Source organism: Jaculus jaculus, chromosome 17 (assembly GCF_020740685.1).
Source record: "Jaculus jaculus isolate mJacJac1 chromosome 17, mJacJac1.mat.Y.cur, whole genome shotgun sequence".
Lineage (NCBI taxonomy): Eukaryota > Metazoa > Chordata > Mammalia > Rodentia > Dipodidae > Jaculus > Jaculus jaculus.
In genome coordinates, this window is record NC_059118.1 from 62,243,153 (window position 1) to 62,311,387 (window position 68,235).

Sequence of the window (68,235 nt, forward strand, 5' to 3'; positions counted from 1 at the left end):
TGAAAATCAGTAGCCTCCCTGCATACCTATAACAAATGTACAAAAGATGAAATCAGGGAATCACCCCATTCACAGCTGCCTCAAAACAATGCCTTGGAAGAAAACTAACCAAGAAAGTGAGACTTCTACAGTGAAAACTTGGAAACACTCAAGAAAGAAATCGAAAGCACTAGGAAATGGAGAGGCATCCCATGCTCATGGATGGGAAGAGTCAACATTGTGAAAATGACTCTCCTACCAAAAGCAATCCACAGACTCAATGCAATAACCATCAAAATTCTAACACCATTCTTTACTGAAATAGAAAACAATCCTAAAATTCATTTGGAACACCTCAAATAGCCAAAGGGAGCAACAAAAATAATCCCATTCTTTATATCAAGGTGTATCACAGAGCCATAGTGAAAAACACAGCGTGGTACCAGCACAAAAACAGACGTGTCGATCCATGGAACAGAACACAGGATTCAGACGTAAACATGCAGCTCCAGTCATCTGATTTTTTGACAAAAAAAAAGTCCAAAAACACTCACTGGAGAAAAGATAGCGTCACTGACAAATGGAGCTGGGAAATCTGGATATCTATCTGTAAATGAAGAAAGCGAGATCTTTAGCTCTCTCCATGCCAAGAATCAACTCCACACGGATCAAACATCTTAACATCAGGCCTGAAGCACTGGACGTGCTGAAGGGTAAGTTAGGGGACACTTCAGCATGCAGCCTAGGCAGGGAGTTTCTGAATATGAGAACTCCAGTCACTTGGGAAATAAGGCCAATAAACAACCAATGGTGCCTTCATGAAATTAAAAAAGCTTTCATACTGTAAAAGGTGTAGTCAACCAAGCAAAGAGGCAGTCTACAGAATTGAATAAAATATTTTCTGACTATATATCAGACAAAAAATTCTTATCCCAGATATACAAAGTACTCAAAAAAAACCTAAATAATAAGAACTCAAATAACTGAATCAAAACTGGGCTATAGAACTGAATAGTACACACACACACACACACACACACACACACTACAGGTATGGTTCCATGCTAGCCACAGCTTCAGGCATGCACAGGGAGGTCCTGGAATTATCCCCTATGGGCAAGGAGGCCGCTCATTTCTGCAGCTGTGCGTCCATGCCTGCACTCCACCCCAGCGTCAAGAACCACATTGCTCTTGAGCCGATCCACCGCTTCCTGCGTATCCTTCAAGTGTCAGCCTGAGCACATCTCAGGAAGCCTGACCCAGGGACAAGAGTCCCCTCACACTCAGCATCCTCATTTACACAGCGATGCGTCCAGATCACCAGTGTCCCCCCAAAACCACATAGGTACCAGAAGCAGCAAAGTAAGTAGTGCTTTCAGGGCTTCTGTCTTCACACAAATGACACCTCCTCTACCACAGCCCCGGTCATAAGTTACCTTCGCTGCCTCGTCTGTTATCTGGATCCTTTGGCCGACTCGCCAATGAAAGTGCAGAGGGAACAAGTGACCCAAGGAAGCAACTATTCCAAAGACAATCTTAGAGTTCTGGAAGGGTGGAATTACCCAGAAGGTATTGAAAAGATACCAAGAGCCCATGCAGGATCTTCCATACCTCAGCACTTCCTATGCAGGGTACAAAGTGACCAGTGAGGCCAGGTCATCTCAGATCCAAAACGATTCATGAGCGTCTCTCTTGTGATCATGTCATGGGTAAGAGGCATGGAAGGAGATACAAAGAACTTAAAATTTTTCACCTTCCAGCTGGGCATGGTGGTGCAAGCCTTTAATCCCAGCACTAGGGAGACAGAGGTAGGAGGATCGCCATGAGTTCAAGGCTGCCTTGAGACTACATAGTGAATTCCAGGTCAGCCTGGGCTAGGGTGAAACCCTAACTCAAAAAAAAAATTTTTTTTCACCTTCCTCAATTAATCCAAAAGGGAACATTTTGCAAAAATAAGAGATGGTTATCTGCACTTATTAATTAGGTCTTTCTGAAATCAATGGGGATGAGCTTTTGAGGGAAAAGCATGTTCTAATCAAAAGCATAAAGAAAATTACAAAATTGTGGGCCCTTTGCACCTTGGTGTATTAAACTGACCCTGTTTTATCAATGGGACAGATTGCCAACTCCTTACCTTTGCCCAAACTATCATGTGTGACTTTGAGACAGATTTGGGACTGAATGAAATAACTCTTAAGAAATATTCTACAGGGCTGGAGAGATGGCTTAGCAGTTAAGCGCTTGCCTGTGAAGCCTAAGGACCCTGGTTCAAGGCTGGATTCCCCAGGACCCACGTAAGCCAGATGCACAAGAGGGCGCACTCATCTGGAGTTTGTTTGCACTGGCTGGAGGCCCTGGCACGCCCCTTCTCTCTCTTTCTACCTGCCTCTTTCTCTGTCTGTCACTTTCAAATAAATAAATAAAAATAAAAACAAAAAAATTAAAAAAATATATTCAACAAACGCAACATGGCTCAGGGACATCCTTGGAAGAGGGGCAGAAAGACTGTAAGAGCCACATGTTGGGTCATTATGCACAGACACATTGCCTCTTCCCCGTAACTGATGGATAATCCCACAATGCACGGCCCACATTCCCCAAGAAGGAGGGCCCCTGCAGAGGGAGGAGGATAGGGAGGAGGCTAATGATGGTACCAACATGGCTGTATACACACTGTGTACCTAACTAATAAAGAAACTGGAAAAAAAACTATTCAACTTGAAAAAATAGAAAAATTCAACAAGGAGTGGCGGCTACATGTTCCTAGAACTGAAGATGCAGCCGTTCTGTCTGTGCTGTCGGGTCTACCAAGAACAAGAAAGGCCACACATCATTCATCTCTCTATTCCTACGTGCCAGGATGTGGGGCCAGAGAGCCAGGACTCACAGTGCAGAAGAGGACGGTGCAGCATAATGAACCGCTGATGCTCCTGCCAATTCAACTCCAGGGAACAGGAAAATGATTTTATTTGGTCGCAGTGCACTGCTGAAAACATCCTTTCCCAACACTTCACGTCAAATTAGGCTGATGGTGATAAATAATAAAAAAAAAAAAAATCAGGCTTGTGTAGATAGTAGGACCCACGCCTGGGCCATCACAAGTATTTGTCGGTGTTCTCAGGGTTGTCAGACGCTGCTGTCGGCAAGAATGCTGTCGGCTAGTGTTAACAGCAAAAGAGAACAGAAGACTTCTTTTTAAACTTAAAAAATTTTTAAAAGCCACTCATATGTTTAACTCAAGAAATCATATTCTTTTCCTTCAAATAAAATGAATTGTCAGAAATGAGCTGGGAAGCAAGTGATTTGTTATTTTCTATCGATCACTTGAAGGTTTTCTATTGCAAGTCACACCCTAACACATAGACACCTTATCACCTTACACATGTCTGTTTTTATTAGTTACATACACAGTGTGTATACAGTCGTGTTGGTACCATCGTTAGCCTCCTCCCTGTCCTCTCCCCTCTGCAGGGACCCTCCTCGTTGAGGAATATGGGTCATGCATTGTGGGGTAATATATGTCTTAAAAGTAAAATGAGGAGCCATCCAAAGAAATTAAATATAAAATATAACTCTCTGGGGTTCCAGTTATAGCCCTTGCTCTTTTAAGAAGCAGTTTTTTCTCTAAAAACGTATTTGACTGGGAAAACTATGTGATAAAAAGTGCAATAAAGGCTGGAGAGATGGCTCAGCGGGTAAGCACTTGCCTGTGAAGCCTAAGGACCCCGGTTCGAGGCTCAAATCCCCAGGACCCAGGTAAGCCAGATCCACAAAGTGGCACATGCATCTGGAGTTCATTTGCATTGGTGGAGGTCCTAGCATGCCCGTTTTCTCACTCTCTCTCTCTCTCTCTCTCTCTCTCTCTCTCTCTCTCTCCCTCCCTCCCTCTTTCTCTATCTGTCTGACACTTTTAAATAAACAAACAAATAAATAAATTGTAATAAGTAATAAACCACAGTAACAAGGGGTTTATAATAAAGCCTAGAGAGGCAGCTTGTTGGCAAAATATTTGTCTAACATATACAAAGCCATTACCATTCCATGACCAGCAATGCAAAATAAAAAACAATTAAAATTTTTCTTACAAATTCTTAGAAACCAGAGCAAGTGGTTATATTTATGATGCTTTTAGTTCTCCTGCATGGCCCCTAGGAGAAGGTGGGGAGGAAAAACTCCAGTTCTTTATTTAATGACTGATCTGAAACCCACTATTGAAAAGTTAAGTGTTGGAGAAATTGTTCAGTGGTTAAAGGTGCTTACTTGCAAAGCCTGACAACCCGGATTCAATTCCCCAGTACCCATGTAAAGCCAGATGCACTAGGTGGTGCATGCATCTGGAGTTTGTTTGCAGGGGAAGAAAAACCTTGATGTGCCCATACTCACTCTCTCTATCTGCCTATTTCTTTCTTTCTCTCTCTCTCTCATTCTCTCAAATAAATAATAAAATATTTATTTACTTATTTTGAAGGCACTGGGCCTACTTAAAATGGTCGCATTTAGGAAGGACTTTGTCACTCAGCATAAATCATCTCCTACAAGAAAAATTTTGAAATCATAAATGTGGAGCAAAGGGCAGGGCAGACACCAAGTTGCGATGGGAAATCAAAGGTGCTGGATCCTTAGGTGAACTTTATAACACTCAGAGGGGAAATTAACTAACATGAGGCCTAGGTCCCCTTGCCAAGGCCTAGGACGAATGATTAAAGAATCAAACGATTCCCAGGTGACCTTATCAAGTGGCACCTGAAACCCATTTGGTACTGCCCATGCATTTCTTTCAAATGTTCTTAAACAAGTGACGAAAGGGCTCACATGCTTTTGTCATTCTGAATGTGACGTTTTATGAGTTGGACAGAAAAAAGCAGAAGGAACCAGACAGAATCCTCCTGGAAGGGAGTGGGGGAGTCTAGATCAGTATGCCATCAAATGTCATGAGCAGAAGGCTTGAAGCCACCTCTGTCTTCCTCATGTTCTGCCCTCAGCACCGAGCACAGGCGTGTAGAGGAGTCCCGAGGCGTCCACTAGCTGCCACATGAGCAAATGTCAGGTAACTATGATTAGATTCCTCCCCAAGAAGCAGAACAAATATCACTGGGTCAAAGAAGAAATTCAGGCTCAGAGAAGTTGAGGGATTTCTTTAGATTCATAAAGAAACTTTTCAGGAAGATCAAGACAAAAACAAAGTGCTCTATGTTCTATCAATACACCCAACACCATGTCACGTGATCTTCCTGCAAACCCTGCAAGAATCTCCAAGGTCACTTTCACTGGTGGATTTGAATCATTTATCTCCACCTGATACATCACTAGATTTCACCAAATCTGAAACAGTGTCAACTGCAACATGCACCAGTATTTCATGGATACTAAGAGAAAGCACATTACTAACTTAGCGAGGACACACTGCTGTCTTCCAGTAGACTATCACTTCACTCTCAGTCAAGAGCTGCTTAGACATAACCCTCCTCGAGGATCTTGCTCCTTTCTGCAAGCATTATTGCGGCATGAAAGAAATGAACATAGTCCCAAAACTTTACAGTGCTCCTGTGGAGGCCAGAGGACAACCTTCAAGTGCTGGCCCCAGCCTTCCACCCCATTTGCGGCAGGGTGTTCCAGTCACCAGGCTGGCTGGCCCTGGAGTTCCCAGCAGATTGTCCTCTCTGCTTCCTCCTCAGTGTAGACATGCGGGGATGCTAAGCACTGGCTCACTACGGCTTCTGACTATATGGGCTCCAGGGATCTGAACTCAGCTATCCATGCTTGCACATATCTGCTGAGCCATCTCCCAGTCCTGAGTCACTTTTTGACTCATAGTTGTGTTATACTTAGGTTTTTACATACAATGTCACTTTCTGTACCTTACGGTGATTGCTCCTGCAGCATTGTTAAAATAAATCTGTAAGTGACTACACACACACACACACACACACACTGTGTATAGCAGGTCAAATGGATTCCAGCTTGCAGATGGGCACTACATCTCTCCGTCTGTCTTGCTGCTGCTTCTGCCTCACAACCATTTGTTCATAGAAATTAAGAGTGTTCCATACTATCGCTGGAATTTTCTTTCAAGCATTTGATGATATCCTGAATAATATATATAGTAAATATAGTATATATAGTATATTTTTAGGCAGTGATCAGCATAGATCAACCAAGACTATAAGACACATTCAAAACATCAGGCTTTTCAAGAATGTGCATGCAGGGCTGGAGAGATGGCTTAGCGGTTAAGCGCTTGCCTGTGAAGCCTAAGGACCCCGGTTCGAGGCTCGGTTCCCCAGGTCCCACGTTAGCCAGATGCACAAGGGGGCGCACGCGTCTGGAGTTCGTTTGCAGAGGCTGGAAGCCCTGGCGCGCCCATTCTCTCTCTCTCCCTCTATCTGTCTTTCTCTCTGTGTCTGTTGCTCTCAAATAAATAAATAAATAATTTAAAAAAAAAAAGAATGTGCATGCATTTGCAATCAGTGGAAGGCAGTAAACACTGACTTGCCATCTGCCACACGTGTCCCCCACTGTAAAATTAGCACAAGGACTTTGTCCACTTTAGCCATTGCTCTGTCTCCAGCATCAGAAGAGATGGCATACTAGGCCATTGAGTCATGCTTACTGAATACATTGCTGAACTAATTCATAAACAAGATTGAGTTGCTAAATTTTTTTAATTTTTATTTATTTATTTGAGAGCAACAGACAGACAGAGAGAAAGAGGCAGAGAGAGAGAGAGAACAGGAAAGTCAATTTTTAAGGCAGTATTATAATCCTTTTCTTTTGTAAAATGTGTTGGTAACCAGAAATGAATAAAATGGTAAATAACCCTAGCACAAGAGTTAGACTTAATTGGTTTTTCTCCCCTTACCTCTACTTTTAATATGAACATTGTGTTCTATAACAAGGTCATACAATCTGCACATGACGTTGATGCATGTGCCCTTACCCTCATGTAGTAAAAGCTCCCCATGTTGCAAGCAAAAGCATGCTGTCAATTATTTTTCTATTAATTTCTTTCAATAGGTTAATTTTTGAGCATGCTTGTATGAGGGATTCTCTCATGTGCATATCTAATGAAAAGAGAGAGAGTGAAGGGAACTTGGGGTCACACACTCTTCACAAGCCCCAGCTCAGCCCGGCTCCTGGGTGTCTAAGCAGAGACCTCAGCTGTCCCAGCTCCCGTGGTCTGGAGAAAGTGAGACCTGACATGGAGGAAAAGCTCTCTTTGATCTCGCTGACGAGGGCCACCGTGGGCTGCTGGTGACCGTGTGCTCTAATACTCAATAGAGCACAAGCGAGCTAAGAAAATCGGAAGCCAGCTAGTCAGCGCCTCAGCCTGCTCTATCTCTCTAGGCCAGTGAAAGGGTTCCATCAATTACTTCTCTTGTCACTCTGACAAAGCACACGGCAGGAGTGGCTTACGGGAGAAAGTGTGCACTTAGGTTTCCGTCTTTGCGGAGTTTTCAAGCCATGGTGGGGAGGAAGGTGAAGGTGGAGCAGCCGCAGCAGCTCCGTTTATGAAGGCGGGAGCGAGACAAGGCGACTCTGCACACCACGGCTGCCCAAGAAGCACAAAGCCTGTGGACCAGAACCTTCAAAGGCCCGCCTAGAGCGACCCGCTGCTGCCCCCAGGCTCCACCTCCAAAGGGCAGCACAACCTTCAAGATAGTGCCACAGGCTGAGGCCAAACACTCAGCCCACGGGGGACAGTTTACACTCAAATCATAACAAAACTCTGTTTCCTGAAATTTACATTGTGAGGTGAAATACCTAGTACGTCAGAATGGGTTGCATTGGGGGAGGGAGGTAAATAGTGTTGAAAGCGGGAATTAAAGTTCTTTGCAATACTGTCTTCCAGGCACAAAGTGGTCATGGCATTCATGACCTGACAGTGCACTACATACACACGACCTGCATAATGGGGCAGACTGGGGGGTGATGACATCACAGTAGAAGAGAGACCAGTTGGGAAGAAGAGATTCAGTGGAGCCGTAGTAGAAGGGAAAGGAGAGAGAATCATGATCATGGTATATTGTCTATATGTATGGAAGTTGTCAATAAAAAGTTAATTTAGGGCTAGAGAGATGGGGGTTAAAGCTGCTTTCTTGTGAAGCCTGCTGGCCTGGATTCAATTCCCCAGCATCTACATAAAGCCAGATGTGCAACGTGGCACATACATCTGGAGTTTATTTGCAGTGGCAGAAGGCCCTGGTACACTCAAAGTGTCTCCCTATCTCTGTCTACCCCTCTCTCTCTCTCTCTCTCTCTCTCCTTCTCTTATATATATGTTGGTTTTTTGAGATAGGGTCTCACTCTAGCCCAGGCTGACCTGGCATTAACTATGTACTCTCAGGGTAGCCTCGAATTCACAGTGATCCTCTTACCTCTGCTTCCCAAGTGTTAGGATTAAAGGTGTATGCCACCACACCCAGCAAAAATAATTTTTAAAAGTTTTTTTTAATTAAAAGAATATAATTAAGCTAAAATGAGATACTAGCATAGGCCTTTATTCAATCTGATGGGATCTGATTGAAAAGTGGTCACAGAGGAAAGACCAGATGAGCAGACAGCCCAGTACAAGCCAAGGAAATATCCCTAATAGCACCTTGACCTGAGACTTCCAAATACCAGAATTGTGATGGAAATAATGTGCTGTTTAAACCACCACCTTGTGTGTGGTATTCTACGTGCAGTTCTAGCTGACAAATACAGGAGGTGCACTGTGAGAGACCCTGAGACAGTAAGACTCTTAGAACGATAAACGTCAAAGGGCTCATCTGGTGCCCTGTGACCTCTGAACAACTGTATATCAGTCACCGATTTTTGTAGTGCTAGAATATGTCACCAGTTAGTTCCAGGAGCCAGGCATGGTAGTACACACCTTTAATCCCAGGATTTGGGAGGCAGAGGTAGGAGGATAGCTGTGAATTTGAGGCCAGCCTGGGACTACACAGTGAGTTCAAGGTTAGCATGGCTAGAATGAGACTTTACCTAAAAAAAAGTTTCAGGGCGGAAAGATGGCTCAGCAGTTCAAGGTGCTTGCTTGCAAAACCTGCTGGCCTGGATTCACTTCCCCATTACCCACACAAAGCCCGATGCACAGAGTAGCACATGCATCTGGAGTTTGTTTACAGTGGCAAGAGGCCCCCACATGCCCATATCTTCTCTCTCCCTGCCTCTTTCTCTGCCACAAATAGTAAACAATACATATATAAATATATAGAGAGAGATAACATATATATTAGTTGCAAACTTCTTCTAAGCTCCTACATTCAAGGTTCACTCCTGCCATGCCTCCATGACGGTTAAAACGTTCTGCCCAGTGACTGGAAATCCCAAGTCCAGCTGGGACTCTGGGGATACAAGCAAATGAAGCATGGACAACAGAAAAGGAAATCAGAAGCCTAGAAGAGACACCACTTTGTTCACCATCCCCTTTAGAGATACTTCTGAACTCATGGCACCTAACAAGATGGAAATGAAAGTTTATAGCTTAGGCAAAAAGCAACTGACAAATTATTAACCTGACACTCTCGGTTTGCTACACATAGATAATAGATTCATTACCTCAGCCCCCCCTCCCTTAACAGTATGGGTTTGATTGCCCTCTTGCCTACAGGTAATTCTCCATCAAAATTAAATCTGTCAGCCAGTTCTCAATTTTATAAACTATGCAGGCAGGGGGAGAGACAGGCGAGGTCGGGCAGTTCTGGGTAGGAGGGAGGTTATCTTTCCCAGGGCTACAACACCAATCCCAAGGTTTTTCTAAACCACGCTCCCAAGATGTGCCTGCATTCACGGTCCCAGAGCGACATCACCTGGTCAAATTCCAAACAACAGCCTCAGTGGGGAGGAGATGGCTTGGCGGTATGCACCATGTGGGTTCTGCTTTAAATAATAGGTACCGTGTAAGGCCCGAGTATTTCCATACGCTTGTAAGTAGCTAGCAGACACACAGAAGCATAGACGTTTCAGCTCTCAGGGTTCCTCGAGTCCTAGTATGGGTGCCAGCGCCGATGCTGGGTCAGAAACCAGCCTTGTCTTCCCTGCCCTTGTACACACCCAGCTCTCGGCTCAGCTGCATCAGGAAAGGCACTCTCCAATGTACCCGTGTTAGAAGCTATGAGAAAGACAACCGGTCTGGAGGTTTTGTTTATGGGTGGTAGATGATGAAAATAGAAGGAGAAGGCAGAAGACCTGTCTAGGCCTGTCCACTAGCTTCTAGACTCGATCTAAAGAGCCACTCACTTTCCCCCCAAAAGTGCCCTAGGGATGCATTCACATGCAGATTCTCTTTCACTCCTAATTTTGTACCCGTAACCCCATAGTTCCTTTTTACATAAAGAGGATTCCAGAGCTGTGTACGCTTTAGATTCCGAGCACTGAGCTCTACAGCCACAACACTTCACTGCCAGTGTACTTACGAGATGCCAGCTGTGTGCTCAGAGCTACACCAGGTGCTGTAACACACAGGGATGAGGCGGCAAGTTTCCCGGAACTTCGAATTTAATTAAGGAGCTATGGTCATACATAAAATAATTAGAGAGCAGTGCAGGATGTTTAATGACTAAATTAAGTGATCAAGATTACGTACACAGTAGCCTGAAAATGCAAGGTAGAAAGAGAAGGGATGATTACAGAAATGTGATGGCTACATAGAGAGTTTGAGGCCAGCCTAGGCTACATGAGACTTTGTCTCAAAAAAAAAAAACGGAGTTTAAAAATTATGGGCAATGTTGCCGGGCGTGGTAGTGCACACCTTTAATCCCAGCACTTGGGAGGCAGAGGTAGGAGGATCGCTATGAGTTCTAGGCCACTCTGAGATTCCATAATGAATTCCAAGTCAGCCTGGGCCACAGTGAGACTGTATCTTGAAAAACCATATATATATATATATATATATATATATATATATATATATATGTATGTATGTATGTATGTATGTATGTATGTATGTATGTGTGTATATATATGTATGGGCAATGTTGCATGCAGCCTCTGTGGTAACCAACTGTTCTCTCACTGGATATGAGGCATGCTCAGTAGGAGAGAACTCATATCTGGTACTGGAAACAAAGTCAGAATCCCATGGTCAGAAAACTCTTAGACTTCAGAGAGAAGCCCTCACTGCTCTCTGGAGAAGAAGAAAGGGCTTGCAGACCAAAAGAGCAGTGAAGAACCAAGATCCATTGATAAGACAAGTAGTTAGCTAACTGCCCACCACAAGATTAATCAACTATACCACATCTTCCAGGGCCCAGAAGAAGTTGCAGAGGAGGTGACGACATGATTACTGCTCTTACTGCTAGCCTGACAACCAGCTCCAGGTTGATGGTGACAGATACAGTGGTCAATCAAAACCCATCAAAGCAGAAATCCAGATGCTACAGAGAACTCAACACTAAATCAGACTGCCAACAGGCCTGCCGTGGCTCAGGGAACATTGTGGAAGAGGGGGCAGAAAGATTATAAGAGCGACAGGTCATCGCCGCCACTGCGGCTGCTGGGCTGAGGAGCGTCCGTGTGCAGTGGTTTTCAGGAAAGCCACGTGGACCTGTCCACAAGGCCACGAAACAATGCTTTCTGTGGATCCCCACTCTTCCCCAATGCCCACTTCCCTCTTGCAGACTTTCTAACTTCTTGAGTTTCGGGCTATCACAATTTCCACCAATCTTAAATTACCTGTAGTATTTGTAATGCCGTGCCTTGCAACTGAAAAAGATGTGCCACGATGCCAAGGCTTAAAATGCTTCTTTAAAAATATAACACCCCTTGAGCCTACTCTTCCCCCCTTCCTATCCTCTGAGGATAAGGGGCATCCTTTCCTATGGATTGATCCAATACCAGATGCAAGCTGAGATTTTTATATTTGTTTTCTTGCTCCTTTTTAGTAAATTTGCTACATCTTTATTGAGAACTTTAATACATGAACAAAGTGTAATTTGATCATATTGCCATCTTATTATCTATTTTTATCCTTCCTGCCCCACCCTAGTCCACTGGGCACCTTCCTCTCTTCAAGTAGTCTTCTCTCTGTTTCAATGTCTTGTTCCTTTTGGCCTCCTCCATCCTTCGTGTGAAAATGTTGATGGGTTCAGAATACTGAAGGTCTTGTGAGGGTCCCAGCACCCACTGTGTGGTCCTGCATGTACCAGTCAGCTCACGCCAGGAAGACAGTGGCTCAAAGCACCCCTTATCACTCTGTTGCTCTTATATTCTTTCCACCCCCTCTTCTACACTGTTCCCTGAGCCACAGACAGCACGATAGAGATGCCTTACTTAGTGGGGAGCTCTCAGCAGCCTCTCATTTTCAGCTTTGTTGAGCTTCGAGTTTCCTCAGTGTCTACTGCCATCTCCATAGAGAAGCTTCTCCGGCAAGCAGCAAGAGAAGCCCTGTCTGCTTTCTGCACCTCCCCTGCGGTATTCCCTGGGCCCTGGTGGGCCTGATCGACATGACTCGTCCAGTGCTAAGAACTGAGCTTTCTCTTCTCATCATTTTGATGAGTCTAGAGTCTCCCCAGTATTCACTTAAATCTATAGAAAGAAATCTTCTCTCACCAAAAGTGAAAATGGCATTAATCAAAGGGCATAAGCATATGCATTTGGAAAGCCTTTTAATGGGCATAACCTTTCCATTTAGCCAAAGAACAGTGTTAGCTTCCCTCTAGGGCCCACGTCCTTTTAAGCCATAGGCTTTTAATCTCTCTTCTCACTACCAGACATGAAGTTCCTCCCACTGAGCAGGCCTTAAATCCAGTCTGAGGGTAGGTGGTTACCCCCATAACTCAGGTACCGTCATTGCCCCTGTGAGCACATTTGCCTGGCTGGTCGATTGGGTAGCTTTCCGGATTCACTGCTTGTTACGACTGCCGATGACTTTTCTCCCCACAGCACACTGCTTTCTAGCACTGTGGCAACTAACAGGCAGGAACATGTTTCCATCTCATATGTAAGCATCTTAAAGCCAGAAGTTGCAAGTTGTTTTCCAGTATGTTCCAGTGCACAAGAGTTGCCCAGCATATAGGAAACTCCCACAATGGTTGCTGGACGGATAGACGGATCTAGACTACATGAAAGATAACGAGAGGCTGGAAATCTGCATGGGCCAGTTCTAGTAGGAGTAGACTCAGCCCATGACCGTTGTCAGGATGCAGGTCACAGGATCACAGAGACATAGACCAAGTGAGACCAAGAGAAGACTGCAACCATCAAATACTGAAAGGGCAGGGGGCTGGAGGGATGGCTTAGCAGTTAAGGCATTTGCCTGTAAAGCCAATTCCCCAAGACCCACGTTAGCCAGATGTACAAAGGGACACATGCATCTGGAGTTCTTTTGCAGTTGCTGGAGGCCCTGGCACGCCCATTCTCTTGCTCACTCTCTCTTTCTCTCTCTCTCTCTCTCTCTCTCTCTCTCTCTCTCTCAATCTCTCTTTCTCTGTCAAGTAAATAAATAAATAATATTTTAAAAAATATTGACAGGGCGGACCAGTGCTACAAAGGGAGGATCACTGAAGACTGAGTTCACTTCTCCAGTTGGGCAAGTGCCTGTCCTACTAACAACCCACATTAGCTGAACACTTCACAAACGTACATTGCAGCTCTGCGAGCCTGGAAGAGAGACCCACATGGCCCGCGAAGCTTGGTTAACATGCGCATCACCTTCCAGGCTCTTCTCTCGATGCTCTATGGGACTCATTAGTCAAAGGTGTTTGTTCACAATGTCTTCTGGCCTGGGTTCAATTCCTCAGCATCCATGTATGTCCAGACACAAAAGTCACATAAGCTTCTGGCATTCATTTGCAGTAGCAGGAGACTCTGGTGCATACACACACATGCATGCACACATGTGCATGCACACACAAATAAATATAATTTTATGACAAAAGGAACCTGCACAGGTTCAATGTAGACCCAGTTGTTTTCTTCTGAGTATTTTCAGCAGTGTGTGGTTGGTTTAATCTGGTGATGCAGAACCCTTGGGAAGAATGAAACTAGAGCCTTGTCTCTCACCCCGCATAAAAACCCACTACAAATAGAACAGCGAGGGGAAAAGTGTAGGGAATATACTCCAAGATATAGGCATTGGTAATGACATCCTGAATGGAACTCTGGTGGCCCAGGAAATAAGACAAACAGCCAACAAATGAGACTCAGGTTATCAAAATGCTTCTGAGCCAGACATGGTGGCACACTCCTTTAATCTCAGCACTCAGGAGGTAGAGGCAGGAGTATTTCCTAGAGTTAGAGGCAACTCTGAGACTACATACTGAACTCCAGGTCAGCCTGGGCTACTGTGAGACCCTACCTCAAAAGAAAAACAAAAAAAGTTTCTGTACAGTGAAGGAAACTCTACTTTGAGAGAAGAGACAGCATTCAGAATGTGAGAAATATTCACTAGTAACATCATGCCTGACGTGGGATTAACATCCAGAACATACAAAGAACTCAAGACAACTAAATACTAAGAAAATTAACACCCAACCAAAAAGTGGCCTATAAAACTGAACAGAAAGTTCTCAACAACAACAAAAAAAAATACAGATTGCAAATAAATACCTTTTAGAGGGTTCAAAATCCTTAACCACGGGGGAAATGACAGTGAAATCTGCTTTGAGATTCCAGCTCACTCCAGTCAGAATGTCTACCATAAAAAAGTGAATAGGGCTGGAGAGATGGCTTAGCGGTTAAGCGCTTGCCTGTGAAGCCTAAGGACCCCGGTTCGAGGCTCGACTCCCCAGGACCCACGTTAGCCAGATGCACAAGGGGGCACATGCGTCTGGAGTTCGTTTGCAGTGGCTGGAGGCCCTGGTGTGCCAATTCTCTCTCTCAATCTCTCTCTCTCTCTCTCTCTCTCTCTCTCTCTCTCTCTCTCTCTTTCTCTCTCTCTGTCACACTCAAATAAATAAATAAAAATTAACAAAAAAATTTTAAGTGAATTAATAGAGACAACAAATGCTGGTGAGGATATTGGAAAGGGGAACACTTATCAGTACTTGTGGGAAGAAGCTTCCATGGGAATCAGTATGGAGAACCCTCTGTAGGCCAAAAGCAGACCTATGGCCCAGGAATACTGCTCCTGGCCATATACCCAAAGGACTCTCTACGGTAGTACACAGATACTTTCACATTAATGTTCATTGCTGCTCTGTTCACAATAGCTAGAAAGAGGAGCCAGCCTAGGTGTACAATCATGAATGAATAAGGAAAATGTTTATCTATAAATAAAAGCAGGGGCTGGAGAGATGGCTTAGCGCTTAAGTGCTTGCCTGTGAAGCCTAAGGACCCCGGTTTGAGGCTCGGTTCCCCAGGTCCCACGTTAGCCAGATGCACAAGGGGGCGCACGCGTCTGGAGTTCGTTTGCAGAGGCTGGAGGCCCTGGCGCTCCCATTCCTTCTCTCTCCCTCTATCTGTCTTTCTCTCTGTGTCTGTCACTCTCAAATAAATAAATAAATAAAATTTTAAAAAATTATAAATAAAAGCAAATTATGAAGTTTGTAGGAAAATGGGTGAAGCAAGAAAATATTACACTTAATGAGATAACCCAGAATCAGAAAGAAAAATGCTACATGTTCTCTCATATGCAGATGCTAGCTCTGAGCGTCTGGATATGTTTTTAACTCGGGACACGTGTAGAGATATGGAAGGTAGAAAGGCTGGGGGCGGGGGGAAGATCCCTGGGGCAGGGATCGTAGAACACAAGTGACATCAAGGTAGCATGTGAGAAATACTGGGGTTGGAAGGAACTAAGCAGGGGTGAAGAGAGGGGGTAGGTGTAAGAAGGGAGTCAGGAGAGGATTAACTACCCTATTTAGAAGATATAAAGAAGCCATATGGAAACTAACTTAAAATCTAATGAAAGTTCACAGAATGAACAGAGAGAAGTACCCTGTGTGGATGGACAATGCTGCTCCCAGTAGTCAAGGGTTACTTATTAAATGAAAATAAAAGTGCCAGGTGTGGGATACCTCTCTATGTGTAGTAGATCAGGGAAGCTCCGGAGGTCCCCAAAACAATGGAGCCGGCTGCTGTTACTCTAGGTTAGCCATGAGAGCCCAACAGTAATAACCTATCGCTGACGACTCCACACCCTCTGCTGGCAAGATGTAGGAAAGCGAAGCTGGAACGGAACCACAGGCCTCCCGCCACAGACTGGTGCCGCCCGCCGTGCTGGGAAAACTGCCCGCAGGAGGGAGGAAAGGTCCCCATTGCCTCACTCAGCGGCCATCCCTGAGCTATGATACGGATCTCCTGCCAGGCCAAAAGTTCCCTCTGGAGCAATAGTGGCATGACTCCTACCAACTGTTTTCTTTCTCTTTAAATGTCATACATATATACAGGTTTTGCTCTTTTTATTTTTGTTTTATTTTTCGAGATAGGATCTCCCTGTAGCCCAGGCTGACCTGGAATTCACTATGGAGTCTCAGGGCAGCCTAAAACTCACGGTGATCCTGCTACCTCTGCCTCCCAAGTGCTGGGATTACATGTGTGTGCCACCACGCCTGGCTCAAATTTGACTTTTTTTATCCCCTCGCCCCTGCCCCCATTACCATGAGGACCCTTCTCAGTTTGGTTATAGTATTCACTGTGGAGTCATTAAGGCCTCAGTGAGTCCCCGTGGGGTAGCAGGGGGAATGTGTCTCAGAGTATTCATAACCACTCTGTGTCTCTTACCAGTTGCTTTCTGATTGGACTGACTAACACTAAGAAGATGGAATACATTCCTGATACTGTAAGTCAGACCAAAAGCCCAAGGCTGGGGAGGCCATAGATCCTATTGGGGAACCTACTACTCTTGTGTGTGTGTGTTTTGTTTATTTTATTTTACTTTATTTTATTTTATTTTATTTTATTTTATTTTATTTTATTTTATTTGAGAGAGAGAGATAAAGAGGCAGATAGACAGAGAAAGAGAACGGGTAGGTCAGGGCCTCTAGCCACTGCAAACAAACTCCAGACTTATGCACCACCTTTTGCATCTGGCTTGCATCTGCGGAAATGAACCTGGGTCCTTAGGCTTTGTAAGCAAACTCCTTAACCACTAAGCCATCTTTCCAGCCCTGTTCTGTTTTTTGATAAACAGATGACATGTTAAACTTCCTTCTAAATATTTTTTTCTCACAAATTAGTGTTGTTCTCTGACTTGGGTAGAAAACGCTTGCTGTCCACAGTGGGCTATGTTAATGCAGTCTCATAACTAGTCAAAGAGCTGAAAATAAATGACTCTTGAGGACTTAGTCCTGTATGGGACCTCTATATCATGAGGCTCAGGGACATCACAGAAGTGGAGGTAGAAAAGTGTAAAAGCTAGAGGGCAAGGAGAAAGGAAACTCTCACAGAAGCTATGGTTAGCTGCATAAGACCTGCCCAAGATTGGCACAGTCACCATTCTGGCATGGATGGGGAGGGGCTTCTGAATCTCTGCCCCCCCTATAGGGGCTCCGGGTAGTTAATGGTTGCTAGGGGAATTACTTTCCTCAACCATGCATCCGCTAATACATGAGGGGAAAGAAGAAGATATCCAGTGGGAGGGAGAGACAAGAAGGTAATGGGGTCCACTCAATCAAATTAAAACATATGCATGAAATTTTCAAAGAACAAATAATTTTTAATATCTCATTTTACAAATGAAAAAGAACTAAAATACAAAGTACCTTGCATCGAGCTACACTCCTGATAAATCATCTACAAAGTTGATGTATGAGAGCCTCACAATCAAGGAAAATAAATCACCAAAATAATCTCATGAATTTTTGAGTTAATGTAATGTCATGTGTGTGCATGCAGGTGCATGTGAACAGAATCTCATACTGTTCTACGTGAATGAATGATCATGTGTGTGCACGCAGGTACATGTGGAGGGGTGCACTTGTGTGTGAAGGTGTGTATTGAGGCTAGAGGACAGCCTCAGGTGTCATTCGTGAGGAGCTAGTCACCTTTATTGAGACAGTATCTCTCTCACCGAGAACCCACCCTATGGGTTACATTGGCTGACCAATGAGCCGCAGAAATGCCCATCTCCACTTCCCCAGCACTGAGATAACAGGAAACACTACCAGACCTGGCTTTATCAATGTAGTATTTGGGGATCAAAGGGCCTAGAGCTTGCAAGGCAAGCCCTTTTTCAGTTGAGGTGTCTCTTCAACTCCAAGTTTACAATTTTGTGTTGGGGCATATCCACAGCTATGCTCAGCTGCATGTGGCCTGTGGGCTTCATGCTGGGCATGTTTGGATGTGAAGCAAAAGAAGCCAGGTTCCAAAAAGAGCTCACCAACCAGTGTGTGATTCACCAAGCAGTGTGTAATTCACCAAGCAGTGTGTGATTCACCAAGCAGTGTGTGATTCACCAAGCAGTGTGTGATTCACCAAGCAGTGTGTGGATTTCAAAGCTTGTGGTGGAGCTTTTAGCCCCTCTTGCCTTCTCATGGGCAGGAACTCTTCATAATCTCTCCTCATTCCTTCCTTTAATCTAATAAAATCTCTCTAAACTTTACCCTCTGGTCTGTGGATTTCAATTCTTTGAATTCATAAGACAAGAATCAAGGAACAGCCCAAAATTCTCATATTGGTGCATTGACAAAGAACCCCAGAAGTTTGTGCTACAGCCATTCAATGAAATGCTCCCCAGCAATACAGGCAACAAAACAATGAGGCATGCCAGAGCACAGGTGAATTCCGAAGTAATAATGGGAAAATTTTAAAAGGGGAGAAATGTCAAGATTCCACTCATACTGGATTCTAGAAAGCTTAAATTAATTTACAGTGGCAGAAAGCAGATATCTTGTGGCCTGGGGATAGGGGCACTTGGGGGAGGGAGGGTACATAAGGAGACAGTAGGAATGATGGATATGTTCATTATCTTGACTATGGTGATGGTTTCATGGGCATGTTCATATGTCCAAAGTCATCAAATGGTATATCCTCTAAGTATGTGCAGTGTGTTATGCCTCAAGGAAGTTTTATAAGTACTTAAATGTGCTGAGCCAAGGACAGGTCCACACAATGCTCAATCAGGAGGCAAAACCAATGTTTGTTCCTTGAAGTCCGGGTGACGGCTCCTCCTGGGATGAGTTACTGGCCTGCCTGGGAAGGTGTGTAGGAACACTCCTGATCTGCCCCCATGGGGTGCTCTGCTGGGGAATGCTCATTATGCTGAACATGTATGGTTGGCACACATTTCCATATTACCCAGCAATATAAACCTTTGAAATATATTGTTTTCCATCAAAAATAAATCAACCATCTTGAAAATAGCCAAAGCAGGGCTGATGATGCAGTGGGTAGAGTGCTTGCTGTATAAGGAGGGCCTGAGATTTTCCCCAGCACTACAGAAAAAATCCAGGTGAGCCCAGCCTTGAGGTGGTGAAGGGCAACGGAGACAGGAGGGTTGCTGGGGCTCACTGGTCAGCCGGTCTAACTGAAAACGTGCGGAAACTTCAGATTCAGTGAGCGACCCAAGAAAGTAAGACAAAAGAGACAGAAGAAGACACCTGATGTCCTCCTGTGGCCTCCATTTGGGTCACACATATGTATATAACACACACACACGTATAAAACACACACATAGATAACACACATGTATATAACACACACACACATGCACTACATGGCACATATACTACTCCAATTACACCAGATTCCCAAAAACTTATAGGGGTACAAAGTAGATGAGTGCAACAAATAAATTATCAAAAACAAAATCCCAGCCAGGCATGGTGGTGCACACTTCTAATCCCAACACTCAGAAACTGGAGTAAGAGGATTGCTATGAGTTTGAGGCCAACCTGGAGCTACAGAGTTCCAGGTCAGCCTGGACTAGAGTAAGACCTTACCTCAAAAAAAAAGTCCTTTAGCTTATTTGTGAATACTAAATAATAATGGCATGATTGCATCCATTTAGGGTCTTCATTTGAAGTTTGAAAGCAATCATTGTATTTTTTTTCCTATGGGTGTGCCTGACAGAGAGAGGAGTGCAGAGCTTGGTGTGGGAGAAAACATGTCGGGCTGGTACAAGAACACACCACAGGCTTGTGATGGGGTCAGTCTGCACCTCCAGTGTCTGTTAGTGCAAATGCGGCCATCTCTGACTCTTTTGTTTAAATTCCTTCACTCTTTTCTTATCCTCATATGTTGGTGCACTGAGGAAGCAAATATGTATATATACATACATACACACACACACACATATATATATGTATATACACACACACACATATATATAGCCACATACCTAAAACAACTAGAAACATCAGACTAGCTATGTCAAACTCTCACAGATGGGATTGCACTGTTGAACACAGCTAATATAAAGCAACAAATGGAAATTCCTAGAGAATTTTAAGACTACAACACCTTTATAACTTAATATTTTAAAATAAAATCCTATTGTCACTGATTGGGTACTTTAATGAATAAATGCATAGTTCATGATTGGGTAATTGGAACAGATGATAGATCTCTGGCTGGCAAAAATAGTCCTAAATGAAAAGGAATGGAAGACTTAATCTTTATAAACTTTTTATTAAGAATTTGAACTTGAGCTGGAGCAATTGCTCAGCAGTTAAAGCACTTGCCTGTGAAGCCTAAGGACCCAGGTTCAATTCCCCAGTACCCACATAAGCCAGATACACCAGGTGGCACATACGTCTGGAGTTAGTTTGCAGTGGCTAGAGGCCCTGGCACACCCATTCTCTCTCTCTCTCTCTCTCTCTCTCTCTCTCTCTCTCTCTCTCTCTCTCATTCTCTCTGTCTCTCTCTTCTCTCTCTCATTCTCTCTCTCTCTCCTCTCTCTCATTTTCTCTCTCTCTCTCTCCCTCCCTCCCTCCCCCATTCCTCTCTTAATTAAATAAAATATTTTTCAAAGAATTTGAACTCATGAACACACTGTAATTTGATTGTGTTCCCGTCCTATTGCCATCTTTTGCCCTCCTCCCCCACCTCCATTCCCCTGAGTCACCTCCTCTTTCCAAATACTCCTTCTTCTGTTTGGATGCCTCATTCCTTTCATCCTCCTTGATTGGCTCAGAATTGTGTAGATGTTGTGAGGGTCATAACAATCACTGTGAGCCAGCTCATGTCTGGAATTCAGTTCCTACCTGTGACTCTTACATTCTTTCCGCCCCCTCTTCCTAAATGTTCTCTGAGCTGTGGGGGGCATGATAGAAATGTCTCATTTAGCATTGATTCTCAACGTCCTCTTATTTCAGCTTTGTTGGGTTTTCAGTCTCATCTCTGCCAGCTTCATGGAGAAGCTTCTCTGGCTAGCACTGAGAGCAGCACTTGTATTTTTCCCGCCGCTGCCTCTGCAAAGTTCCCTAAACCCTGGTGGGTGTGATAGAGATGGCGCATCCGGGGATAGACACTGGGATTTCTCCTCGCTTTGCCACCTTGACGAGTCTTGAGTCTCCCCGTTATTCACCACCATCTGAAAAAAGGAGTTTCACTAACCAAAAGTGAGAACAGTAATAATCAATTGGCAAAATATAAGCATACACATTAAGAAGGTAATCAGATGGGATTAACATAGCAATTTAACTAAAAAACAATAGTATTTTCCCTCTAGGACCTAGATGAAAGGGTTGCCTTTTACAACAGCTTCTTTACCCTCCAAACAAAACTAGAAAATCAATTTAAATTTCAAAGATCTTTGATGTTTTGTTTATTTTATATCTATTTCCTAGTCTTCATGAATTCCCTATAGAATAGAAACAAATGCAATGTCTCAAATTGTCTCCTCAAATATCTTTAAAAGAAAATGTTCTTAAGTGTTGAAAGCCATTGTGTCGAAGGATTGGTCCCCAATGCAACAGTGTTCAAAGATGGGGTCTTTGGGAGGCGACTGGCATGAGGGCTTTGGACTTGAGGTCTTTAGGAGGTGACTGGACATAAAAGCTCTGGACTTGAAGTCTCTGGAAGGTGACTGGGCATGAAGGCTCTGGACTTGAGGTCTTTAGGAGGTGATTATACATCAAAGCTCTGGACTTGAGGTCTCTGGAAGGTGACTGGGCATGAAGGCTCTGGACTTGAGGTCTTTGGGAGGTGACTGGACATGAGCACTCTGAACTTACTGATGAGGCTTTTGGAAGTGTTCTACACTTATATGGGGCCTAGTTGAAGGAAGTAGGTCGCTGGAGCTGTGTCCTTAAAGGGAGTAATTCCTCGCTGGCCTCTTCCTTTCTCTCTGTTTTCTGGCTGCCTTGAGGTGAGCAGCTTTGCCCAACTCCATGCTGAGGAGCCTGTTATTTTGTTTTATCAGAATCTCAGAAACAGAGAGCCGAGTGATGATCAGCTGAGACCATGGTCCAAAACAGGTCCTTCCTCCTTTGTTCAACTCAGTTGTTTTGCTATGGTGATGGAAAGCTAACTCAGTGCCATTGACCTTTATGTATTATATAATATAATATATATTCTAGTGTATAAAGTTTTAAGATCCCCTATTATATGCCTTCTGATAAGGAAAATAAAAATTCTAACAACTACTTCTATCCACTGCGATGTTTTGGAATCACCTGGGAGGTCTCCGGACGTATCTGTGAGGACATTTTAGAGCATATTAGCTGAAGAAGACTCACCCAGAAGGTTGCAGCATCCCGTGGGCTGGAGACTTTGGTGAAATAAAAGAGAGAAAAGGATAAAGAAAGCTGAGAATCAGTATTTTTCTCCCTCCTTCCTTCCTGGCCACACACTCCTGCCACTATGAGCTTTGTTATCTCTTCCCTGCCAGGATGGACTGACCCTTCGAAAACCGTGAGCCAAGTAAATCCTCCCTCCTTTAATTTGTTTCTATCAGGTATCTTGTTAGAGCAAGAAGAAAAGTAAGTAATACAACTGTCATTTAAAAATGATGAAAAAGCCTGGCGTGGTGGTGCATTCCTTTAATCCCAGCACTTGGGAGGCAGAGGTAGGAGGATTGCCGTGAGTTCGAGGCCACCCTGAGACTCCACAGTGAATTCCAGATCAGCCTGGGCTAGAGTGAGACCCTACCTCGAAACAACAACAACAAAAAAATTAAAATGAAAGCCGGGCGTGGTGGCTCACGCCTTTAATCCCAGCACTCGGGAGGCAGAGGTAGGAGGATCGCCATGAGTTCAAGGCCACCCTGAGACTACAGAGTTAATTCCAGGTCAGCCTGGACCAGAGTGAGACCCTACCTCAAAAAAACCAAAAAAAAAAAAAAATTAAAATGAGGAAAAAGAGGGCTAGAGAGATAGCTTGGCAGTTAAGGTGCTTGCCTACAAAGTCAAAGGACCCAGGTTCAATTTCCCAGGACCCATGTAAACCAGAATCACGAGAGGGTGCACATGTCTACAGTTTGTTTGCAGTGGCCAGAGGCCCTGGTGTTCCCGTTCACTCTTTCACTCTCTTTCTCTCTCTCTGTAATGAATAAAAATAAAATAAAATAAAATAAAATAAAATAAAATAAAATAAAATAAAATAAAATAAAATAAAATAAAATGATAAAAGGGACAAAAGTCAAGAGCTTAACATTGAATTCTATGTCTAATGTCTACTATTGCTACTAGAGTGAAATGTAAGCAGAGAAGTACAGTAGCCTAAATAAACTAACGGAAAAAGGGAATTTTGCTAAGTTCTAAAATAAAACAATTTCTCATTCTCGGTTTTTTTTTTTTTCAGATATTTAACAATGCACAAATTAAGAAAAATCTTTCAGACACTCCTCGAAAAGAGAAAAGTGCGTGGCTTTTCATGACAGTCATGGGGGAAGGATGTGATAGACCTTTCCTGAGAGCAAGGAGATGAGGGATGGGATAGGAATCCCTCCCGTTATCCCTTCCAAACAGAGGCGAAAAGGCCAGTGCAGGGTTAGTCTTTCTGTTGCTGTCCATCACACAGTGAGTCTTAGCCAGAGAAGAGTTCACTGGAGAGATCTGAGGTATGGCTATTTCTAATGGAATTGATTCAACAAGAAAATGCTGTAACATTTTAAAAGCCTTTAGCTGAAATGAAAAGAAAAGACAGTGCAAAGTGAAGGGAAGCCTTTGAAATTATGAACACCAGTGTATAAGAAGCAGGTGGGAAAATATTCAGCTGTAAACAGGACCTACAGGATGAAGCAAGGAGCTCAGAGAGTCACCTGCAGGCATTAAACCTGAGCCCTGATTATAGAAGGGACCGACCGCAGAGGCTGGTTTCACACTTCTTCTGTTCCCACACCAGCTAGATGCCTTTTCACTTTCCTCTCATGGTGGATCCAGGAACTCGGTGAGTGAGGTGCCTTCTGTGTAACCAGGCGAAGTCTCCTTGGCACCCTGGATGCCAAAGCTCCTCCCGGCCACTTGCTGATCAGGGAAACGCCTCCAGGCCTGATGCTGACGTGAAGAGGCCAAGCGTAGCGAGCCTCCCCACAGCTACATCCAAGTAAAAGGTGGGCTTAGCCCCACAGTGCAGGGGGTTCTTACCAAGTTACCACGGTTCAGTTAAAGGACCTTCTGCTGTATATGAATAAAATGGCAGGTGACAGACACAAGAGGGCGCACGCGCCTGTAGTTCGTAGGAAGTGGCTGGAGGCCCTGGTGCGCCCATTCCCGCATTCTCTCCCTCTTTCTCTGTCAAAAAAAAAATAGAAATAAAATACTGAAAATGGCGGATGAATGGATTATATATATATACATATATATATATATTGTGATGGACTCTGTCCACTAAATGCAAGGCCTAGAATTGGGTAGCTCCCCACATGGTCAGGGAGACCCATGAGGTTCCCAAAACAATATAGGCCATTGCCAAAATACTTGATTACCCGCCAGACCTAAAATGTAAGATGCTATTGCTAAAGATACCACAGGCTGTGGTCAGAGGACATCAGAATACCACTCTGGTCTGAAAGGGAAAATAGCTCCCTCCTTGATAGCACCCATAGTGCTGGGAAGCTCTGTGGGAGCTGGAAAACAATGGTCACCAACAGCACCAAGAAACAAGAAATCTGATAGATTACAAAATCAGCCAACCTGACAAAAAGTACTTGTGCGATCGTGGTGCACAGCCTCTGTGATAACCAACTGTTCTCTGACTGGACATGAGGCTGCTCAGTGGGACAGAACTCACACCCACTACTGGAAACCAAGTCAGAATCTCATGGTCAGGAAACTCAGACTTCAAAGAGAAGCCCCCACTGCTCTCTGGAGAAGAAGAGTGGCCTTGCACACCAAAAAGTCTCTCAAATATCGTTGCACACCCACTGTAACCCAAGCTGCTCTCACTCATGGTTGGAAAATCTGCTTTACTTTGCAGATGGCAGAGAAAAAGGTGGAGAGCCAAGATCTATCAGAAAGACAAGCAGACAGCTGACTGCCTTCCACGGGCCGCGCCACCTCTACAGCATGTGCCAGGGCCCATGAGAGCTTGCAGAGGAAGCAGCGGCATGAACACTGCTCTTGCTGCCAGCCTGACAAGCAGATCCAGGTGATGGTGACAGATACATTTCTTTAAAGTCCTAAAGAAACTGGGAATAGACTGAGGCCTTCATGACCCCACAGTGAATACCACAACTCCACTGAGGAGGGTCCCCAGGAAAATGGGAGCAGGGGGGCGAGGGGATATAAGAGTATAGCCTGTATATATGTGTGTGTGTGTGTGTGTGTGTGTATGTATATATAATAGATACATATATGTATATTATATATATTATACATGTATATATATAATACATTTTAAGTGTGGGATGCATACACAATGAAGTACTGCTCAGCCACAGAGAAGGACATCCTGTCATTTGTACCAAGATGGATGAACCTGGAAGGCTCTGTATTAACTGAAACAGTCCAGGCACAGAAAGGCTAATACCACTAGTTCTCACTTACAAGCAGATCTAAAATAGTTCAACTCTTAAAGAGGTAAGAATGGTAGTGCCTAGGAGCTGGAGCAAAAAGCAAGGAATAGAGGTTGAATAACAACCATAAAAATACAGGAATAAATCTACACCAGGGTAATGGAGACAGACACTGAGGATACTCAAAATGTTATCAAAGCAGAAATTCAGAAGCTGCCAAGAGCACAACACTAAAGTAGACTTAAAGCACACCCACCACAGTTCAGGAATTTTTGCAGAAGTGGGGGTAGAAAGACTATAAGAGCCAAAGGGTGGGAGGGAATATCCAGAGGCCTTGCCCCCCACAATGACCAACTGCTGCTTCCACAACTCATAACCCTCAGTGCCATGGTGAATACCAGCAATCCCACTGAAGAAGGCCCTCAGTGGCATGGGGGCAGGAAGGAGGGAAATGGTGGTGTCAACACATGATGTGCCCATACAAAGTTTCTACTTAATTAAAAAAAAACAAACTGATAATCCCAGCACTCGGGAGGCAGAGGTAGGAGGATCTCCAAGAGTTCGAGGCCACCCTGAGACTACATAGTGAATTCCAGGTCAGCCTGAGCCAGAGAGTGAGACCCTACCTCGAAAAACCAAAAAAAAAAAACCTGAGTGGGGCTGGAGAGATGGTTTAGCAGTTAAAGTGCTTGCCTGCAAAGCCTAAGAACCCATGTTTGATTCCCCAGTACATACATAAGCCCAATGCACATAGTGGCACATGTATCTGGATTTCATTTGTAGTGGCTAGAGGCCCTAGTTCTCCCATTCATTCCCCCCCTCTCTCTCATAAATAAATAATTTTTTAATGAATGACAAAAATATACAGATACAGTAATGTGCACTCACAATTCTAGCACTTGGGGCCTCCTAAATATAAGACCAGCCTGACGTATCTATACAAATTCTAGTCCGTACATACATATACATACATACATACATACATACATACATACATACATACATGTGTGTGTGTTTTACCCACACTGTTAGGGTGACTATAGGCCATACTAACCTAGGATCTGTTTTATGAAGAAGTAGAAGAGAGCAGCTTAAAGGCTATAAACACTAAAATCTGCTAACTCTGTAAGGACATGGAATTGATAATTACTCTGATTTGATCATTATATATCATATGCGTGTATTGAATAATCACACTGTGCTTTATGTACAGATACAACTGTGTATTGGTTTAAAAAGAAAGTAAAACTGACCCTTCATGAAGGAAAACTGACCCTTATGTTGTCCAGAAAAGTGAATGTGGGGGACTGGAGAGAAGGTGCAGAAGTTAAGGCATTTGTCAGAGAAACCTAACAATACAGTTTTGATTCCCCAGCACCCACATAGAGCCAGATGCACAAAGCAGTGCACACATCTGGAGTTCATTTGCAGTGGCTGGAGGCCCTGGCATACCCATCCCATTTCTCTCTCTCTCTCTCTTTCTCTCTCTTCTCAATGTCTCCTCTCTCTCTCTCTCTCTCTCTCTCTCTCTCTCTCTCTCTCTCTCTCTTTCTGCTTATAAATAAATAGTAACAATATTGTTTTAAAAAGTGAATTGTGGGGTATTCAGCCATAATTCAAGCCAGTTTCTAAATCTATTTTTAGCAGTAGCACTCTACTCAAAAGAAATTTTATAATGAGTAAAACTGAGTGCTTCCATATAGCATTCATTGTATCATTCCCTTTCCTTGTGTGTGTGTGATTTTTCACAGTACATATTTTAAAGAACCATTGAAATTTTTTGTATAAAACAGATCCTATAAAAACAAAACAGCCAGGCATGGTGGCACACACCTTAAATCCCATCACTCAGGAGGCAGAGGTAGGAGGATCGCTGTGAGTTCAAGGCCACCCTGAGACTCCATAGTGAATTTTAAGCCAGCCTGGGCTAGAGTGAGACCCTGCCTCAAAAAAACAAAAAAAGAAAGAAAGAAAGAAAAAGGGCAAATAAAACAGATCTGCCAAACAAGTCCTTCAGTGTTTTTCATACTTGCTAAGAATCCTTTCCAAGGGGACCCTGGCAGGTGGCTTGCAATTGCTTGAATGCTTACCACACAAAGGACACACTACCTTTGGAGGGCTCTGTTTGTGAAAAAGTAATGTTCATACTGGGCCCCAATATGCCGCCTTATAACTTTAAGTGAAGCCGAGACAATCCCTAGTTTTATCCTTTCCATTTTATCCTGTGCTTTTCAAAGGATTTCAAATCAGCATCGAAGCCTGATCGTCCGCATCCCACTACCACTTGCTGCTGAGCACGCAGGGAGGGGGCTGAGAGCTGCGTTTCCATCCCCCGGGTTGGAAAGACAGGAGCACAGTGTGTAAGTAACACGAAGACACCTGCAGGCGAAACCTGACAAAGTGTTGCGCGCTGTGCTACATAATAGATTGGGAATTTTTTTAATATCGTGACGCTCTCCATTTTCACCTACCTGTCAGCTCCACTTCAGTTGTCATTAATTCAACACCAGAGAGCCTGGAAGGGGCTGAAGCTGGCGAGCAAGTGCACAAATCAGCGGCAGAGATGGCAAAGCCTCCGTGGGGATTCTTGTTCACAAACTTTACAGAAATCTGAAAAATGCCCCTCGATTGGGAGGATGCTTGATAGGAAAGCAAATGAAGGATGGAGGCACACGTTTCCGTCACAGGATTTCCAGGCAGAATCTAAGTCAGGTATGGAATAGCAGGTCACCTATGCAGTTCCAAGCAGCTCTGCGGACACACAATCCTGCCCCCTGACTCATCAACGTCTCCCACGTTCATGAAATGTACCCTTCCCCAGCATCAGCTTATCGTCAGACAGTGGCACCCTTGTGCAATGCAACAGGGAAGATGGGGGAGGGAGACCTTGTCTTCTCCACAGACTGGCTTTACCTAAGACTGCTCTCAACCCTGCTGTGGTTTGAATATGCATAATCTCCCCCAAATGCCCACATGTTAAATGCTTGGTACCCAGAACAGTACTGCTAGAGGGTGACAGATAAGAAGCAGGGCCTAAAGAGGGTGTGGTGGTGCACACGTGCCATCTAAGCACTAGAAACCAAGAGCAGAGGGAGGATCTGGCCTTCCTAGTGCCTGGGGGTTTGATGGGAGGAAGGAGCTATTTGGGGACTCTGGAAGTAAAGTATGGCATGCGATGAAGGCAGGGCAAAAGCAGAGACCTAACAGTGGTAAGCCTCACACAGGGAGGGAAGCTGTCACTCAGCCAGTTCTGGGAGGAGATCAAGGCACCCTGAGATCAAGGTGCCTGCCTCAGAGAACCTGCTCGGAAGCCAGAGAGTAAAAGATCCGAGGGGATATTGTCCATGTGTAAAGTCTTCTGGGACAGAGAGCGGCAGAGCCCAGGAGAGCAGAGAGACTGGGACTGAAGGCAGAGCCAGCAGACACACTGAGCGCACCGCTCAGCCCCCCTTCTACCCGGTATGGATTCCTGACCAAGTCCTAGCTAATGCGCAACATGCAACAGTCACAGTCGCCTCTATGACAAGTGATTCTGCCATCTCAGAAGCTGAGTGCCTAACATTTTATTCCTCATTTGTGGCTCTGCTTGGTGTGAGTCTCTCACTAACCATCATGGGAGAACCCAGGAACTTATATTCTAATTGCTCTGTTACCCTCTAAGTTCTTAAAGTACCCCCAGGGCCTTCATTGTTAGAACTTAAATGAAAGGGAAGGAGAGAACTGGGGGCCATGCCATATGTCACCCGCCAGGTCTGCAAACCCTGCACGTCCCATTGGCCAGAGTGAGTCCTCATTTGGCTGAAGGGAGGCTGAGCACTGTGCTCTGTGTGTCTGATGTCTGTTCTGGGTCTATCTCCAGAGGTAGCTCTGCTTTCTCTGGCTTTGTCACTGTCTGGGAGACCAAATCCATACAAGAAGCTGAGTACTTTGTGGTGGGACGGCATGGGAAAGAAAGACTGGTCACATTGTGGCAGGGAATGACAAGAGGAAAAGGCAAGGGTGGTTACACAGGCCAGTCATTCCAGCACTCAGGAAGCTAAAGCAGGAGGATGGCTAATTCAAAGCCAGCCTGAGAAACATAGTGAGACATGTCAGAGAAAGAGAGACAGATGAGAGAGAGAGAGAGAAAGAGAGACAGATGAGAGAGAGAGAGAGAGAGAGAGAAAACAATCCCACAATCCCCTTTGAAGACACATCCCAGGTTCCCAAAGACCTAAGACCCATTAGGCCTTTTCTATTAAAAGTTCTACCGCTTCCCAATAACACCAAATAAAGGATCGATCCTTTAATACCACAGGCATTTAGGGAGTAGCCCAGATTTAAACTATAGGAGGTCAATAGTGAGAAGTAAGTCTGGACTCAGACACAAACCCAGCTTTCCAAACATCTGAGCTGGATGGAAAGTTGTTCAGCCCTGTGTCCCCCAAGCCCCTCACAGTGCCTGGTGTGTAGGAATGGCATCATGAACAGGAGGAAAAAGTTCAAGGTGTGCCCGACATGACAGGTATCCGTGACAGACATAGTGGATGTACGGTACAACACCTGTACCTTATGATGTCACGCATTTAATGCCATTTAAACCCTCACTTACAACCCAGCACAGCAAACAGAAATGGAAACGCTGAGGTCTCCTAAAATGGAGTGTTTTGGGCTGATGGCATTGCTAAGAGCAGTCAGCTTCAGCAACAGTCCCTAGCATATGTGGCTCACTGTGGCAGATGCCAGGATGACATGCAGAGAGCTGTCAGGTCTGCTCCAAAAAGCAAACCATCCAGCTCATGTCCTACTTGCCAAATTAATTTCATCTGACATTTCATTTGTACCCTAAGGTACTGAGGAGTTGAGACTTAACTTTAATAACAGCACATTAGAGAAGCATTCTGTTTGACAAAATCAGTCCTTCAAGTTATTTTTATGATGAATCAGGCTGCCTTGATACAGACATGTCCAAATCAAAAAGATCAGTTTAAAAACCTCCAAATCATAGAGATCAGCTTAAAAACACATTTATTGACTCTTCTACATAAACTATGAGCTTTTTCTTACACTTAATGTTGAGTAGAGCAAAGCATGCATCAGGTTTCCATGACAACAGAAAAAGAAAGTACTAAGAGGTCAGTGCAGTGCTCTGAGCATTTAGATCTAGAAAACGGAGCTGAAATCCCCAGTCTATTATAGAGGGTCTCAAGTCTGTCTGGATGTTAGAATCAGCTAGAGAATTTTTTCTTAATGCCAATACCTTGTCCCGGGTTATATAAAACAAAGTGAATCTCCAGGATGGCCTGGCATCTGCAGTTTATAAAGCCTCTAGGTGACTCAGGTGTATTAGCTATGTAACATTTGGGCAGATAATTTAGCATCACTGTTATACAAACTGAAGCATAAGAGACAGTTATAGTCATAGTCCTACAGTGTGGCTCTGGGTTTTTTTGTTTTAATTTGTTCAAGGTAGGGTCTCACTCTAGCGCAGGCTGACATGGAATTCACTCTGTAGTCTCAGGGTGGCCTTGAAATCACAGTGATCCTCCTACCTCTGCCTCCCAAGTGCTGGGATTTAAGGTGTGTGCCACCACGCCCAGCAATTTGAGTCTGGAATGCTCCTCTAGAGTTCTGTGGCTCCCTGGGAGGTGATATTGGAAAGTGGTAGAACCTTTGAGAGATGGCTGCTCAGTAAAGGAAGGGAGTCACTGGGTGTAGTGGTTTACGTTGGCTGTTTCCCATAAACTCGTGTGCTTGAGTGCTTGGTCCCCAGCTGATGGCAATCTGGGAGTGGAGCCTTGCTGGAGGAGGTGTGTTGTGGGAGCAGGTTTAGGGGTGTTAGAGCCAACTCCCCAGTGCTGGAATCCAACTCACTCTCTAGCTGCTATTGTCCACCTGTCATGGCAGAGGTGACGTCCAGCCTCTGCTCTGCCGTCTTTCCCCGGCCATCATGGAGCTTCCCCCTCAAGACTGTGAGCCAAAATAAAAACCTTTCCTCCCATCTGCTGCTTTTTGTAGGGTGTTTGTCATGAAGATGGATAGAACTTTGTCAAATGCCTTTTCTGTATTGATCAAGATGATCAGATAATTTCTGTCCTTAAGTTTATTTACATGGTGAATTATGTTCATTTATCTGCATACGTTGAACCAATCTTGCATCTCTGGGATGAAACCAACTTGGCTGTAGTGAACAATTTTCTTAATGTGTTCTTGAATTTTGTTTGCAAGTATTTTGTTGAGAACTTTTGCTTTCTTTCTTTTTTTTTTTTTTTTTTTTTTTGACGTAAGGTTTCACTGTAGCCTAGGCTGACCTGGAATTCACTATGTGGTCTCAGGGTGGCCTTCAACCAATGGCAATCTTCCTACCTCTGCTTCTCAAGTGCTGGGATTAAAGGCATGCGCCACCATGCCCAGCTATTTTTACATTTATGTTCATCAGGGAAATTGGTCTGTAGGGTTTTTTTTTTCTATTTTTTAAAATTTCTTTTTATTTTATTTATTTGAGAGAGAGAGAGATTAAGAGGCAGATAGAGAATGAGCATGTCAGGGCCTCCAGCCACTGCAAACAAACTCCAGACACATTTGCCATCTTGTGCATCTGGCTTACGTAGGTCCTGGGGAATTGAACTTGGGTCCCTTAGCTTTGTAGGCAAGCACCTGAACCACTAAGCAATCTCTCCAGCCTGATCTTTAGGTTTTTTTAATGTTATGTCTTTATCCAACTGTCATATCAGGGTAATACCAGCTTTACAGAACAACTTTGGTTGTGTTCCTTCCCTTTCTGTTTTGTGGAACATTTGAGAAGTGCTGGTATTAGCTCAGACTTAAAAACCTGATAGAATTCAGCAGGGAATCATGTAGTCCTGGGCCTCTCTTTCTGGGAGACTTTTAATTACAGCTTCACTTTCACTGCTTGTTATGAGTCTGTTTAAATTATTTACATTGGGGCTGGAGAAATGGCTTAGCAGTTAAGCACTTGCCTGTGAAGCCTAAGGACCCTGGTTTGAGGCTCCATTCCCCAGTACCCACATAAGCCACAAGCATAAGGTGGCGCATGCATCTGGAGTTCATTTGTAGTGGTTGGAAGCCCTGGTGCGCCCATTCTCCCTCCTCTCTCTCTCTCTCTCTCCCTCTTTCTCTGTCTGCCACTTGTAACTAAATAAATTAAACTAAAATTATTTACATTAGGCTAGGGAGATGGCTCAGTGGTTAAAAGCACTTGTTTGCAAAGCCCACAGACCTGGGTTCAATTCCCCAGTATCCACATAAAGCCAGATGCTTAATGTGGCACATACATCAAGAATTGGTTTGCAGCAACAAGAGGTCCTGGAATGCCCATTCCTTCATTCATTCTCTCTATTCTCTTTCTCTCAAATAAATAAATATTTTTAAAAGATAAGAGATTTATATCATCTACCTTTAGTTTTGATAAGTTATATATATTTAGAAATGTATCCATTTCATGTACATTTTGCAGCTTTTTTGGAATATGTTTGCATAGCATTCTCTAAAGATCTTCTCGATTTCCCAGGGATGTAGTTTTAAAAATACTTCTTAATTTCTCATTTTATTTACTTGGTCTCTCTCTTATTCTGTGCCTCTCTCTCTCTCCCTCCCTCCCTCCCTCCCTCCCTCTCTCTCTCTCTCCCTCTCTCTCTCTCTCTTTCTCCTTCCCTTCCTTCTTCTCTCTTTCATTTGGTTAGTTTAGCTAGGGTCTTATCAATAATTTTGTCAATGTTTTCAAAGAACCAGCATTTCTCTGACAAATAATATGTACCATTCTTTTAGTCTCTATTTCATTGGCTTCTGCCCAAATCTTTCTTATTTCTTGCAATACTGGGTTTAGCTTCTTGTTTTTCTACCACTTGAGTTGCATCATTAGGTTGCTTGATATTTTTCTGAATTTTTAATATGAGCATTTATGGCCATAAACTTTCCTCTCAGGACTGCCTTGAATGTTTCCCAAAGGCTCCAGTAGGCTGTGTTATTGCTTTTGTTATATTCTAGAAATACTTTCATTTCCCCATTGATTTCTTCAGTGACTGTTCCTTCAGTAGTGTATTGTGTAGTCGCCAAATATTTGGGTAGTTACTGAAGTTCCTTTTGCTGCTGATTTCTCATTTTATTCCACTATGGTCTGATAGAATATATAGAGTTATCTAGATTTTTTTATTTGTTAAAGCCTACTTTGTGATATTGTCAATTTTGGAGAAGCCTCTGAATCGCTGCATAGAATGTGTCTTCCCTATCTCTTAAATAGAATGTTCTATAGACCTCTGTTCAACCCAACTGGTCTATGGTATAATTTAGCTCTGAAATGTCTTTCCTCTTTTTAGTTTTGAGGACCTGTCTAAATATATAAATAGGGTATAGAAGTCTCCCACAATTACTGTGTCAGGACTATATGACCTTTTATGCTTTCTAGTGTTCGCTTTATGAAACAAGAAGCCCCGATATTTGGTGAATGTTTGCAGTTGTTTTATCATCTTGATGAATTGTTCCCTTAATATGTAATGATCCTCTTTGTCTCTTGAACTAGCTTTGCTTTGAAATCTACTTTATTAGACATAAGAATAGCTACCCTGCTTGTTTGTTGTTGCCATTTGCTTGATATGTTGATTTCTATCCTTTGATGCTCAGCTTTTAGATGTCTTGGCTAGCTAGATATGTTTCTTGGAGACAACAGATGGTAGGATCTTGCTTTTTAATCTAGCCAGTCTGTGTTGTTTTATTAGTGAGCTCAGGCCACTTGCATTTAAGGTTGTCAGGTGATGTTCTGGTTGGTATTTCTTTTTCACCCGCACTCCACCCGTTAGCTTTGGAGGTTTGCTGCATTGCTCTATTGATTCAGTTCCAATTCATCTTTGTTCCCTTGTTGCTTCTTGGGTTTGAGTTCCATTATAGGGGAGATGGACAGCTGTGAATGGACCATGGTGGGCTGTTCCCTCATATTCTTCAGGTTCCTTTGTTGTGTTTTTGCTTGTGTTCCAGGTTTAACTTCCCCCTTTCCCATTACTCGTTGGAAGTTTGTTGTATCTTCTGAGAGAGCATCTCCATTTACTTCACTAGTGACTGTGTTCCACGCAGCAGACGGTGTCACAGCAAATCTGGTTATGCCTAACATCGAAGACCCTTTCATGATTCACTTGTGACCCTGAATAAAGCTTAGCAGCAAACAATTATTGCTGGTTTGTGAGAGAAGAGTCCTGAACTCAGAGCTCCTCCCTATTCAGGGGGATACAGGTGGGCCTCTGGGGCACCGCTTGATGTCTCCTACCCAGACAGAGTGAATGAAGTTGTATCCAGCTCCCTTTGGGCACTGGCTGGTGTCTTCCATAAGGACCAGGTAGGCGGGATCAGGTCAAGCTCCCATCAGACTCAGGGTAGCCTGTCCTGCTTGGCCTGGATGGGACACAGCATTGTGTAACATTTTTGTGAATTTTCTATCCATATGTCTACTTATTTTCAATACAGTCAGTCTAATCTATTTTCTTTTCTACTATAGGAGTTCTTTCATACATTAACAGTATTAAACATACATATAAGCAACAGAGAGAGAGAGTATATGGATATATTAGGGCCTCTTGCCACTGCAAATGAACTCCAGTTGTATAAGCTACTTTGTGCATTTAACCTTACATGGGTACTGGGGAATTAAAATCAGACCATCAGGCTTGGAAAGTAAGCACCTTTAATCACTGACTCATCTCCCCAGGCTGATATTAAACTTTTATAAAATCATAGGTTGCAGATATTAATTACCTAGTTTTTCACCTAGGTATGACTTTTTTTTTAAACACTCAAAGCTTCCTTAATTTTATGTAGTCAAATATATCAACCATCTCCATTATGCACACAGATTTGAAATAATGATCAAGAGTTTCCCTGAGCTATAAAAAAAATTACTTATGTTGAATGATACTTGTAAACTATTTTTGCCCAACAGAAAAATCCAATATACTTGGAATTTATCAGTGCAGAAGCTATTGAAAACCATTTCTTAAAGTTCTATCACTAGATGTTGAATTTATGAACATTTTTTATTAGAACTTGGTTGATTATATAATGATTGAATATAGTATAAATATAAATAGAATTAAATACATGAATTCTATAATGCATATGAAAAGGTCTCTCTTGAAGTTTGGCTTGTACCTCAGAAGTGGATCATCTGCCTAGCATGAAGCCTTGAAGTTGACCCACAGCATGCCCTCTCCTCCAAAATGAAAGAATCCACAGCTAGTTCACACTGAGTTTAGGCATAAATCTTTTAATTTTTGAGACTTAATATAAGTGGTGCACCAGCTTGTGCATCTGGCTTACATGGGTACTGGGGAATCGAACCTGGGTCCTTTGGCTTCACAGGCAAACGCCTTAATCTCTAAGCCATCTCTCCAGCCCCCCCCCTTATTATTATTATCATCATTATTATTTTTGAGGTAGAGTCTCAATCTAGCCCAGGCTGGCCTCAAACTCACTGCTATTGTACCTCTGCCTCCACTGGGATTAAAGGTGCCACCATGCTTGGTTTATTTTTTCTTACATCAACAAATAGTTTGCTAATTTTGCCATTTTCAACTTTTTAATTCATTCATCTCATTACATACTACTTTCTTTTACGGTTTTTCATCTTCATTACTTGATAACTTCTGTCATTTGTTCGTATCTAGATTTTAACTTTATTTTCATTTTTGTTAAAGTACTTCATATTACATCTTGTGCTTACATAACTATGTCTTACATAATGTGCAGTTTCATCCAGGATTTCCTTTTAATAGTTTTTCTAGGTAAAAGACGGTTTCCCACTGTGGTGGTTTGGTTCAGGTGTCCCCCATAAACTTAGGTGTTCTGAATGCTAGATTCCCAGCTGATGGAGATTTGGGAATTAATGTCTCCTGGAGGGAGTGTATTGTTGGGGGTGGGCTTATGGACTTTATAGCCAGTTTCCCCATGCCAGTGTTTGGCACACCCTCCTGTTGCTGTAGTCCACCTTATGTTGGCCAGGGAGTGATGTCCACCCTCTGCTCATGCCATCGTTTTCCCCTGCCATCATGGAGCTTCCCCTCAAGCCTGTAAGCCAAAATAAATCTCTTTTTCCCAGAAGCTGCTCTTGGTTGGGTAATTTCTACCAGCAATGCGAACTTGACTGCAACACCCACTTAATTTACTGGTACTTCAATTTTTATTTAGGGGGTGGGAGGAAAACGTAGCCTTACAATGGAGGAGGATCCGTGCAGAAGTGACCAGGGATTAAGTTTAGTAGTTCATCATTGCTATGCAATTAAAATCTCCATGAGGAGCCGGGCGTGGTGGCGCACGCCTTTAATCCCAGCACTCGGGAGGCAGAGGTAGGAGGATCGCCGAGAGTTCGAGGCCACCCTGAGACTACAAAGTGAATTCCAGGTCAGCCTGAGCCAGAGTGAGACCCTACCTTGAAAAAAAAAATAAAAATCTCCATGAATTACGCTGTTGGAAACAGCGAGCAGACTGCGAACTCTTGCCTGCACCTCTCTTCGGACCGCAGACTCCTGAGTCGAATTCAATTCCCGTCCCCATTCCCAGAAAATCCAGGCACCGTCGTCTAACAAGCACCGCGCAGGTTCAGAGGCTCCAGAACTCATCACCTGTCCACGGTGCCCCACATCCCTCTAGACCACGCCCCCTCTGGACCACGCCCCCTCTCCGGGCCCGCCCCTTACGCGCCCTCTCCACGCCAGCCAATCAGCGGCGACGTCCGCACGTCCCCGTCCACCAATGGCGGAGGCCCTAGCCGTGCGCGAGCTGAGCCGCAAGATGGCGGCGGCGGCGGAGCTGCGGCTGCTGGAGAAGTGGCTGGGGCTGAGCCAGGGCAACAAGTACGGCGCTCACGGCGAGCGGCAGGTGAGGCTCCGAGGCCGGGCCGGGCCGCGCTCACCGCCCCGGCTCCCGCCGCTCCCCTGGGCGCTGCCTTCGCGGTCGGGGCCGGGGGCGCCGGGCGGCCGGGGCACGCCCTCGCCGGCCCGCGGTGCTCCCGGCCGGGCGGGTGCAGGGCCACTGCCGCCTGACAGCGCCCAGCGTGCGGCGAAGAGAGCACCCGGAACGGGGTCTCGCTGCCTCTGGAAGGCCCAGGAGAGACCTTGCTGAGGCCGGGGACGCCGGCGTCCACGGTGTGCTGTGCACGTGGCGTGAGGACCTGGGCCTGGGTTCCCCGGGGACGGAAGGACGGTGGCAGTGCCGGGCACGTAGGCCGGGAAGAAAGAGGTGGTAGAAGCAATTTGGAGGTGTTCCTTTATCCCCTTCCTACCCCTGCTCGCCCTCTTTTGTTTTTTGGGTTTTTTTTTAAGTGGCCTTTTTTCTTTTGGCATTAGCTTTTTCTTCATTTGATCCACGATAAGATTTTGTCCTGAAAGTAGCAATGCAGTGGAGTTTTACGACTAAATTAGCCTAGCCGCTGGAAAGGTTCAATGACTTGCTCCTCTGGTTGGCAGAGTAGGGTTAGGCATTGGTGTGAAAGTGGGCAGTCTTTCCAGAGTTGGTTGTCCTTTCCTGTCCCCATCCTGTTTCATCCTCCTCAGCCACGGTTACGTTGACATTTCTTAGGAAACACTGCCTTGTCCTGAACCTTGCTTTCAAGGAACTTGAAACATTCGGTATAAGGAAGTGACCAGCAATTACCATAAAGCCCTGCGGACAGTGCGCAAAGGGAAGAATGCATGAGTGAGGCCTCTCCCAGAGGAAGTCCATTCTGAGGCTTTCGAGTTCTGGAAGTGGGCAAAGTGCTTGTCTTGCAAGCATGGAGCCCTGAGTTGGGATCTCCAGCACCGTTGTAAAGAGCCAGGCCTGCCAGTCAGTGCCTGTAATCCCAACAGCTCCCCATGTCTTCCAGGCTAGCTAGTCTCTTCAAATCCATGAGCTGCAGGTTCAGCAGTGAACCCTGTCTCAAAGAGTCAGGTGGGTGGTCTGCTTCTGGCTTCCAGAGGCTTCTGTGCACAGCACACGCGCGCACTCATACACACACACACACACACACACACACACACACACACACACATTGGGTTTTGCTGAGAGGCTGGTGTTCAAGGGATTCGATTTGGGAAGATGTAGAAAAATAAATTTGAGTGACTGGAAATTGTGGCACAAGCAGTAAGTTAAACCAAACAAGGAGTTGGGGCAACTGGAAAGAGGCCCAAATATAAGGACTTTGTGGTTCAAAAGGTAGCTTTTGTCTATTAATTTAATAAAACACTCTAGTAGTGGGCCACAATTGAAACCCTCTGTTTATGTGAATGTGGAAAGGAGCAGAGATAGGGAATTTAAACCTTCCTTGGTTATACAGCCAGCAGCAGTTCATAAGCAGTGTTCTCTACAGCATCACCATAGTATTTTCACATTGAGGATGGTATGGCTAGAGGAAAATGATCCATTAACTTGTGGTATGTCGGTTATTACTAGTACTAGTAATATTGATAATATTATTAATAGGCCATTTTAGTGGTCCATGCCTATAATCCCTTCACTTGGGAGGCTGAGCTAGGAGGATTACAGTAAGTTTCAAGGCCAGCCTGGGCTTCAGAGGATGCTCTGCCTCAAATCAAAGGGATGGCTTCGAAGACCGTGGAACCCTAATTAATATTAATGTGAAAAAAAGTGTTCCATGGCTACATTTCATAAGAATTGTGGGCCTTAGATTATATAAATGAGAGAGAAGTGAGAGAAGGGACTTTCAAGCCAGTAACACTTAATTCAAACCAGACCCTGCCACTACAACACACGTGACCTTGGCTTTTTACCTGTAAATAAGGGTGAGTGTACTTTGCCTTATCTTAGGAGATGTAGTGATAGAAGAGAAGGTAACAACAGATTTCTGAGTTAGAACAGATTGTTAATAGCTTGTTTTAAACGTGATCTTCTGTTAGTTGTCTTACGTGTGTGTGCGCATGTGCACACATTCAGTAGTTGTGTTGTCTTTATTGTCCCTGAGGTACATGGAGGAAAGTAAAGTAGACACACCCCAGGCAGCCATTCATTGATTACCAGCACCTCCAGAACACCCATGACAAAAACTAAGTTGCTGCTGATTTTAGAGATGTGGTTTCATTTGCATAAAATGAAAAAAGTGAGAATTCAAGGACGGAATAATCAGATGTGAAGTGTACCTCTGGGTACTCTCTTTGCCTTTTAGGGGTAACCTTTGTGTCTATCTATAAATGTGAAATGACTCGAAGTCTGAAGACCAACCCACATCTTCTCCCTGATATGCAGGCCTTAGCTTGTAATATAAGTATATGTTTATAGGGGCACAAATATGGATAAAACTTATAAAGGTAGAACACTAACTCGAAGTGAATATAAAAAGATGAACTGGAAGAGGGAGGAGTGGACGGGCAAAAGGATGCCGTGGCATGTAAGTAGGAGGAAATGGGGAGTGAAGGAGGACCTAACTAGGAGGAGGGAAGATACAGGAGGAGGCAGTGGGGGGGGGGGAAGGGCATATGCACAGAAGGAAGACGGGGCAGGAGCAGTTGGGGGAAACAGTAGGTGGGGATCAACAAAAACAAATCATATTGAAAATGGCAAAACACGGGTTCCTGTGTGCGTCACTGCAGCGTTGACATAGATGTCTGAAAAATGCTCCCCAAGGTGTAAGTCAGCAAATGCCCAAGATACTGTTTGTGGCTGAACAAAGCAGCAGGGTCCAGTCACTGCGGCTGCCTGCTTGCTCATCCTGGATCAATCTTATTGGATGATGAGTCTCCTCAGTTTCTGTTCACTTTTCTCATGGTCCTTTATAAATTATGAAACTTGCTGTGTATAAGATTCCTAAGCTGACCCTTCATGTTGCTATAACATGAAAGTCAGATTTGTTAAATAGTCACCTTTCTAAACTAGGTGTGATTATCTATCTGTTTGAAACTTTTTATTGTTGTTTCCTGTTATAAAGTCATACTTAGACATAAATTTTCAAATTTGAAATGGAAAGTAGACTATGCAAAATATTCTTATGGGAAATTATTGTATACCAAAAGCCCAAATGTTCTGCATCTGTGGTGGTTTGAATAGAATAGATGGCCCCCAATATATTCAGTTGTTCGTTTGTAGTTTGCATTCTGCAGCCACCTGGCTGGAGGCAGTGTCACTGGGTGGATCTTTAGGTGTGGTGGTGGGTTTCCGATTTCAATCTAAAGATATGCAAAGTGTGTCTAGCTGGAGTTGCTGAAGTGTGCTGTGTTGTGTGGCTTTTTGGCTTTTGGCTTGGGCTTCTCTCTCTCTGCTTGGTCCTGTGAAGGCAGGCCAGCTTCTTCAGCCATTTATGGAACTTCCCCTGGATCTGTAGGCTTCAATAAAAATAACCCTTCCTCCATAACTGTGCCTAGTGTGGAAGTTCATCTCAGCGAACCTGAATCTGTCTGCTATAGCATCCTCACGTAATTATATAAAAGGAGGGAAAAAATTTATTTCCTTTGTTCCATGTGAGAATTCCATAATTGGTTGTAAGTGAAATTAGTGATACATGATGGAACTTAAGATCTTAAGTGCATGTTGCTTTCTCATGAAGCGCATGGGAGGGTTTTATTCCCTACAGCCCTGGGCCTTGCACTTTAGGGAACAATGATAGACACTAGAATACATGGTGAGTCTGCCTAGTAGGTTGTGTGACGGATGACAAACATGGCTTCCAGGAAGAAACTTCTGATTGCATATCTCCCCTGGTTACTCCCCAGCTGTAGTAATGGTAGAGAAAACATCAGCTTGCTGGTACACTTATCTCCCCTGGTTACTCCCCAGCTGTAGTAATGGTAGAGAAAATTTCTGCTTGCTGGGACACTTATCTCCAGTGGTTCCTCCCCTGCTGTGGTAATGGTAAAGGCATATTTTTGCTTCAAACTAGAAGGAGTCAGAGCTGCAATGCCACCACCCCAGACAGTTCATTCAAGCTTTATGAGACTTTAGGCAGTGTCTATGGCTCAAGAGTACAGTACTTCACTAGTATGTACAAGGTCCTGTCTTCCAAGAAGAAGAAGAAATATTTTACTAAGCCACCCAGGTTTTAGTTTCTAGTAGTCATGGATAATATAATTTGCCTAAGTATTATTTGGATTGTAGGAAGGATTATCTGTTTTTGTTTTGAGGCAGGGTCTGCTATGCCAGGCTGACGTGGAGCTTGTAGTCTCTTGCCTCAGCCCCCCAATTTGCTGGGGTTACAGGCATGTACCACCACATCTGGCTAAGCTTGGGCAGTATTGATTGAAATTAATACAGAATTATTAGGGTTTCCATTTTCTTATGTTGTACATTCATAGTTGTATGTTATTGTACAGCATTCAACTGATTTTTAGTGTTTTTACCGGTTGCATCATTAAGCAGCTAATATTAAATGGAAAATATAGCTACTATTTTTCTAATTTTCATTTGTATATAATGCAGTATTTTAGAGTAATTACAAGACAGAGATAGGGGAATTTAGTGATTACTTATAGTCATGCGGTCTTTGTTTTTTCTTTTTAATTTATCTGAAGAATTTATTTTTCTTTTTAAGATTCCAGTTCTACAAACAAACAGTGGTCCCAGTCTAACAGGCCTGACCACAATAGCGGCTCATCTAGTCAGGCAAGCCAACAAGGAGCACCTGCTGGGGAGCACCGCTGAAGAAAAGGCAGTCGTGCAGCAGTGGTTAGAATACAGGGTCACTCGAGTGGATGGACACTCCGCTAAAGAAGACACCCACACTCTGCTGAAGGTATCATGACTGTCTTTACAGGCTCTGGCGCATGAACTAGTGAACAGAAATCCCTCCCCTCGGGTGTTTACACCCATGACTGACTCTGCCAAAACAGGCTGTGCTTCCTTCTGCCTTCTTCCTTCAGATCGTAGCTCAGAAACACTGCCTTGGAGACTCCTCTGTCTTCCTCACAAGAGATGAAGTGGTTCCTTGTTCTCTGTGCAATCACAATGCCCTGAGTTCTTACTCCTAACATTGTTGTAGTCAGTAGCTATCATTTTGTATGATTTCTTTTATTGCTTTAAGATTTTTTTTCCCCAAAGGCATCAGAGTAATCTGTTGATATAAAAGATCAACTGGGGATGGGAAAAATGGCTTACAGGGTAAGGGACTTGTCTGTGAAACCTAAGGACCCAGGTTTGAATCCCCAATAACCATGTAAACCAGATGCAAATGGTAGTGCATGCATCTGGAGGTTGTTTACAGTGGCTAGAGACCCTAGAGCACCCATTCACAACCTCCCCTCCATCTCATAAATAAATAAAAATAAGTAATTTTTAAAAACAGATCAGCTGGATATGGCTTTGGAGGTACCAGGAGTGAGAAATGTACCAATACAATTTTTTAAAAATGTCATAAAATTGGGCTGGAGAGATGGCACAGCGGTGAAGGCACTTGCCTACAAATCTAAAAACTTGAGTTTGATTCCCAATACCCACATAAAACCAGATACACAAAGTGGTGCATAAATCTGGAGTTCATTTGCAATGGCTAGAAGTCCTGGTGTGCCCATTCTCTCCCTCTCCCTTTCTTTTCTCTCTGTGTGTCTCTTTCTCTCTCTGTGTATGTGTCTTCTATCTCTCTGCTTATAAATTAATAAGTATTTTTTTAAAAAGATGATTGGAGCCCACCCAGACAATCACATTCCATGGTCCTCATGTTACAGAATGGCTAGATGAGTTGTTCCAAAAACTTTGAGGAAATGATTTAAACTAAATCCTTGATAGATACAGTTAAGAGAATTGACAGGAATAAAACTTTATACATTGTTCCTTTGTAGATCTGATATGACCAGCCATTTTGTTCTTAATATCCACATTAATTCTTCTTAGGACCTGCCATCCTCCACCACAGTTCCTTAAGGGTGGGGGCATGTCCTGCCCCAAATAAAAGTGACATTTCAAACAAAACTAACCATCTTGAATGACAGTATACACATTGGCCATGGGGTGCATGCCTTTAATCCCAGCACTCAGGAGGCAGAGGTAGGAGGATCGCTGTGAGTTCGAGGCCACCCTGAGACTACATAGTGAATTCCAGGTCAGCCTGGGCTAGAGTGAGACCTCGAAAAACTAAAAAAAAAAAAAAAAATTTAAAAAAAGAGCACTATACACACCATGTCAAAGGATAGTAACAGAGCACCGTACACACCATGTCAAAGGACAGTAACAGTGCTGTACACACCATGTCGAAGGACAGTAACAGAGCGCTGTACACACCGTCTCAAAGCATAGTAATAGAGCGCTTCACTTTGGAGACTATGAACAGGATGTCAGTGAATTAGGCTTATAAGTCCAAAGTCACTTCATTAAAGTTGGTCTTAGAAGCACAGGGGTAACTCCTTGAATTTTCTGTCCAGGATAGTAAATATGTAACTGAGAGACTAACAGGGTGTTGCTGATGCTGAAGTGTGATGTGCAGCTCAGGGTGGCTTGGGCTTTCTTCCGGTCCTCCTGGCTCTACCACAGTTCAGTATCCATCCCTGCAGAGTCAGCCAGGTCAGTTCAAAGGCAGGTTATGATTCTGTCCTTACAGAACTCAGGGTAGATGGAGGCTATTACACAGAGAACAGGCTGCAGGGAGATTTTTTGGTCATGGGAGCATGGCAGAAAAAGTGTTGGGGTTTTTTTTGTTATTTTATTTTGCTATCATGTTATTTCAGGATTGCATTTATTTATTTAGTGTTTTAATTTCTCGAGGTAGGTTCTCACTGTAGCCCAGGCTGACCTGGAATTCACTGAGTAGTTTCAGGGCGGCCTTGAACTCATGGCTATACTCCTACCTTTGCCTTCTGATTGATAGGATTAGAGGTATATGCCAGTACACCTAGCCAAGATTGCATTTTTATTTGTTTTTGTGGTTTGAAGCAAGTATCTTACTCAAGCCCAGGCCGGCCTTGAACTCACAGCCAACTTTCTCCTTCAGCCTCATGTGCTGGGATTAAAGGTGTATACCACTATGCCTGGCTACGCTTTTAAAATCACTTTTGTTGATTTGCGCGTGTCCCCACGAGCAGGCTGCACGCACGCAGTGTGCACACTGCAGGGACTCCTGCCACCGCAGATGAGCACTAGAGCTAGACACCTGGCTGCGTGGAGAAGGGCGCTGCTTACGAGTGGACGTGAGACACCGGAGCACTGACTGCGCACCCAGCTAAAGGCACTGCTTACGAGTGGACGTGAGACACCGGAGCACTGACTGCGCACCCAGCTAAAGGCGCTGCTTACGAGTGGACGTGAGACACCGGAACACTGACTGCGCACCCAGCTAAAGGCGCTGCTTACGAGTGGACGTGAGACACCGGAACACTGACTGCGCACCCAGCTAAAGGCACTGCTTACTAGTGGACGTGAGACACCGGAACACTGACTGTGCATCCAGCTAAAGGCACTGCTTACGAGTGGACGTGAGACACCGGAACACTGACTGCGCACCCAGCTAAAGGCGCTGCTTACGAGTGGACGTGAGACACCCGAACACTGACTGTGCACCCAGCTAAAGGCGCTGCTTACGAGTGGACGTGAGACACCGGAACACTGACTGTGCATCCAGCTAAAGGCGCTGCTTACCAGTGGACGTGAGACACCCGAACACTGACTGTGCACCCAGCTAAAGGCGCTGCTTACGAGTGGACGTGAGACACCGGAACACTGACTGCGCACCCAGCTAAAGGCGCTGCTTACGAGTGGACGTGAGACACCGGAACACTGACTGTGCACCCAGCTAAAGGCGCTGCTTACGAGTGGACGTGAGACACCGGAACACTGACTGCGCACCCAGCTAAAGGCGCTGCTTGCGAGTGGACGTGAGACACCCGAACACTGACTGTGCACCCAGCTAAAGGCGCTGCTTACGAGTGGACGTGAGACACCGGAACACTGACTGTGCACCCAGCTAAAGGCACTGCTTACGAGTGGACGTGAGACACCGGAACACTGACTGTGCACCCAGCTAAAGGCGCTGCTTACGAGTGGACGTGAGACACCGGAACACTGACTGCGCACCCAGCTAAAGGCGCTGCTTACGAGTGGACGTGAGACACCGGAGCACTGACTGCGCACCCAGCTAAAGGCGCTGCTTACGAGTGGACGTGAGACACCGGAACACTGACTGTGCACCCAGCTAAAGGCGCTGCTTACGAGTGGACGTGAGACACCCGAACACTGACTGCGCACCCAGCTAAAGGCACTGCTTACGAGTGGACGTGAGACACCGGAACACTGACTGCGCACCCAGCTAAAGGCGCTGCTTACGAGTGGACGTGAGACACCGGAACACTGACTGCGCACCCAGCTAAAGGCACTGCTTACGAGTGGACGTGAGACACCGGAACACTGACTGTGCACCCAGCTAAAGGCACTGCTTACGAGTGGACGTGAGACACCGGAACACTGACTGCGCACCCAGCTAAAGGCGCTGCTTACGAGTGGACGTGAGACACCGGAACACTGACTGCGCACCCAGCTAAAGGCGCTGCTTACGAGTGGACGTGAGACACCGGAACACTGACTGTGCATCCAGCTAAAGGCGCTGCTTACCAGTGGACGTGAGACACCCGAACACTGACTGTGCACCCAGCTAAAGGCGCTGCTTACGAGTGGACGTGAGACACCGGAACACTGACTGCGCACCCAGCTAAAGGCACTGCTTACGAGTGGACGTGAGACACCGGAACACTGACTGTGCATCCAGCTAAAGGCGCTGCTTACGAGAGGACGTGAGACACCGGAACACTGACTGTGCATCCAGCTAAAGGCACTGCTTACGAGTGGACGTGAGACACCGGAACACTGACTGCGCACCCAGCTAAAGGCGCTGCTTGCGAGTGGACGTGAGACACCCGAACACTGACTGTGCACCCAGCTAAAGGCGCTGCTTACGAGTGGACGTGAGACACCGGAACACTGACTGTGCACCCAGCTAAAGGCACTGCTTACGAGTGGACGTGAGACACCGGAACACTGACTGTGCACCCAGCTAAAGGCGCTGCTTACGAGTGGACGTGAGACACCGGAACACTGACTGTGCACCAGCTAAAGGCGCTGCTTACGAGTGGACGTGAGACACCGGAACACTGACTGTGCACCCAGCTAAAGGCGCTGCTTACGAGTGGACGTGAGACACCGGAACACTGACTGCGCACCCAGCTAAAGGCACTGCTTACGAGTGGACGTGAGACACCGGAACACTGACTGTGCACCCAGCTAAAGGCGCTGCTTACGAGTGGACGTGAGACACCGGAACACTGACTGCGCACCCAGCTAAAGGCGCTGCTTACGAGTGGACGTGAGACACCGGAACACTGACTGCGCACCCAGCTAAAGGCGCTGCTTGCGAGTGGACGTGAGACACCGGAACACTGACTGCGCACCCAGCTAAAGGCGCTGCTTACGAGTGGACGTGAGACACCGGAGCACTGACTGCGCACCCAGCTAAAGGCGCTGCTTACGAGTGGACGTGAGACACCGGAACACTGACTGCGCACCCAGCTAAAGGCGCTGCTTACGAGTGGACGTGAGACACCCGAACACTGACTGCGCACCCAGCTAAAGGCGCTGCTTACGAGTGGACGTGAGACACCGGAACACTGACTGCGCACCCAGCTAAAGGCGCTGCTTACGAGTGGACGTGAGACACCGGAGCACTGACTGCGCACCCAGCTAAAGGCGCTGCTTGCGAGTGGACGTGAGACACCGGAACACTGACTGTGCATCCAGCTAAAGGCGCTGCTTACGAGTGGACGTGAGACACCGGAACACTGACTGCGCACCCAGCTTGCGTGGGTAGCTGGGGACTTGAACCCAGGCCAGTAGATGTTGTAAGAGAGCACCTTGAACCACTGAGCCCTCTTCCCAACCATAAAGGCTTCATTTTCATTTTAAAGGCATTCAATATTTATTACAAAAATACAGAAAATCCTAATAAGCAAATGAATAGCTAGCCTCCAGTGAAGAGAGAACTGTTAATAATGCTTACGGTGCTGTGAGGTATTAGACCCCTTTTGTGTTCTTTCTGCTTTTTGCATGTATGTGTACTTGTTTTAAACGTGAGTGCAGTGGACACAATCACCTGTTGCTTTTTGTTCACTGACAATATGTTGTGACCGTCACTTCCTGTCAGTAGATACTCACTGGGCTCTCCTTTTGACAACCTGTTTTCCATCACACAGCTATAGTACAATGTGTTTGGAGGTAATGACTAAACATTTGAATGTTTTCTTAGACCAAAGTATGACCAGGGAAATTGCTAAGCCACAAGCCTTACCTTCTGTATGTCCTCCAGAAAAGTGCGTTATCACAGCACCCCGCACACGAGCGTGTCCTCTCCCACCAGCTAGAGGTGCGCTGCTATCACAGTACATTGCACACGAGTGTGTCCTCTCCCACCAGCTAGAGGTGCGCTGCTATCACAGTACATTGCACACGAGCGTGTCCTCTCCCACCAGCTAGAGGTGCGCTGCTATCACAGTACATTGCACACGAGCGTGCCCTCTCCCACCAGCTAGAGGTGCGCTGCTATCACAGTACATTGCACACGAGCGTGTCCTCTCCCACCAGCTAGAGGTGCGCTGCTATCACAGTACATCGCACACGAGCGTGCCCTCTCCCACCAGCTAGAGGTGCGCTGCTATCACAGTACATCGCACACGAGCGTGCCCTCTCCCACCAGCTAGAGGTGCGCTGCTATCACAGTACATCGCACACGAGCGTGCCCTCTCCCACCAGCTAGAGGTGCGCTGGTATCACAGTACATCGCACACGAGCGTGTCCTCTCCCACCAGCTAGAGGTGCGCTGCTATCACAGTACATCGCACACGAGCGTGTCCTCTCCCACCAGCTAGAGGTGCGCTGCTATCACAGTACATCGCACACGAGCGTGTCCTCTCCCACCAGCTAGAGGTGCGCTGCTATCACAGTACATCGCACACGAGCGTGTCCTCTCCCACCAGCTAGAGGTGCGCTGCTATCACAGTACATTGCACACGAGCGTGTCCTCTCCCACCAGCTAGAGGTGCGCTGCTATCACAGTACATTGCACACGAGCGTGTCCTCTCCCACCAGCTAGAGGTGCGCTGCTATCACAGTACATTGCACACGAGCGTGTCCTCTCCCACCAGCTAGAGGTGCGCTGCTATCACAGTACATTGCACACGAGCGTGTCCTCTCCCACCAGCTAGAGGTGCGCTGCTATCACAGTACATTGCACACGAGCGTGTCCTCTCCCACCAGCTAGAGGTGCGCTGCTATCACAGTACATTGCACACGAGCGTGTCCTCTCCCACCAGCTAGAGGTGCGCTGCTATCACAGTACATTGCACACGAGCGTGCCCTCTCCCACCAGCTAGAGGTGCGCTGCTATCACAGTACATTGCACACGAGCGTGTCCTCTCCCACCAGCTAGAGGTGCGCTGCTATCACAGTACATTGCACACGAGCGTGTCCTCTCCCACCAGCTAGAGGTGCGCTGGTATCACAGTACATTGCACACGAGCGTGCCCTCTTCACTGACCCAGCATTGGCATTATTCTGTTCTCCTTAACCACCTCTGTGTCATTACCAAACCAAGCAGACCAAAACAAACAAACAAAAAACCAGAAGCCACATTTATGTTATTTTTTCATAAATCTTACTGTGTTTTTATGCAATTTTGTTTATTTTTAAAATGTTTTATCCCTATCCTGTGCTCTTTTGTGGACTTTATATCTTTTTATTTATTTGTAAAATTTTGGCTCATAAAATACCATGAAAGGGTTTAATTTTGCCAAAGTTCCATTTTAATGCTGAAACCACAATTTTAAATTTAATGCCTCATAATAATGTAATATGTAATCTTTTAAAGCTGTTGCTATACACTAACTTTGAGTCTAAATGAGAGATAAATACCTGTTTATGATTCTGCTTTCCAACTTCACCATATAGATTTTCAAAGTTGGGAAGCAAAAGAAAAATCAGGTAGAAACTTGATGGGGAAGTACTTTTAACAAGTTTTAACACAAACACCCACATTAGTGTTCATCTGTGAATGTGCTGAGGGTGTGGAATCCTTGTTTTAATACTAAAATAGGAACAAATGCAAAAAGGTAAAATTCAGTTCAGTAGTCTGTAATTCATATTCATAAAGATTATATGACTCTCTAGTCTCATTGACTCAAATTCCTATTCTGTTAAATTACTAGAGAACAGCCCAAGATATTCATACAATATTTTTATGTAAACTTTTCCTCTTAGGAAATTGATGTGTTTGTGTTGGTCTAACAGACAACAGTTCTAATTTATTTAGCCTATGGTCTTTTGAAAATTTTATTTTGTTTATTCTGTGTACATTTTCCCTTCAGAAGTAGCTACTATTTAACAAGCTCAGTACTTATATCTTTATTTGTTAATTTATTTGGCAATCACATAAAATGAAATTTTCATATATGCTTACACTAATATACTCCTACAAATTGGCAGCCATGTGTGTGAGCACATGTCAGGGAATGGGGTTTTGGATTTAATGAATGTGATGTGTAAACTGTAGTCTTAGTGCTACAAATACCATGTCTACAGGCAAATCATTAGCACTGGTCCTGTACGTTCCCCACGCAGTCAGAAAACCAAACCTCAAAAGGAACCAAAACCTATATACAAGATCAGCAAACAGGAAAGTCTTAGAAGAAAACAGGGAAAGTTTCCTGTCATTGGATTTAGATAAATTACATGAAAACAAAAAAATTTTCTGCATCAAATGACAACATTAAAAAAGCTACCATGAGCTGGGCGTGGTGGTGCATGCCTTTAATCCCAGCACTCGGGAGGCAGAGGTAGGAGGATCTCCGAGAGTTCGAGGCCACCCTGAGACTACATAGTGAATTCCAGGTCAGCCTGAGCCAGAGTGAGACCCTAACTCGAAAAACCAAAAAAAAAAAAAAAAAAAAAAAGCTACTATGGTGGCTGGAGTGATAGCTTAGCGGTTAAGCGCTTGCCTGTGAAGCCTAAGGACCCCGGTTCGAGGCTCGATTCCCCAGGACCCACGTTAGCCAGATGCACAAGGGTGCGCACGCGTCTGGAGTTCGTCTGCAGTGGCTGGAAGCCCTGACGCACCCATTCTCTCTCTCTCTCTCTCTCTTCCTCCTCCTCTCTCTGTCACTCTCAAATAAATAAAAATAAACAAAAAAATGTTTTTTTAAAACTACTAAGGAATGGGAAAGATATGCAAATTATGTATCAATCAGGGGTATTCAGAATATGTAAATATATTGTTTATGACTCAACAAAACATAACGGATTTTAATTTGGGCAAAGGGGGCTGGGACTGAGGCTCAGTTGTGCTTAGTAGCATGGGTTGAGGCTTCTGAGTTTGATCCCCAGCACCAGGAAGGAGAAGGGCAAGAGACTCAAGTAAACATTTCTCCAACAAGAGTATGAAAAGATGCTGAAATCGCTAGTGAATGGTTCACTGCAAGTCAGCGATCGTGAGAGGTCCCCACACATTCATTAGGGTGACCGCCACCAAGCAAGCAAACAAAACCACACACAAGCAAATCCCAGGCCTTGAGGAGGCTGTGGAAAAACTATAACCATTGTATGCTACTGTGGAGAGTTAAATGGCTATACAAAACAGGATGGCACGTCCTTGAGACATTAGTCATCCAGCAATCCCACATCTGGGTATATAACAGAAAAAGAAGCACATCTTGAAGCTGGGCATGGTGGCACACATCTTTTAGTCCCAACACTTGAGAGGCTGAGGTAGGATTGCCTTGAAGCTATAGAGTGAATTCCATTTCAGCCTGGGCTAGAGTGAGATCGTACCTTGTGAAAAGAAAAAGTGGGCGGGGGGGGGGCCGATCTTCAAGTGCTGGGATTACAGGCATGAGCCTCCACACTCTGCTCAAAGATTAGGCTTATTAAGTGTCAGTGCTCTGCTTTCAGATAGCCTTCCTATGATACAGTAGTTGGGTATTGTCATTGCTGCTTCCAGATTAACATTTTGTTGTTTTTTTCATAGGATCTTAATTCATACCTTGAAGACAAAGTCTACCTCGCAGGACACAACCTCACCTTGGCAGATATCCTGTTGTACTATGGACTTCATCACTTCATAGTGAGTATTTGGGTATTTCAGGCTTTTTTCTTCTATAATATTAATAATGAGTTTTTAAATTTGTTGTAAACTTAAATTTACCTCTTCAGTTGTAAAATAATAAAGTGAAAGTTATCTTTAGACAAAGTTCCTTGTACAAAATTCCTTCAACGACCATTTGCCAGGGCTGCTTCCTCGTCTCCGACCTGCCCCGTCTCGGGTCCTGCTGCCGTCCCTGCCCAGCTCCTGCCTGTGCAGCCCCGCGGGCCTCGTCTTCACCCGCCCTGCCGGCCAGCCTAATGCCAGTACCCAACGCCTGTGCAGATGTGTACCCAGGCTTTCTAAGCGTCGTAGTCCTTCATCCTCTTTTTCCTATGGACTTCTCTTGCTGTCATCCTCACCCCTTCTGCCTGACCTCGGCCATGTCTTCCTGCCTCATCAGCTCTGTCCCCTGCTGTACAGTTACTGACCTTTCCCTCTATACCCTCAGCTCTTCCAGTCCAAGTAGCCGCCGAACTTCTTATGTCCAAGTCAGCTCTGTTTAAGAGACCACACGCCTCCAGTTTGCACAGTAAAAAGCTTTCCTATCTGACTGCATCGTGGCTTCCTCTAACGGTTATTTCCAGACCTAATTTATCCCTGTTCCCAAACCCCATCCCGCTGCCTCTCCCTTTGTCTTCGGGTCACCACAGAGCCCTTCTCATTCAGTCGAGTGTCTTCCTCTTCCAGCTCACCAGCTCACACATCCTCAACCACCTGTCCTTGTGTCAGAAAGTGTTTTGTTTCTGTTTTTGTTTTTGGTTTTTATTCCAGCCTAATCTATTCCTCTGACCTCAGCCTCCCCTGAATCTCCTGCCCTTCCTGGATCTTGCCACACATTTTCTTTTGTTTCCTTTCTCACACTCTCTGTTCTGCCCTCTGTGTACTTGGTCAGTTTCTGTCTCACACGGTGCCATCCAAGCTTTCTCTGCAGGGACCGGGCGGTCCCCGTTGTGGAGCCGTTCACTGCGCTGTAGGAGTGTTGCTCCATGCGCTCGTTGCTGGGCCCGCGGTGTGGTGCAGCCACATCTACAGGAGTGACAGACTTGGGAGCTCAGGGGTCTCTTTTCAGGCCCAGACCCAGAACCCAAGCAGTTTGGCTTGCATTTGTGCTTCTTAACCTCCCTCCCCCTTCTCTAACAGTCTTCCTCAGCTCTTCATCCCAATAGCACTTCTCTTATGGAAAAAAAGACCCTATAAGTTTGTCTGTATTTTCTACATCATGCGTCCATCAGTCAGATCCTGGTGTTTGCACCTGCTAGGTGCTTCTCACACCTGTTCCTCCTTCCTGTGATCCCAGGTGACATTGACCTCGTACCAGAATTCATACTCATGTCTGTGTAGTGGTCATTAGTCTTGTCTCTGGTCCATTTTCAGGAGATCCGCTCTTATTGTTGGAGTCAGGTTCACACTGCTGGCAGAAATCACCTGACCAACAGCAGCTTGTAGGGAAAAAGGTTTATTTTGGCTTACAGACTTAAGGGGAAGCTCTATCATGGCAGGGAAGACGATGGCATGAGCAGAGGGTGGACATCACCCCCTGGCCAACATCAGGAGGACAACAGGAACAGGAAAGTGCACCAAACACTGGCAAGGGGGAGCTGGCTATAATACCCATAAGACCACCCCTAACAATACACTGCCCCAGGAGGCGTTAGTTCCCAATCTCCATCAGTTGGGAACCTAGCATTCAGAACACCTAAGTTTATGGGGGACACCTGAATCTAACCACCACACTTATGACCAGGGTTTTTTCCTTCTCAAAATACTCAGGTAGCTAGCTCCTCAGTCTCTGACTTGACAGCTGGAAGACCCTTCTGTTAACACCTGCCTCTTCTAGCCTCATGCCCATTGTTCTCTGAGCAGTAACACGTACCTGGAAGCTACAGACCACTGGCTTTTCCTCGCCAGGGTCCTTGGATTGCTCATCCCTCCTGCCTCCTACTCCCAGCCCCTTTCTTCCTCTCAGCGTCAGCTCTGATATATTGATTGAAACCTTCTCCGGCTCTGTAGCCTAATGAAGTGCTCTTTCCTGTTTCTGTTTGTCCCTCCTGGAATACTAGCTTGCTTCACTTACCCTATAACTGTCGTTTGGAAATCACTCAGTCACAAACTGTTTACGTCACAGATGATAGCAGTTCACGTTTGTAACAATCCCACCCAGCATAATCCTTGGCATGTGTTAAATATGCTAGAGATGACTTAAGTAAGGAAAGATGAGTGAAGGTTCTGGGCGAACACTGTGCCACTTTATATGGAGGGACTTGCACATCTGCAGGCTTGGTGTCTGCCAGGACCTTGGAACCAACCTCCTGCAGAAACAAGAGACTGTCGTTTGATTAGTCCCACCCCTTAAGCCATCAGTTCCTAATTTAGATGACTTTATTAAGAATTACTCCTCAAACTGGGTGTTTGCAGAGATAATGGCATGTGGCTCTCTGTACCTGGGTATGTTCCTGTGTATGAGATCTTTAGCTATATTCTTCAGTGTAGTTAAAGTAGTTTTATTTCAATATAAAAAGCAAATTTAACTTGAGCAAAAATGTAATGATCACATCAGCCTCTCTTATTCCATTCTAGGTTCAATATATTTTAGTAGCTTTTTGAATTTAGAATGGTGACGTGGCACAACTTACCTCATTTCAAAACGAAAAAAGCCTCCAAGGTAAAGAGGATTTGCTGTTACAGTGTCTAAGCATTTCTGTCCTGGTGGCAAACCTACAGTCCTTTCTTGGGGCCCTGACTTGACTTGATTGAGACTGTGCTGCTGTGTGGCATGGCCGTCTTCCCTGGGTGTGTGGGCAGTTTAAGCAGCAGCGTGTATTTAACCCTGGCACACACTTCCGCATGATTCACCTTCTAAAGTGAATCCGAGAAGGGACGTACGAAGGCTCCCAGCAGGCTGGTGAGGGGTGGCCAGGACTCGCCGTCCAGCTTCCTGCAACTCAGAGCTGTCATTAAGGAGGGTTGCTCCCATCTAATTAAAAAAATGATGTAATGAAGTATAAGTCTTGCAAACACTCTACTTGCTTACGCAGGCCATGGGCAGGGCAAGGAAAAGCAGAAGCTTTGGTGGCATTTCTTTGCCAGCAGAATGAACACATCTTAATTCCATAATACACTTATTCCCAGCCCAGCTGCAGAGTTGTTTAATCATGAGTCAGGGACCCTGCAGGGTTTCAGGCAGGTTAGAAGTGTTTCTTATAGTTCTGAGTAGCAAAAGTAGAGTTACCTTAATTTTAACTATCAGTCTCTGCCTGTATTTCCTCCTCTGAAATGTGTGTCATCTTTATCTGGGTGACTGTGCTTGTTTGTGGAAACAACATTGCTGGAATCCTATGTCAACATTCGTGTGTGTGTGTGTGTGTGTGTGTGTGTGTATTTATTTATTTATTTTGGTTTTTTGAGGTAAGGTCTCTCACACTCTGGTCCAGGCTGACCTAGAATTCACTATGTCGTCTCAGGGTGGCCTTGAACTCATGGCAATCCTCCTACCTCTGCCTCCCGAGTGCTAGGATTAAAGGCATGCGCCACCATGCCTGGCTCTATGTCAACATTCTTGATCATTGCTCTGTGTTTGTACCATGAGTCAAAGCTTGTGTCCTTCCCGTCAGGACAAGCAAAATGATCACAAGCATGAAGACCTGCCTAATGAAACCATCACCCTGCTAGGGTTGCATCGGGTTTTAAATGACATTTGTGAAATCAGGTGTAAATGTAGGAGAAGTGATTTCTGGTTTTAATTTCAGGTAGGGAAGTGCAGAGAGCAGATTGGCCACCTGCTCAAGTTCATCGGCTTCTGCTTTAGTTTACTTGTGGCTGGAGGTTGACTGTGACCCTCCCGAACTCCTCCCGCAGTGCTTTTATGTCTTTAAATCCTGTGTATCAGTGGAGTGCAGAAAGCTTCAGCGGTCCAGGAACCTTCAGACCCTAAATAACCCCTGTATTGTAACATTGTGAGGGAGTTTTGTCCGAGGTGGAGTGTGTCCTAATCTCGGTGCAGCATATGACGTGCTTGCTTAGTCACAGTGTCTGCTAATGTGGCTGCTGGTTATGCTGGTGACTCACTGCTCTCTTTTGTAGATAGTCCTTGTGCGCAGACTGTGTCTCAAGATTATTGAAACCCTTTGTAGTGCCATGTACCGCTGGCCTGGGAGATGGTTATCAGATGAAATGCATTTGTTCTGAGGTTTGGAGTACCAACCAATGGAATGTGGAGTTCTTTGAACAACAAACAGTGTAGAAACACTGGGGATGTCCCAGAGGCCAGTGTCCTTGGTGCCAGTGGAAGGCCAGCAAGCCAGCCTGACAGTGATCTGGAAGGGTCAGCTCACTTCAGTGCAAAGTCAGTGATTCCGAATAGTATCTGTTTGGCTTTGAGGTTCAAAGTAAGCACCGAGTTCCAATGTAAACAGAAAGGAGGGATTGGGGATAGAGTCAAGCTCCACTGGGGACCCACTGGTATGCAGACCAATGAAAAGAAGGAAGTAGTAACCAGAACAATAGTACTGTGTTTTCTTTTGAAAGAAAGGAAAAAGATACATTTGACAACGAGACAGTGATGATGGAAAGTCAGTGATATAGTCCAGGAAATTCTACCAAAGCTATGCTTAAAAATAGTAAGTTTGGGAAAGGGAAAACCCTCTTGCTTTGTTGGCAGTAACTTCATATGCAAAATGTTTAACAGAAAAGTAGCAGAGGTGACAAGTCAGTCATAATTTTCTTAGACTCAAAAGAGTCAAATTCCTTTGTGTAAATTGTATCCTTTCAGAAAACTTAACATATTTCTAGCAAAACAATTAAGTTTACATTCTCTAAAATAAATTAGTTGAAAATGTTGTACAATAATTGAGCATCTAGCCAAAAATTGTTAGAGTAAATTTGGAAGTGTTAGGAGGCTTAGAAGCTGTCAGAATGAATTCTGAAGACTCTGGATGTGCTTGTCGTCCTTACATGGGAGACTGCAAATGGGGAGTGCTGCAGAGTGTTTGCTTTAGCTGGTGTTGCTGTTGGTGTTTGATGTGGCCGGCTGGGCAGTGGCGAGGGCTCGTCCTGTGCAGCGGCAGATGTTCTCCAGTGTACGTTTCTCAATTCAGAGTCTTGATGCACAACTTGAGCCAAGGTCAGATCATGTCAGAGCCTCGTCTTCTGGAGATGCTGCGCTCTGCATATTTACTTTACTTGAAAAAATAATAGCCTACAAAGTGTTAAGTCGAGATTTTTTTTTTTTAAACGAAAGAGCTCTGAAACTCTTAAAAATATGTCAGACTTAATCATCACTTACTTACTGTTTTGTTCATTAATTTTTCACTGCTCGGGATAGACCCCAGTGCCAGCTACAGAGGAGTACATTCTACCACTGAGCCAAGCCCCATCCCCAAGCTTATTTAAAACCACATGAAAAAAATACGTATTTTATTTGAGAGGGAGAGGAAGGAAAGAATGAAAGAAGAAATAAAGAAGAAAGACAGAGAGAGATGGGCAGGCCAAGGGCCTCCAGCCACTTCACATGAACTCCAGGCACACGTGCCACCTTGTGCATCTGGCTTACATGGGTCTTGGGGAATCAAACCTGGGTCCTTTGGCCTTGCAGACAAGCACCTTCACTGCCAAGCCATCTCTCCAGCCCCTAAAAAACACATTTTTAAATTGCTTGGAGGGTGCAACTCTTAGTTGTAGAGCACTTACCTAGTATGCATAAGGCCCTGTTTTCCACCCCTGCCACTGCAAAAAATAAAAATAAACCTTGCATTTTTGCCAGACATCCTTGATATTGGTAAGGATTTAGGAAATAAAATCTTTAAAAACAAAAGGTTATCTCATTTACAAAATATTTTTCAAAATATTCCGGAGGGTAGACGAAGTTGGTTCTACAAATGATTTCATAATGTGTCCTGTGTAAATACAACACATAAATACTCACTGACTTTGAACCTAACGTGAGCCAGATGCACAATTCCTTTGCAGTGGGTGGAGGCCCTGGTATGCCCATTCTCTTTACCTATCTGCCTCTCTCTCTATCATTTTTAAATAAATAAACAACTAAAAATTAGCTTTTATGCTGAGAAAAACAAAGACAAATGCATACTGAATGAGTGTCAGGGAGGGAAGTGTGTGGCCCACGCAGGGGCTCATGCCCACCATTGATGCCATGCTGGCTTCCTCTTTGCCAAATGACTCTAAAATATGTCTTAGAAAGTGTAGGAATCACTAGTTTTGGAACTTGCACCAGCGGGAATGATGGGCACCTTTAGTTTTCCTTGCATCTCTCTGGTCAAACGTGGCCCTTCTTGTGCTGGTCAGTGAGTGATTGCCATCGCCTCCACTGAAGTCAGCTGAGCTGTACAGCAAACAAACTCTGCTTCCCGCATCCTCCCTTTTAGGCACTAACCTCCAAAGTGCCCTTGAGTGAGGTTCTCCCTCAAAATTGAGCAAAAAGGTAACATACATATATATATACACACACACATATATACATGCATGTTATCAGACGTCTATAGTGTGTGTGTGTGTGTGTGTGTGTGTGTGTGTGTGTGTGTGTGTTTCCTTAACACACTGTTCTCTTAAGCTTGTCCCATGCCAAAAGTCTTTTAGGTTTGCTTGAAAATATTGGAGAAAGTGCTGTATCTTGGTTTTTTGGAAAAACTCTGTTTCCACCTTCCATCTTCTTTTCTAATGAAGTGAAAAAAAAATCCTTTTGGTCTCTAAATACTACATTAATGTAAAGTATGTATTTGGAAAAGTTAGCATTTTAGAAAATAGCCTGGCTTTGAAGTGAACATAAAGGGTTAGACCAGTGTGTCACTTTCCCAAGAGCCCACAACTTTTACTCCTATCTAAATAGATTGGCTTTTGAAAACTGAATTTTTTTTGTTTTAAAATCTGTCAGATAGCTTCTCATATTGCTAGCTGTGTTGATGTAACATGAATATTATATATGTGTGTTTTTAATCTCTGTCTAGGTGGACTTGACAGTTCAAGAAAAGGAGAAATATCTTAATGTGTCTCGCTGGTTTTGTCATATTCAGCACTGCCCAGGGATCAGGCAACATCTGTCGAGTATTGTCTTCCTCAAGAACAGACTGTACGCCAACTCCCACTAGAAGTTGCCCGTTTATGTGATTTAAAAAGCTTTAATGGAAAGTGGATTTTGGACCACAGTACTAGCGTAAATATGTAGTCATTGTTTCTTGTTAAAGTTGGTAGGATTTTTAAAGTGTAAATTTAAGTGTGAATGTTTTATTTGTTCTTTAGTTGAAATTTTATAGTTTTTTTGTAAAAAATCACCTATCAAAAAATAAAGATCAAGTTATAAATTACTTTGTTCTATAGATGAAATTTATTTTAATAAAATTGGAAATCAGTGGCTTAATTTTTAAAAGTAGGTAGTCCTTTCAATGGTTGACACACCTGACTATTTATTAATCTTTTTCCTATTTTTCAAATCTATTGTTTGATATTTTCAGTAGTTTGTTTAATAAATTCCATAGTACATTATGCTAAAGATACAAAAAGGGAAGACAGATGTATTTGTTCAAAAATATTTATGTGAGCTAGTAAATGTGGTTGACAAAAAATGTTTTTGTTTGTTTCTTTCCTGTAGTCAGTACTTCCTGGGGTGAAACTCACTCCTGAACTGCCCTAAGAGACGGGATAAGATGCGTTCCTCTTGAGTTATGGACATCCTCCTGGAGGTGCTGAAGCTTGCAGTGCCTAAGGGAAGCAAGGACTTCACACTAGTGTGCAAACTGGGCCGTAAATTACCAGATTTTTCTAAACTGAAAGCCAGTGCTCTGGGAAAGGCTGCTACCACAGCCCTGTGTGAAAAACAGACATATGTATTAACAGGTCTGTACACATCATAAGTCTTACTGGGGAATAAATAATGTCGTTGAGAGGTAGAGCATCTATCCCGATAGCAAGAACAGTAGAGTCCAGCTGGTTTGGTGGTGTGGGTAGTGCACATTTAAATCCCACCCACAGGAAGATTAAGACATCACAAGTTTGAGGCCAGCCTGGTGACTGGTGACTTTGTCTCATGATAAAATAATAAAGATATAACTCATTGGTAGAGTGCTTGCCTGATGTGCACAAAGCCGTGCATTCAATCCCCAGGACCAGGAAAGATGAAAGGGAATGACAGCTATGCAGTATGACTCAAGGTTCTGGGGAAAGAACAGGTAATTATTTGGGAAGTAGCACTTTGGTTGAGTCCTATTTTTGACCATTAACTAAATGATTTTAAGCCAAGCAATGAATCATATTTTCTTTGGTTACTTTCTTTTGAAGAATATACTTTGTATGGATATGTCATGTGTTGGTACCTTCTTTTCCCACCTCCCGCCCCCAGGTCTCCAGGGGACCCTCCTCAGTGGGGTAGCTGCTATTACCCATGGAGTTGTGGGCTGTGCATTGTGGGAGAATCAGTTGGGTTATTGGGGGGAGGGAGTGCCTCTGGGCATGACATCCCAACCTGTGGCTCTTACCATCTTTCCACCCCTCTTATGCAAAATTCCCTGAGCCTTGGTGGGTGTGCTTTAAGTCTACTTCAGTGGTGAGCTCTTAGCAGTCTCTGGATTACTGCCTTGTGTGTTAGGTTTCTTCAGTGTCTGTCTTCCCTCTGGTGCTGATTGTCAGGCTCACCGTGGAAGCAGCACTCTTGCTTGTCTTTCCCACTTCCTGTATGGTTTCTCCTGGACCTTGACTGAGACGCGAGGGGTGGTCTCACTACCTTTCTACACGCACGTGCCCTCCTGAACATGGGGTCCAGGAGTTGGAGACCCAAGGGCCAGTCAATCAAAAAGGCCAAGCAAGGGGCCTTCTTCTACAGCATGTATGCAGGGTCCAGCCTCCCTCCCCCCAATATTTTCCTTATCTGGAGAGGTGGCTCAGTGGTTAAAGGTGCTTGCTTGCAAATCCTAAAGGCCTGGGTTTAATTCCCCAGTACTCATAAAGTACACATAAAGGGTTGCTTATGCCTGGGGTTTGTTTATAGTGGCCAGAGGCCTTGGCATCTCCATACCCCCCCCCACTGCCGCTTATAAATAAAGGTATTTAAATTTATATTTTTATTTATTTATTTGAACAGAGAAGAGAGCAAGAATGGGTGTACTAGGACCTCTAGCCACTTCAAACAAACTCCAGATGCATGTGTCACCCTGTGCATCTGGCTGTATGTGGGTACTAGGAAATTGAACTCAAGACATTAGGTTTTGTACCTCAATCACTGAGCCATCTCTCCAGCCCCACAGTTTTTTTTAATATGTATTTTAATTATTTACTAGAGAAGGAGGCAGATAAAATGGGTGCACCAGGACCTCTAGCCACCTTGTGCATTTGGCTTACATGTATACTAGGGAATTGAACCTGGGTCCTTTGGCTTTGCAGGCAAGCGAACCACTAAGGCATCTCTCCAGCCCATATTTTAGTTTTTTCAATGTCTTCATTGGGCTGGAGAGATGGCTCAACAGTTAGGTGCTTGCTTTCAAAATCTAATGACCTGGGTTTGATTCCATATATATATAATATGACACACAGAAAGACTCGACTTCCAAAAATTTATAAATAAAATATTAAAAACTGATAACAAACTCAGTTAGGATTAAAAGGCAATATGGGGCTGGAGAGTTGGCTTAGTCATTAAGCTCTTGCCTGTGAAGCTTTAGGGCCCCTGTTCAGGGCTCGATTCCCCAGGACCCACGTTAGCCAGATGCACAAGGGGGTGCATGTGGGTGGAGTTCGTTTGCAGTGGCTGGAGGCCCTGGCACGCCCATTCTCTGTCTCTCTCTCTCTCTCTCTCTCTCTGCCTCTTTCTCTGTCGATCTCAAATAAATAAATAAAAATTAACAAAAAAATGTTTTAAGGGCCATATTATGGAAGAGCTGAAAGCACAGCCTGTAGCTATCAGTATTTTTTCTTTGTGCCACAGTGAGGATTTAAAAATATATTTTTTAATTTTTATTTATTTATTTATTTGAGAGCGACAGACACAGAAAGAAAGACAGATAGAGGGAAAGAGAGAGAATGGGCGCGCCAGGGCTTCCAGCCTCTGCAAACGAACTCCAGACGCGTGCGCCCCCTTGTGCATCTGGCTAACGTGGGACCTGGGGAACCGAGCCTCGAACCGGGGTCCTTAGGCTTCAAAGGCAAGCGCTTAACCGCTAAGCCATCTCTCCAGCCCAGAGGACTTAATTCTTCCTGTTCTGCCCTTCATGTCACATAGCCCAGAGGTTGAGCAGGCCAGTGCATGTGTTTTCCAATACGTCAACACAGAGGCTACAGGACTGGGCCTCATTTTATAAAAGGGCCTTTAACTTGGAGACTAGGCTTGTAGTTGCCTGTTGAGAGACTACAGTGCTCATCTCCAACCGAGGGCAGGAAATATATAGAGCGTAGATACACTGAGTGAGCGGGGGGGGGCATATACAGACCGGGGCAGGGTTACATACAGTGTAGATAGGCCGAGTGACCGCGGGCAGGGCACATACAGCACAGACGCCCAGTGACCGCGGGTAGGTAGGTAGCCTGTACTCTGTAGGTACACAGAGTGACTGTAGGCAGGTCATACATGCAGCATGGACACACAGGACAAACTTGGTTGCCTTGCAGGTCAGGGTTTTGTATTGCTACTCAGAGCCATGCACAACTTAACATAAATTGTTTCATTTCTTTTTGACTGTAGTTACTGGGTAACTGAAATCATGGAAAAGAAAAAGCAAAATCATGGGTAAATTGAGAGTAGTGTATATGGAAATTCTCAGTTTTACTCATGGCTAGATATTGGTTCAGAGTTGATTTCACTCATTTATACCTCACTTAGGATTAAGCACAGCAACCAGAACCTTTGGTTTCTCACGGGGAAGAAGGTAGGAAGAGAGACAAAAATGAGAAGAATCAGACATGGCTTACTTACTCTGTGCCCCTCAAAAGCATACCTGAGGGGCTGGGGAGATGGCTCAGCAGTTAAAGACACTTGCAGAGTCTGCCAACCCGAGTTCCATTATCTAGCCACTGATGTAAGGCCAGATGCAAAAAGTGTGAAGTGTCCGTATTAGGAATCCTATGGCGACAGAGATCATGCTCTCTAATGACAAGCTCCCACTAGTTTCTAAAAGAGGGACCACATCCCATCAAATTCTCCCTAAATCAATAACATTTATCCCCATTTAACCTATGCTGATGTCACTCTTCGTTGGAGAATCTGTTTTTCTTTCTCAGAAGTTAGTGAGACCCGAGGAGATAAACCACCCCTGCACTTCAGCCAAGGCCCATGTGAAACCACAGAGGAAGTGGTGAGACTCAAGAGTGCTGCTTCCACGGTGAGCCTGGCAATCAGCACCAGGGTGAAGGAGACAGAAACTGAGGATACTCAACGCTTATCAATGCAGAGATCCAGAGGCTCCTAAGAGCTCATCAGTGAAGTAGACTTAAAACACACCCACCACAGCTCAGGAAATTTTGCAGAAGAGAGAGGGTGGAGAGACTGTAAGAGCCCCAGGTTGGGACATCATACCCACAGGCACTGTCCACCTGCCCAGTATCTGACTGCTGCTCTCACAGCACATAACGCAAAACCCCATGGGGAATACCAGCAACCCCACCGAGGAGGGCCTCCAGCAGAGTGGGGTCAGGATAAGGGAAGGGATAGCTCCAACACATGCTGTATCCGTACTAAGTAATAAAAACTAAAAGTGGCAAGTACCTAGTGTTTGATGACAGTGGCATGAGACTGATGTGCCCAGACACATCCACATGTTCACAAATAAGTAAAAATTGCATATATGTTATATATAATAATTTCATATATAGGACGGAAGAGATGGCTTAGCAGTTAAGGTGCTTGCCCATGAAGCCTAAAGACCCAGGGTTCGATTCCCCAGTACTCATGTAAGTCAGATTCACATGGTGCTGCACGCACCTGGAGTTCATTTGCAGTGGCTACAAGCCCTGGCATGCCCATTCTCTCTCTCTCTCTTTAATAAATAAGTAAAATATTTTAAAATTTGTTCATATGTATATGCCTATACAGTTCATGAGAGCCTTGCTGAAAGTCTATTCAGAATAGCTTCAAAATGGGATGATGAAGCCAGATGTGGTGGCGTATGCTTTTAATCCCAGCACTCAGGAGACAGACGTAGGAGGAATCACCATGAGTTTGAAGCCATCCTGAGACTACATAGTGAATTCCAGGTCAGCCTGGATTAAAGTGGGACCCTACCTCAAAGAAAATCTAAAAAATAATTTTTTTAAAAACAAGAGATGGGATGATGAAATTTGAGCAAACCTACTGTTGGGAAAGAAAAGAATCGTCTTATAATTGGCTACCTGTATGTTACACAAAGAGAAAATATACAATTGTTTGACAAGAAGTCAAATTAGAAATTTTGTGCACTATAGCTTTTTCAGTTATATTTTCCCCTAACATTTGACTTCATTCTTTTAAAAGAGAAAGTTGAATGTTACAGGAACTTTAATATTAATCCAGCTTCGTCAGAAATTTGGTGATTTAATGGATTACAGCATTTCGATTTTCACCCTGGAGAGCAGTATTTCTTCTTTCTCTTCATAATCAGATAGTCTGCTGCTGTTCATTACCAGGGCACTAAATTTCCAATTCTCCACACACCTGAACAGACTGCTCCGTATCTGGCCATCTTAATTTTAGTCTTGATTTATGGAAGCTGAATTACATTCCTAACTCTTCCTAGAGCTCTGGGTGAATTTTATTGCAAAAGCAATGGGAAGAAAGTTACTCTCATATATCTCTCTTGCTGGGCAGAGCTTTTAGACGCACAGGGGGCTCCATACCCCACTGCTGTGTGTCTTGTATGCCAGATTTACAACCCTGTGAAGCCCAGCTCTAGGGTTACGTAGTCATATCACAGAGGAGAAGGAGAATTTGATTTCGCAATAATGATTACTTGTTTGAGCTCACGTTCCTGCAGGCTCTGCCTTTATTCCCAATGCTACTGGTGAGTAAAACTAATTCTAACAGCTACCTAATCTAGCAAAACTCATCTTTCACTTACAAGGGGGAGGCCAATGGGAGGGAGGTGGAGTCGGGAAGACGGGAGATGTTGGCCTTTCTTGCTGTCAGGTCTCAAACGTCTCCCCTTCCATGGTAGCCATTCCTCGGGAATATTTTAATTTTTTAAACTTTTGTTTCTTTGGTGGGAGTGAGGACGGGGAAGTTGAAAATGTCGCATTTTGTTTCCAGCCCAGTGAGTTAACAGGACGGCCCACTCGTTCCATTCGGGCCGCCTCTTCCACTTGGCTGAGGTCAGGTCCCTCAGGCTCGCCAGTTGCACTTGGATCCTGCAGCCTTGGCCTGCCGTTCCTGCTGAGTGTCATCTGTCCTAGCAGTGTTGCTGGGATAATCTTTGTTCCCCTCACATCATCTGCTTGAGAAATCTCTGCCCCACAGGCCTGTCTGTCTAAGTTAAGCTTGAGCTACAGTCACCATACAATTAATCGGATCAGGCATAGCTTTAAACAGCAAGGCTCCAGGCTTGCTTTGACCAAGATGAGGATCTTCCAACCAACTCCTTACTCCCCTCCTGATTACAAATCCCAGAACCCCTGTGATACAGTCCATGAATGAGACACTTCACATGATGTGAGTTGCCCCTCTGTCTGCTGCCCAGGTCTTCCGAGCTTCTGCAAACCCTGCTCACCATGTCTTAAATGTCCTTAGAGATCACTAACTCACAGACTGGCCTGTGTCCGCAGTTTCTGTTTGCAGCACTTGAGCACTGTCACTTGGATGAAAGTACCCAACAGTGCGCCTTGTCCCCAGAGGGGACATGTCACAAAACCCCTAGTTGATGTTGAGAACCCAACAAGAGTAAAGACTTATTGCAGCTTACTGTTCTGGAGGTTTTAGTCCAAGGTCCAATGAGCCCGTTGCTTCAACACCCGTGGCAAGGCAGCAACTCATAGCCAGGAGCATGATGTGAGGCAAGCTGCTCACCTCGTGGTACCCTAAAATCTCCTTCAAGATTTTGCCACCTTGAGGGGGCTTGCGTGAGATGTCCCCATGGCGTCATGTGTTTTGAATACTTGGTCCCCAGCTGGTGCAGCCAGCAGTGGGCTTTGACGCGTCATATCATAGCCAGAGTGCTTCCCCTTGCCAGAGGGAAGTCACACTTGCCACTTGCTGCCAACTGCTAAAGCAAGATGTGGTGGCCGGCCTCGGCTCTACCACCCTTTCCCCACCATGATCTAACCTCCTGTTGGGACTGTAAGCTGAAACAAATCCTTTCCTCCCACCTGCGGCTTTTTGGTTGGGTGTGGATCCCCGCCGCAAGACGGTTACGACCTCACGCACTCCGCTAGGCACCACCTCCCACAGCACTCGGACAAGGACCAAGCCTGTAACATACGGGCCTCTGAGAGACATTCCAAGCCCCAAACTAAAGCAGAACTGAGCCCTGTATACACTGTTTTTATCATTCCTATGCATACCTGTTTTAAGTTTAATTTTTTAAATTAGACTCACCAAGAATTAGTAATAATAATAATAATAGAGAACTATAACATTAGGATTGGGGGGGGGCTCAACTGTCAAAGGTGCTTGCTTGCAAAGCAAATCTGCCCAGGGTCTGGTTCCCTTATGCCCATGTAAAGGCAGATGCACAAAATGCCATGTGTCTGGAGTTCCTTTGCAGTGGCAAGAGGCTCTGGCACACCCATTCTCCCTCCCTCTCTCTCCTTGAAAATAAATAAAAATTATTCTAAAAGAAAAAAATGTAACAACACACTGTAATGACTTAAAAACAGGAATTGTTGGGCTGGAGAAATGGTTTAGCTGTTAAGCGCTTGTGTGTGAAGCCTAAGGACCCGGGTTCGAGGCTCGATTCCCCAAGACCCACGTTAGCCAGATGCACAAGAGGGCGCATGGATCTGGAGTTCGTTTGCTGTGGCTGGAGGCCATGGCACGCTCATTCTCTCTATATATTTGCCTCTTTCTCTCTCTGTCGCTCTCAAATAAAAAAATAAAAATAAAACAAAAAAATTTTAAAAATAGGAATTGTTTACGGGATTTTTCTATCTAATATTTTTAGATTGCAGTTGACCTAAGGTAGCTGAAACAGTTTGAAACAAAACCACAGGTCCAGGAGAGGTCTGCAATCAACCCTCACAGCCCCACACCCAGGGAGAAAGGAGCAGGGCACCCACGATGGGTCTCAGAGGTCAGGGTGCGAGGAACTGGGGCTTCTTCAGACACAACAGGAAGGTAGATGTGGTTATAAAAATGCATTTTAGGGCCGAAGAGATGATTTAGTGGTTAAGACACTTGTCTGCAAAGTCAAAGGACCCAGGTTTGATTCCCCAGGACCCACGTAAGCCAGATGCACAAGGTGGCGCATGAGTCTGGAGTCCATTTGCAATGGCTGGAGGCCCTGGAGCACCCATTCTCTCCCTCTTTCACCCTTCCCCCTGCTGCTTTCTCAAATAAATAAATAAAAATTTTAAAACGCACTTCTGCTGGGTGTGGTGGCGCATGTCTGTAATCCCAGCACTCAGGAGGCAGAGGTAGGAGGATCACCACAAATTCAAGGCCAATCTGAGACTACATAGTATCTTCTATGCCAGCCTGGACTAAAGCAAGCCCCTACCTTGAAAAAAAAATGCACTTTAGAGTTAGAGAGATGGCTCTGCACTTAAAGGCACTTGCTTGTGAATCTGACAGCCTGGGTTCAATTCTCCAGGACCTACTTAAAGCCAGATACACAAAGTGGCACATGAGTCTGGAGTTTATTTGCAATGGCAGGAGGCGCTGCATGCCCATTCTTTCTCTCAAATAAAGATACAAAAAAATATTTTGAAATACATATATTTTCAGTACATTGACTAAGGGTGAGTGAATCAATCTACAGGCGTAATAAAATATATAAAGCATGTGCACAGTGAGTTGTTAAAATGTAAAATCTGAATATGGTTCACAGATCAAATTGATAACAGTATCTTGGTTACCCTTTAGGAGAAAAGGTGATTATACCAACCTCTGCTCCATGACAGCAATGGTCATGTCATACCCAGAAGTAGTTATCCACTTCAGCTACACTTTCAAAACAATGAAAACCTGACTAACACACCCTTTCTGACACACAAAACTGTGAGAGTCTGTGAATCAGCAAAGACATTCACAGCAGCAGCTCCCTGAGCCAGTGGTGACAGGCAGAATAGCAGTGCCAGTGTCCCTGGATTCTCTCCTAGGCTGACGAGCTTCAGCCAAAAGATTTCTTCAGGGACTGGGACAGTAGCTTAGCAGATGAAGGGCTTGCTGTACAAGAGCGAAGACTACAGTTCATCTCTCCAGCACCTACGCAAATGCCTGGTGATGCCGGGCGTGGTGGCGCACGCCTTGAATCCCAACCCTCGGGAGGCAGAGGTAGGAGGACTGCTGTCAGTTCTA

The 68,235-nt window shown here is 44.7% G+C and overlaps 1 protein-coding gene across 2 annotated transcripts; it reads left to right on the forward strand.

The window, feature by feature from the left end:
• Positions 1-37,492: 37,492 nt before the first annotated feature.
• On the forward strand, positions 37,493-59,137 carry Eef1e1 (eukaryotic translation elongation factor 1 epsilon 1). 2 transcript variants are annotated; one of them, XM_045137051.1, is made up of 4 exons: positions 37,493-37,615; positions 42,252-42,452; positions 51,705-51,800; positions 58,781-59,137. In XM_045137051.1, exons 1-4 carry the CDS (start codon positions 37,529-37,531, stop codon positions 58,919-58,921), a joined length of 525 nt encoding a protein of 174 aa, XP_044992986.1. In that variant the 5' UTR covers positions 37,493-37,528; the 3' UTR covers positions 58,922-59,137. The 2 variants fall into 2 exon arrangements, with proteins under 2 accessions (XP_044992986.1, XP_044992987.1); XM_045137052.1 differs by lacking the exon at positions 58,781-59,137 and adding an exon at positions 54,399-54,465.
• The last annotated feature ends 9,098 nt before the right edge of the window (positions 59,138-68,235 follow it).

Bases quoted from the DNA above. Each gene is read 5' to 3' on its own strand.
- Eef1e1 (XM_045137051.1), top strand. From the start codon at position 37,529: ATGGCGGCGGCGGCGGAGCTGCGGCTGCTGGAGAAGTGGCTGGGGCTG. The intron at 37,616-42,251 runs GTGAGGCTCCGA...TTTCTTTTTAAG, and splicing joins GCGCTCACGGCGAGCGGCAG to ATTCCAGTTCTACAAACAAA. The intron at 51,801-58,780 runs GTGAGTATTTGG...ATCTCTGTCTAG, and splicing joins ATGGACTTCATCACTTCATA to GTGGACTTGACAGTTCAAGA.